At 36.9% G+C, this 72,089-nt stretch overlaps 3 protein-coding genes across 3 annotated transcripts; 1 reads left to right on the forward strand and 2 right to left on the reverse strand.

The window, feature by feature from the left end:
- Positions 1-27,539: 27,539 nt before the first annotated feature.
- On the reverse strand, positions 27,540-33,234 carry LOC110656977 (uncharacterized). Its single transcript, XM_021813993.2, has 5 exons — positions 32,756-33,234; positions 32,146-32,415; positions 29,108-29,239; positions 28,851-28,967; positions 27,540-27,980 (listed from the first exon to the last, which is right to left on the reverse strand). The coding sequence occupies exons 2-5, from the start codon at positions 32,413-32,415 to the stop codon at positions 27,642-27,644; spliced, it is 858 nt and encodes a 285-aa protein (XP_021669685.2). The 5' UTR covers positions 32,756-33,234; the 3' UTR covers positions 27,540-27,641.
- Positions 33,235-33,364: 130 nt separating this feature from the next.
- LOC110656975 (uncharacterized) lies at positions 33,365-56,906 on the forward strand. Its single transcript, XM_021813990.2, has 8 exons — positions 33,365-33,611; positions 36,571-36,714; positions 36,811-36,912; positions 37,524-37,658; positions 51,744-51,839; positions 52,085-52,213; positions 53,961-54,024; positions 54,139-56,906. The coding sequence occupies exons 1-8, from the start codon at positions 33,528-33,530 to the stop codon at positions 56,397-56,399; spliced, it is 3,015 nt and encodes a 1,004-aa protein (XP_021669682.2). The 5' UTR covers positions 33,365-33,527; the 3' UTR covers positions 56,400-56,906.
- A 657-nt stretch (positions 56,907-57,563) lies between these two features.
- On the reverse strand, positions 57,564-59,353 carry LOC110656974 (elicitor-responsive protein 3). Its single transcript, XM_021813989.2, has 5 exons — positions 59,032-59,353; positions 58,671-58,736; positions 58,243-58,369; positions 58,004-58,118; positions 57,564-57,783 (listed from the first exon to the last, which is right to left on the reverse strand). The coding sequence occupies exons 1-5, from the start codon at positions 59,096-59,098 to the stop codon at positions 57,709-57,711; spliced, it is 450 nt and encodes a 149-aa protein (XP_021669681.1). The 5' UTR covers positions 59,099-59,353; the 3' UTR covers positions 57,564-57,708.
- Between the last annotated feature and the right edge of the window lie 12,736 nt (positions 59,354-72,089).

Consider the following 72,089-nt stretch of genomic DNA (forward strand, 5'->3'; position numbering starts at 1 on the left):
TGTTAGGTGGCGTAACGACAATTCGGCAAGATGTCATAAAGCGAAATAAAACCAAAGTAAACGAAACAGAATAGGTCGGGCATCAACAGATACTGGTAAAATGAATACATGGGAGGTCGGTAAATCAAGTCTAGTTTTCCCCCATCTAGCCAAAAGGTATTGAGAAATCTTATCCTCAACATCTTTGAACTTCAGGACCCTTATTTTTAGGTTCTTAGGACATCAAAATTCGGGACATCGGAAAAATCCCTTTCAGGCTCCTTTCTAATTTAAAAGAGATCGGAGGAGAGTTCTTATCCGGTCTCAACTCAAAATATAAATAACTATTAGATAGAGATCGGAGGAGAGTTCTTATCCGGTCTCAACCCCAAATTTTAATAAACGTCTAAAAGAGATCGGAGGAGAGTTCTTATCCGGTCTCAACTCAAAACTCTAATAAATATTAAATAGGGATCGGAGGAGGGTTCTTATCCGGTCTCCCCTCAAAATTTTAATAAATAACTTAAAAGAGATCGGAGGAGGGTTCTTATCCGGTCTCCCCTCAAAATTTTAATAAATAACTTAAAAGAGATTGGAGGAGAGTTCTTATCCGATTCTCACACCCGTTCACTAAGGTTGTCTCATTTACTTATGTATCTGGGTGATCCAAATTTAGTGAAAAATCAAATATTCCTTCTACCAAAAGGATTAACATAGCCGTCTAAGCCCTCCTAACTAATTTATAAAGGACGCAGAATTAAATCTACTTACCCTTATTAAGGGACGAGGTGGGGTGCCTAACACCTTCCCCACCCGTTTACGGACCCCGAACTTAGAATCTCTGTTTTGAAGTGGTTTCATTTTTAATTTAACTTCTCAAATGGTTTTCTTTAGTTTCCCTCAAAACTAAGGTGGCGACTCCTCACTTTTTCCCACTTCGGTGAGTGATCGTCCAGGCGACCGCAAAATCTATTGCGACAGCTTGGCGACTCCACTGGGGACTACCGACTTAACCCCGGTCTAGTGGTCCAAAATTAGATTTAATTTTTGTCCGATCAAATTATAGTTAGATGGGCTCACTCGGCGATGTCTTATATGTTAATTATTATTGCCGCTAACTATTTTGTTTTGCATGTTCTATTTCTCACAGTGTTCTTCATTTCAAAAAGGAAGAAAAACGAAAAAAAATGGAAAATAAAATCCCCCTGAATTGGGAAGAGGTAAAGGTGTCCCTTCACACACTGAACACTTACACAATGTCCTCACACACTATGGTCCTAACCCGGGCTTTCTTACCCTTTTAGGAAAGTAGGAGGGGGTCATGTAGCGGTACCCGTGGGTTTTACCCCGTTAGTATCCGTGAAGGCTTCTGCTCAAATTGAAACTCGCTCTATCCACTGTGATACTCGTGGAATTTTCCCGATAACATCACAGGGGTAGAATGGGGCTCTCTTGTTTCTGATGAGGGGCAATTTGGGAACCTGTGGCTTTTAGAAAATTAGTTCCTGAGCTAAACTATCACAATAGTTGAAGGCCGTAGTAAACTACCTCATAAGATAGAACTATCCAGGTAGGTAGAGCTCACCCGGTGTTAGGAGTCTCCCTACTATAGGACAAAAGGGGCATACTTTCTCTTACCCTATTCTGCTTTAATTTCCTTTTGTTCATTTCTTTTGAGGGTAATCTTGAATCCTACTAGAACACCTACACATTTTCCTACTTTGATAAATGTGTACGTGTCACTCTGTCAACAGTATGATTCAAAATTACCCTAATTTGTCTTACTAACGAATTTCCTCACAGGCATTACCAAACCAAGAGTCTGTAAAAGGATAGGCATCATTTTTATCATGGCATCCTCGAGTCAGTCGGCAGGAAAGGTTCAGAATGCTAAACTTTGGTCCAAATCAGCTCATTGTCCGGTACCCTCGCAGAATGATGCTTCCGAGGCACCTGCTGGCTCGCTACCTTCGCTAGATCTGAATAAAATAGAGGTCAGAATGAACAGCCTAGAGGGTCTGTCTAACGGATGGAGGTCGCTTCCCGATCAGGCCAAGGTACGTTTTGAAGAGAAGTACGGGAGGATTGCAACCTTAATGCAAGTCAAGGTCCAAATCCCGGCATTAAAAGCCATGTTGTCGGTTTGGAATCCTAAATATGGGGTATTCTCTTTCAATGACATTGATACGGTCCCCACTATGGAAGAATATCAGGCATTGCTGGGGATCCCATACTCATTGCAGAGCCGGATCTACTTACACCTCGAGCATAGGCAAACCTGGAAACGGTTGGCTCATATGTTGGGTTCTCCCCCAGAAGAAGTAAAGTCCAAAGAAACTGCCAAAGGAAAAACACATGGTTGGTATTGGACATATCTCCAGAAATGTTTAGATCAATACCTCCAAGAGAAACAGTGGGACCGGGCTTCAGTAGCTCTCGCTTTGGGAATCTACGGTCTGATTCTGTTCCCGGGACCATTGGGAATCATAACTTGCAACGCGGTGGAAGTGTTCTGGACGGTGGAAAGGCAGCAGATTAATCCAATACCTACAATCCTTGCGGAGACTTTATTAACCCTTACCTACTGCAGACAACAGGGCAGAGGATCCCTTAAGTGTTGTTCTCAACTGTTATACCTCTGGATTATCAGCCACATGTGTCCTGTGGAGACAAAAGGATTGACTTGGTACCTTGACCAGCCTCCCATTGAGAAGATGATCCGGTTAGTGATCAGCCCGAAGAATGAAAAACAATGGTGGGAACGGATTTTGAGTTTCAATAGCCATGATTCTTGTTGGAGGAAGCGTGGGCGTCAAGCCAACCCGTTTTGATCGATGCAGGTATTCGGTCGGTGTCACGATCGGAGTAACCGGATACACAAGTTACACTCCGGCATTGGTAATGAGGCAGTTCGGCTCAACACAGTCTGTGATCAACATTGAAGAATACCACCAAGGTTGCTTCTACCACGAGCTCAAAGGAGAAGAAGGGTTAAAAAAGGTTCGCAAATCTTGGGAAAACGTCACTCTGATGGAGAGATCGCCTAAGGGCCCAAGCATCTCGGGCGATTATCTTAAATGGAGAGGCGCGAGGGGACCGAGAACATTCAACTGTGAAATTCGAAGACGGTGACCCGCTCCGAGATGTCCTATTAGAAGAAACGAATGGCCATCTGGATGACTCACTACGAGAGACTAATACTGAGAACTCACAACTACAGGAACAAATAAAATAGCTGAAGGACCAACAGCAGAAACTTAAAAGGAGAGTAAGAAGACTTAAGGAAGAGGTAAGGGCCGAAAGGATGGGGTTCGAGGAGCAAGAGTGCAGTGGGAAAAGGAAAGGACTCTCTTCAAGATGAGACCAAAGAAATAAAAGGACAGAATAGCAAGTTTCAGGAAAAGATGAAATACCAAGAGATACTCATCGAAGAGTATAAGCAAGAAAACAAAAAGAAGAAGCTCGAATTGAAAGAACAAGCACTACTCATCAACGATATCTTGAAAGAGTGTGCTAAAGAAAGGAAAGAGAAAGAAAAACAAATTTGCTCTCTATCAAGGTGAAAGAGAATGTTGACCATTTGGAGAGAATAATATACAGGGAAAACAAGAACTATTACCAGAATCCGAGTATGCCCTAAAAGCATTCGATCCTGCCAAGCAAGAAGAAAGGTTATATGAGTATCTCAGAAAATGTCATCTTATTATAAAGAACCTTCCAGAGCCTAGGCCAATGTAAAAGATACGATGTACAAATTACTCAGTTAATGAAGTGATTTTGGACCATTGTTTAGCAAAATTTGTGAATGAATAGTATGACTCCCGTAGGAACTTCCTCGCTAGGGTTATGTAAAAAATTGAAATGCGCTATATGGGCAGTATCATAAATACGCATTCAATCCCGTCATTCACGGTCGGACTATCGAACGATGCCATGATAAAGTGAGGCGATTATCCTTTCTGATTTCAACTGGCTCTCAAATGCCCAGTATCCTTCGTCGGACCGGGACTTTTAGTTTCTTTGCAAACTTCGAAGTTTATTTAAAATTTTCTTTTTTACACCTCACAGGAAATCAATATTGCTTCTAACAACGCAAGTCTGACCAAGCACACGGTCCAACCCCAGCGAGTGTACTTAACAAGATCTCGAACAAGAAAACTAATGGAAGACCAGGAACACGTACAGAACCTACAGGGGCAAGTGTCCGAACTAAAAGACCGGGTTTGAACTTATGAAGATGATGAGGAGATGTCCCAAAATAGGCCCACTTCGACCCTAACCTACCATTACCTCCCCACCTCCTACAACGGTTGATTCTCACTACGCTTCAACCTCCTTCACTTTCCAACCATCAATCCGGACGGCCGTCACTTGTCAATCCGGTGACCATAAATAATGACCTACCTTTTTCCTATTACGGCTATCTCAAATGCCGAGCCTCACCCTTCAATCCTGATCCCTCCAGTTTACTCCACCCCTCAGCTCCCAGTTGGAGGAGCGCATCATCCGGTGGAAGGAGAACATAGGGCGAGAGAAAATGAGAAACTATCGGGTCTAGAAGAAAGACTGAGAGCTATAGAAGGGCTGAACATGTATGGTCGATCGATGTGTCATCACCGAGATTGGTGCGGATGTGGTGGTACCACCCAAATTCAAGGTTCGGATTTCGACAAGTACACCGGAAACTTCAGATCCCGCATCCACTTGGCAACCTACATTGCCAAAATGTGCGCTTTAACAGAAGACGATAGACTTCTCATTCACTTCTTTCACGAGAGCCTCTCCGGAGCAGCTCTGAGATGGTGTATACAATTGGACAGGAGCAAGCTGCACTCCTGGAAGGATTTAGCCGATACCTTTCTTAAGCAGTACAAATTCAATTGTGATGCAGCACCCACAAGGAGGGACCTCCAGAACCTGGTACAGAAAGACCGGGAAGGTTTTAAGCAGTATGCCCAACGATGGAGGGAGAAGGCTACAGTATATCCTCCGGTGGATCGACAATGAACTGCTCCTATTCATTGAAACATTGAAGGCTCCTACTTCAACTGATGATTGGAAATACCTCCAACGGTTTCTCCGATATCATCCAAGCTGGTGAGAGAATTGAAGCTAATCTGAGAATAGGAAGACTACAGGAGTTGGCTGAGAACCCTGTGAAGAAGACTGCCAATTTCGGCAAGAAAAAGGAGAGTGATGTGCATTCCATCACTCGACAGAATAATTACCCCCAATTTCCCCAAAATAACTACCGGCCATATCCTCCCTCTCATGGCCAGACCATCGCAAACATTCCACCTTCTTTCCCTAATTATCCACAACCACGCCCACAATACGCCCCACCTACAAATTTCCAACCAAGACCACCTCCTCCTCCAGCTCAACCAAGACCACCGCAAAACAACCCGAGACCTCCAAGGAACCCTGATCCACCTCTTCCCCTTCCTCTCAGTGAAATATACCGATACCTTGTCGGTATAAACCAAATCGTACCAGTCCCCTTAGACCCAATCCAGCCGCCATATCCCAGGTGGTATGATGCCACTGCCCGTTGTGAGTATCATGGAGGGGCACAAGGGCATTCAACTGATAACTGCGGGGCACTCAGAGGGAGAGTGCACGCTTTAATCCGAAACGGGTTTTTGAAGATCGAGGGAAATGGTTCCCTCCCCAATGTTACCTCAAACCCACTGCCTAACCACAATGCGGGCAGTGGTGTAAATATGATAGAGTCTAAAGGAGAGGGATCAACACCAGAAGTGGATGAGCTGGTTCCATACTTTAAGGAGATTTTTACTGTAGCAACGAGGGAAGGCTACCTTTGCCCTCAGGTAGCGGGATTCAAAGAAAGTACGAGGTGTCCTTACCATGGAGGCGGTGACCATGAGTGCGAGATTGTGAGGGTTCGAGCAAGAAGTCCGAACTTATTGTCTCTCGGGGTTACGAGATGCGGACAAAGTGAAAGCGGAAAAGAGTGAACACCACCGGATACAGCCGGACGCCTCCACCTCCAAACCAGAATCACCTTCTCACCCCGGTAGCCTCTCGCCGTGCAGATTATCAAACTCCACCTCAGCTCCCCATCACCAATACTCACGCTGTCCCTTGGAACTATAACTTCCAAGTTTTCACTCAGGGAGCGTCAAGCAGTACATCCGCTCCTAGTCTTGCCTCACCTCCGGCACCACCAAAACCATGTTTCGCTCCTCACGAGCACTTCAGAATGACTTATGCTGGACCTGCTAGCAACACTACTCCCCAAGCCAGTTCTAGACCCGTTATTGCAACAAAATCCTCTCCACCTGAGCAAGAAGTCGAGTTTATAACTCGAAGTGGGAGGTGTTATGGGAACGAAGAAAGAGAGAAGAGAAAAGGGAAAGTAAAAATGGGAGAGTCATCCAGAAACACGGAAGAGGAGGTTGAGAAAGCAGGGGAAGCAGAGCCTATTGAGCACAAGGAAGATGAAGAACTGCTCCAAATAATGAAACAGAGCGAGTATGATGTGGTGGAGCAATGAGAAAAACACCCGCCGATTTCATCATTATCACTGATCCTGAGCTCGGAAGTGCACCGACAAGCCTTACAAAGAATCCTGGATCAAGCCTTTGTGAACCCCGACATTACTCCGGGGCAATTTGAGAAGATAGTAGAACAAATCCAGGCATCCAGCTTTGTAGCCTTTTCTGAAGAGGAGGTAGACCCTGCAGGCTTAGGGCACAATAAAGCTCTGCATGTAACTGTGAAATGCAAGGGTTGTATAGTGGCCAAAGTTCTCATCGATAACGGATCGCCCTTAATGTATCGCCTAGCGCAACCTTAGCCAGCCGCGGCCGACCAATCATATATACGTCGAGTGCTATGGTGGTAAGAGCCTTTGGCGCACCGGAGAGAGGTCTTTGGGAGACATTGACTTGCCAATCCAAGTTGGTGCATGTACTTTCAATGTCACGTTCCAGGTCATGAACATTGAGCCGGCTTACACTATGCTGTTGGGAAGACCGTGGATCCATTCCGCGAATGCTGTTCCTTCGACTTTGCACCAGAAGGTCAAATACATTAAGAACGGCAAAATCATCACTGTAAGGGGCGAAGAAGCCATACTGGTCACCAAGCCGCAATCACTTCCTTATGTGGAAGCGGCCGAGGAATCGTTGGAGAGTTCTTTCCAGGCCCTTGAGCTGCAAGATACCGGGAAGGAGGGGGCTATGGCTATGGTGGCCAAAGTGCTGTCAAAGAACGGGTATGAAGAGGGTAAAGGCCTAGGCGCCACATTACAAGGGATCGTGGAACCCATACCGGCTATTCAGAAGGTGGGCCGTAGTGGTTTGGGATATGAGGAGGATGCCCTCGTGGATGGGCGATTCTGGATGAGGAAAATACTTCGGGATCAGAGGTTTGACCAGAAGATGGGAAAGATGAAAGTAGTCCCGAGAATCACGGAGATCTTCACCAAACCGGTCATTCAACATCCGGCAAATACAGAAGAATCACCCGATGATCCATCCATCGATGTCATCCAACTGGACTCCTTGTATGAGGCCCTAGTCTCGCCAGTGGTTGAGGGGCAGGAGCTGAACAACTGGACAACGGAGGATATCCCTGTACTCAATCTCGAGTAAAGTACCTCTGGTTATCTACACTTGATCACTTTGTCCATGGTGACAAGTGTAATACTGTAAATGGACCTTTTCTTATGGCATTAATATTAATGAATTGATAGCACATTTTAAATCCAATACTCTCTTTCTTTCTTTTTTTAATTCCATCCTTATAACATATTCTATTCTTTATTCGTCCAGGACCATTCATCAATTAACACCTAATAATCCAATAAACTCAGAAATCCCTCTGGTTAATTTTGAAATCCCCATAACTGCCATTACTTCAAGTGATTCTGAGGAAGACCTTACAGAAGAAAGCAATGAAAAAGATGAACCCTCCCTCGTGCCTTGTGAAAACGAAACGCGCACAATAAACCTAGGCACGGAGGAAGTAAAAAGGGAACTTAAGGTAGTGGAGAGTGAGGAATTGGGAGATATGATCTGTCTGCTTAAGGAATTCCTCGACGTGTTTTCCTGGAGCTATGAAGATATGGTGGGTTTGGACCCTCAGATAGTAACGCACAAAATTCCCTTAATCCCAGGAACAATTCCGGTGAAGCAGAAACTAAGGAGAATGAATCCCGACACACTGCTTAAGGTTCGGGATGAAGTCAAGAAACAGTATGACGCCGGATTCTTGGAAGTGGTCAAATATCCCCAATGGGTGGCTAACGTCGTTCCAGTAATGAAGAAAGACGGGAGAGTCAGAGTGTGCGTTGACTACAGGGACCTTAATAAAGCTAGCTTGAAAGACGACTTCCCTCTCCCCCACATTGATGTGTTAGTTGACAATGCTGCGGGATTAGGCAGGTGTTCGTGTATTGATGGGGCATCAGGGTACAATCAGATCCCAATGGACGAAGAAGACAAGGATAAAACTGCTTTCATCACTCAATGGGGAGTGTTCTGCTATCGGGTCATGCCCTTCGGGTTGAAAAATGCAGGGGCTACTTACCAGCGCGCAATGGTCACATTATTCCATGACATGATGCATAAAGAAGTGGAGGTGTACGTGGATGATATGATCATTAAATCCAGGGGAGAAGAGAGCCACGTTCAGGTGATGAGGAGGGTATTCGAAAGGCTCAGGAAGTACCACTTGAAGCTGAACCCTGCTAAATGCATATTCGGAGCTAAATCGGGAAAGTTGTTGGGATTCATAGTAAGCGAGAAAGGGATAGAAGTAGATCCAGACAAGGTTCGAGCTATTCAAGAAATGCCATCCCCAAAAACAGAAAGGGAGGTGCGCAGTTTTCTGGGAAAGCTGAACTACATTTCGAGGTTTATTTCTAATCTTATCGCCAAAGTGAGCCTATTTTGATTACTCGGAAAAACAACTCTACTCAATGGGATTCATTGTCAAGAGGCTTTTGAGAAAATCAAGCGATTCTGTCAAATCCACTAAGATTGGTCCACTTTGTGGCAGTGCCTCTCGATCCTGTACATGGCATCCAAAGAATTCAATGGGATGTGTTTTGGGACAACATGATGATACCGGCCGAAGAGAGAGGGCCATTTATTACCTAAGCAAGAAATTCAACGATTGTGAGTCAAGGTATTCTTCCTTAGAAAAGACTTGCTGCGCGTTAGCCTGGACAGCAAATCGCCTCAAGCACTACATGTTGAATCACAAGACATGGCTCATCTCCAGGATGGATCCTATCAAGTATGTATTTGAAAGCCCATTCGTGCCAGGAAGGATAGCCAAGTGGCAGGTTATACTCTCCCAGTACGACATAGTCTACATGACCCGAAAAGCGGTGAAAGGTAGCGTGATCGCTGACCTCCTGGCAGAAAATCCTATCCAGGATTATGAAGCTCTGGATTTCGAGTTCCCTGATGAACATATTAATGAAGTAGAGGAGAGGCCCGCCGATGTATGGGAAATGTATTTTGATGGAGCAGTCAATTTATCCGGAAACGGAATCGGAGCTGTACTGATATCCCCTGATGGGAAGCACTTCCCGATAGCTGTCAAGTTGAGGTTTGACTGTACCAACAATGTCGCAGAGTATGAAGCTTGTGTGATGGGTCTACAAGCTGCTATCAAAATGAAAATCAGAAAGTTGGAGGTGTACGGAGACTCGGCTCTGATAATTTATCAAGTCAAGGGAGAATGGCAAACTAAGGATCCCAAGTTGATCCCATATCAGAAGTACTTACTGGAGCTGATCAAGGAATTCGAGGAAATCTCTTTCACTCATCTTAGCAGGGACAAGAATCAATTTGCTGATGCTTTAGCTACTCTAGCCGTTATGGCCCAAATGGAAGAAGGGCAGACAACTCAAGCATTGAGGGTTAAAGCAAGGGATGAGCCAGCTTATTGCTTTATGATTGAAGAAGAGCCCGATGGAAAGCCACGTATCATGACATCACGGCTCTTCAGAAACTGCAGAATTCCCTTTGGGGGCAAGCAGAAATGAAAAGAAGATGATTCGGAGATTAGCATTGGGATACTTCCCCAGTGGAGAAACCCTATACAAGAGGAGCTCCAACGGCGAATTACTGAGATGTGTAGATGCGAAAGAAGCAAAGAGAATCCTCTTTGAGACACATGAGGGAAATTGTGCGACCCATGCCAATGGACACATGATGGCTAAACAAATCATGCGACGTGGGTATTTTTGGACCACAGTGGAAAAGGATTGCGTCGAGTACTTCCGAAAGTGCCATAAGTGTCAGATTTATGCGGATCCAATAAATGTACCACCTCACAAGTTATTCAACCTCGTCTCACCTTGGCCTTTTGCAATGTGGGGCATCGATGTGATTGGTCCCATCAATCCTAAGGCATCCAATGGGCACAGATTCATCCTGGTGGCCATCGACTATTTCTCCAAATGGGTCGAAGCAACGTCATATGCTCACATCACGCAGAACACGTTCCTTAAATTCTTCAAAAGCAACATCATCTGCCGGCATGGTCTCCCGAATGAAATTGTCACTGATAATGCCAAGAACTTGAATGGTCCAAAGATTCAAGAATTATGTGATCAATACAAAATCCGGCATCTCAATTCCTCCCCGTATCGTCCCCAGATGAATGGAGCGGTGGAAGTCGCAAATAAAAATTTAAAGAGGATAATCCGAAAATGACGGTCACATATAGGGATTGGCATGATATGCTCCTACGCTCTTCACGCATACCGACTTAGTGAGGACTTCGATCGGGCAACTCCGCACTCCGGTTCACGGTATGGAGGCAGTATTGCCCATTGAAGTTGAAATCCCTTCCCTAAGAATCCTGAAGGAGTCAGGAATTGATGAGTCAGAATGGATTCAGTCAAGGTTGGATCAGTTAAACTTGCTTGATGAGAAAAGGTTAGCAGCGGCATGTCATGGGCAATTATATCAGAGGAGAATGGCTAGGGCATTTGATAAACGCGTTAAGCACGCGAATTCCAAACCGGGGACTTAGTTCTGAAGAAAGTGCTGTCAAACCAAAACGATCCACGGGGCAAATGGTCACCAACATACGAGGGACCCTATGTGGTTAAAAGGGCATTTTCCGGAGGAGCCTTGATCTTGACCCAAATGGACGGCGAAGAGTTTCAGAGACCTGTGAATGCCGACACTGTCAAGAGGTATTATGCATAAACAAGCGAAGGATGAAAACCCGAAAGGGCGTCCAAAAAAAAAAAAAAAAAAAAAAAACTTGGGGTAAAAACCACAAAGGGCAACCCAGGAACCAAAACGACGATAAAAGGAAGGGGGGATAACACCAAGGATGGAGCGAGATTACGGGAGGCTTCAGAGAACCTGAAATAATGGCAGTTAAAAGACTTCAAAACCAACTATAAGGATTATGTGAAATCTATCCTTGTACCTTCCCTTTCAGCCATAATAAAGTCATACTTTATTCCTTCTGCTTTTGTTTTCCTATTTACTCACCTTTTAATACTATCCTTGTTTAATGTGCTATTAATTAGTTAAATTTTTGCCATAAGATTTGAATTCAAAAATTGATAACCTCACGTACTTTATTATGAGATTTGCAGGGAATGGCCGTTAAAAAAAAAAAAAAAAAAAAAAAAAAAAAAAAAAACTAGAGGTGAAAACCCGAAAGGGCGCTTCTGGTTAAATGGACGGAAAGAAAGTGAAAACCCGCGAGGGCGCTTTCCATAGAATAAGAAGAAAATCGGGAACAGAAGAGGGGCATTTGAAGAAAATGGGGTTATAGGTCAAGTCTTGCAACTTCTTTTCCGTTAATCATCGGCCTTCGGTATCTTGCTAAGTACACTTTGTCAGGGAAAAAAACTTCATGTGTCAGGGTTAGACTTGCCTTGTAAGTTGATCTTAATTTCCTGCAATTTACATTTCTGCCATCAACCTCTGGTTCCTTGATCTAAGTTGATTTTAATTTCTTGCAATTTACATTTCCACCATCAACCTCTGGTTCCTTGATCTAAGTTGATTTTAATTTCTTGCAATTTACATTTCCATCATCAACCTCTGGTTCCTTGATCTAAGTTGATTTTAATTTCTTGCAATTCACATTTCCACCATCAACCTCTGGTTCCTTGATCTAAGTTGATTTTAATTTCATGCAATTTACATTTCCACCATCAACCTCTGGTTCCTTATCAACCTCTGGTTCCTTGATCTAAGTTGATTTTTAATTTCATGCAATCTACATTATCTGATTTTAATTTCATGCAATTTACATTTCTGTTATCAACCTCTGGTTCCTTGATCTAAGTTGATTTTTAATTTCATGCAATCTACATTATCTGATTTTAATTTCATGCAATTTACATTTCTGCTATCAACCTCTGGTTCCTTGATCTAAGTTGATTTTAAATTTCATGCAATCTACATTATCTGATTTTAATTTCATGCAATTTACATTTCTGCTATCAACCTCTGGTTTCTTGATCTAAGTTGATTTTTAAATTTCATGCAATCTACATTATCTGATTTTAATTTCATGCAATTTACATTTCTGCTATCAACCTCTGGTTCCTTGGTCTAAGTTGATTTTTAATTTCATGCAATCTACATTATCTGATTTTAATTTCATGCAATTTACATTTCTGCTATCAACCTCTGGTTCCTCGATCTAAGTTGATTTTAATTTCATGCAATCTACATTATCTGGTTTTAAATTTCATACAATTTGCATTTCTGTTATCAACCTTTGGATCCTTGATCTAAGTTGATTTTAATTTCATGCAATCTACATTATCTGGTTTTAATTTCATGCAATTTACATTTCCTGTTATCAACCTCTGGTTCCTTGATCTAAGTTGATTTTAATTTCCTGCAATTTACTTTTTCTGTCATCAACCTCTGGATCCTTGATCTAAGTTGATTTTAATTTTTATTCCCCGATTCTTTGATCCAAGTTAATTTGGGTCTAACTTCTGTTGCCTATTTCTAGGTCATTAACTTAGGTGTGCTTTAGTTCCTTAACTTCAAACACCTAATCGTCCAAAATATGAGTCGGAATCTTTACATTATTCCTATACGGAAATTTTTCCTTTAATAGAAATTATGTAAAGAGGGGCAGCTGTCGACACCATATTTTGGCCGACCCCTAGAATCAATAAAAATTCTTCTTTGAACAGCTAATCACGTTTCCGATCCCTCTTTGATAGGCGGTCACATTTCCGATCTCTCCTCACAAAGGATTGAATCAATGCCAAGTCCTCATATTCATTAAAGCCTTGCCGATCTCTCAAATCATTTACCGACCTCTCAAACCCGTTGTCGAACTTCCGGACCTGTCAAGTATATTCCTGATCTCAGTTGATAAATAAAATGAACTGGCACTAGATCTTTTCCTACCAGTTTTATTGCCGACCTCCTTTCCGAAGGTTTAAGAGCTAAAGTTTTAGTTCGATTTAATGAGGATTCCGATCTTAAGTGTTCGAGTTAAATTTTCAATCAAGTTCCGTTCAGCATTTCTTCCCTACCGATCTCATGCTTAAAGTGCTTTCCGATCTCTCATACTTAGATTAATAATCACATTTAGTTTTTGTTTCTTTGTGCTCATACAATCAAATACTCGGACAAACAATGGTTTAAAATTTTCCGATCACAATCATTCATTGAACAAAGAGGCATTTCATTTCATGTCATAATCAGACAAGTTATTCTATTGGTGAGGATCACCCCCACTGATCTACATTTGGATCACTCTCCTCTCTCCCTCACCTTGGGTTCCTCCTCACTATCTTCGCCGCCCTCGGGAGCCAGTCATCCATCCAGAGAAGTCCTCTTGAGTAGCGCGTTTGGAGTTCGGCCAAGAGATCCTTATGAGCATTCACATAGGCTCCGGCTATTCCTGACACCATCTCTTCATCTTTTTCCTTAAGCTCTTTGTCTTTCTCTGTAAGCTCCTTATCCTTCGCGTTAAGCTCCTCTATAAGTTGAGCGACTGGCGCCGTTGGCTGAAGTGCACGGACTTCTCTGAGCCCGCTCTCTTTCGGCCAGTCACGAGACTTTTCGGCCGATTGGTCTTCATGGTACTTCGCCGTCCCTCGACTTGAGATATATAATCCGGCGGATGAGAGTTGGGATCGGAGGAAGCCAATTCCTGATTTTTCTTCCCGACCTCCTTACCCAGACGTTGAATCTTTTCCCGAACCATGGTCTGGTTCACCAGACACTCCACATTCAAGCTCATGGTTCGAGTCAAGATATCATCGAGACCGTTCCGGATAGCTGTCGATCCTCTTGAAAGAAGATGGTAGATCCGGGACTTTGGCAAAATCGGAGTTCTCCTTGATCAGGTTATTCTTTAGCGATCGATCGATGTCGAGCGCCACGAGAAGAGGTCCTCGGAAGATTGAGAAGGCTCCATTTCCGTGCTTGGAATAATCGAGAGAGGCGGGGCGTTTCTTCCGATCTAGGAGGAGATCGCGACTTCAATGGTCGGCGGACCGAAGGTTGAGGCGGGTCTCTTTGTATTTCCCCAGGTTCGTGACCGGGTGTTTGAAGACGTTCCGAACACTTCATCTCCTTTACCTTCCGGGAGATCTCTCTTTCCTTCTTCCGCTTCCTAGAACCTTCACCACCCGCCATACACCGCAGAAAAAGAGGTTAGTGAGATCGCTAAGGTCCCGAACCGAGATATAGAAAATACCAATGCCGAGGTCGAGAGCGGGAGTTCGCGATCTCGGCCGTGATCGATTGCATGGTCCAATGGTGCGATTCGCGATCACCGCATTTGGACAGGAATATTTTAGAGTGGCGGCCTGACTTTTCAGCTCCATCACTATTAAGCTTTCCTCTTGACTCAGGGTAATGTACTTCGGAAGCAAGGGCCCCTGGTACCACCAGCTACGGGGGAAGTCCTCAAAGCAGCTCGGATCTTTACTCCTCAGAATAAAGAACCGGTTCTTCCAATTCTTAAGGGATGAGGCGATCGGAAAAGAGTCCGCAATGAGGCTTCGCTGAAAGAACCAGTGTTCGTCATCCTTTGGCGAGTTAGTGCATGCGCAGCTCGGCGAACACCTTAGCCGTAGGTCTGATTCCCTTAGCTCGGCATAGACCTCGGAAAGCTACCAATATCCGCCACGAGTTGTGGTGGATTTGAACAATGGATGCTCGGTGAAGTTTTAGGACCTCCTTATAGAAATAGGGTAGAGGGAACCTCAGACCAGACTTTAACTGTTACTCGTACACAATGACAATGTCATTCTCTTCAAAAGAGTGATCGACACGAAGATCGCCATGGCACTTGATCACTCATATGAATCGGGACAAATATTGTATTCTTGAACAAACGATTGCAGATCGGTTCTCGAAGAACCGACGGAGCTCGTCTATAGGAAGGTCTCTCTCCTTGAAGAAGGTGCGAGCCTCGATGGTATGACCCGCCCCGAGTTGGAGCGGAGGCCACAGGAGGTTCTTGTTGAACGCTTGGCCCGATGCCTCTTCTTGGGCGATGACCACGAGCCCGAATCGACGGAGGGCTCGCCGCTCTCTGACCTTCGGCACCGTTCATTTTCAAAAGAAACAAAGAATTTAAATTAAAAAGAGGATCAAAGCCCTTACCGGAGTCTGATCGGCGTCGGAAGAACTTGAGAAAATGAGAGAACTTCGAAGTTGTGAGCAGGGGATTGAAAATGGAATGAGAGAACAACTGGCTAATCCTCCCACCCCTATTTATACTAGTCCGAGCATTTAATGCTCGCGAGGTTCTAAGCGCATCGATTGGTGGAACTCGATAGTCATTCGACACTTCTCTCAAATATCTGAATGTTCAGAGATCGGTTAATTAGAGATCGGCATAATGAGCTAAATATTTTGAATAAAGGATCAGTTAAGTGTCATTCAGGTAAAGAACCAGATCGGATAACCACATTAGAGATCGGAAAATAATCAATGCAAAAATAATAAGATGATAACCGACAAAATAAAGTCTTTATTTTCAAAAGTTCGGATTACATCATTTGGGCGATCTCTAGGGATCGGATTACACTAACATTGGATCACATCATTTCTGTGATCTCTAGAGATCGGATTGCATTGAAAATAAAATACATCATTTGGGCGATCTCTAGGGATCGGACTACAATAAAGGTCTAACTACATCATTTGGGCAATCTCTAGAGATCTGATTACATTTCAGGATTACATCATTTGGGCGATCTCTAGAGACCGGTGGAACATCCTATCTAAAAGGCCTATGTCAAAGCCAAGTCTCGTGGCTGAATCAAAAGACGTGTTTGACCAGGAGCCCGGCTGTTGACATCGGATAGATGTGCAGCTCAGATGGGGTGACTATGACTCTCATGAAGATGAGAGACATCGTCACCGATGTTACCACTCGAAACCGACCCGCTGTCGGAACACCCAATGTGGAGGAAAGACGCTGTCGGAACACCCAATGTGATGAGAAACCGAATGAACTCAGTTGAGCGACTCGAGATCGGTACAACCAAGGTCCGCAATATAGATCGGTCAAATCCAGTCCTCTCACCTTCTTCAGTTAAGGTCATTCGATCACCGGGATCGTAAATTTTCAATCGGTGAGTAAAGAAGTTCATCGGAAAAAGATCAAAGCCACAGTTATAGCCAGAACTTCCACCGGAGCAGCTAGAACAGGGAAAGTAAGAAAAGAAGAGAGGAAAGTCAGATGAAGAAAATGTCTCCGTCGACAGGGGTATATATAGGGGGAAATGGGCATTTAATCTTTGGCGGAAAGCAAGCGGGCCTTCGAGAATCGAGATGTAATTAATGCTTGGACCGAATCCAGACTGATTAAGGGATAATAGAGATCGGGAGATAGGAGATCAGCATGAGAGATCGGAATAGGAGCTAGGGGAGGGATCGGAAGACAAAAAGAATAAGACAAATCCCAATAACCGTCGTCAGAATCAGAGCCGAGGTAGTTAAAGCGTGGCAGACGAGATCTCCACCACACGCCTAAGAATCGCCCGCAATCTTGAGTGCGTGGTATGTCATGACAGATTCAGACATCCCAATCTCCACCGTTGATCCCACTTGTAAGGACAAACCGGAACCCTTAGATCAAGAGAGAAGACGACAATACGGCGTCTTTCACTCTTAGCCCTCGGATCGTTCGGACAAGGAAATTTGGGACCGTCGGATGGAAAGAAGAAAAGGACAAATATTATGAAGAGTGATCTCAACCATTCATTTTGATTCTCTTTAATTCTGAACCTCCGATCATGTCCTTCGAGATCTTGACCCTCCATCTCCCTCAAATAAATCGACCCTTCACGAAGAGCACGATTCCTATAAATACCGGCATAAAAGCTGCTCACGGACGGGCAAAAAAAAAAAGACGAGAGGCTGTTATTATAGCAAGAGGAACTCTGAAAGTTCATTTAGTTTGTTACTCTGCTATTTAGAAGTGTTGATTAAAAGACTTTGGAAACTAGTTTTCTGAAGTGTTTTCTTGAAGAGATTTTGAATACTGGAACTCTATATTTCCAGTTTGTTCATTATCTGGTCATACTCTCACTTTCTGTCTTTTATCATCTCTGTTTTCACTGCCCAAGATCAACTTCATATCACTCATTTCTTTAGCTAAGTACCCTCCAGTTCACGAAGAACACCACCCTCAGGTTAATCAGTCTACTGTCTCATCCCTGTTTGCCACCCCGTAACTATTTTAGTAGACCCGGCTCCTCACAGGTAAGAGTTCATACTGCTGTTTACGTTTATTTTCTGCACTTCCTTTGTTCTTCATACATCTGCAACTTTCTTCAAGATTATTTTGTACGAGAGAACCCAAGAAAAATGTTGTTGTAAGAGTTCATGCTACTGTTTTATTAAGTGTCTACGTTTATTTCCCGCATTTTCCTTGTTCTTCTTACATCTGCGATTTTCTTCAAGATCATTTCTGCACAAGCAATCCCAAAGAAAGTCAATCTCAAATCATCTTTTTAGTGATCAGTTCATTTTATTGATCTCCGTCATTTCTGAAAACAAGTTTTTCTAACTCCTAGTAGTATGTAAATGGTTGGGCAAACGTAGGTAGCTGCAACTTAGGGGTTTCTTTTAAAAGAGAGAACATGAACAACATGTCAGGAAGATAGCCAAACTGTTAGGCTGACGTAAACAGCAATTCGGCAAGATGTCATAAAGCGAAATAAAACCAAAGTAAACGAAACAGAATAGGTCGGGCATCAACAGATACTGGTAAAATGAATACATGGGAGGTCGGTAAATCAAGTCTAGTTTTCCCCCATCTAGCCAAAAGGTATTGAGAAATCTTATCCTCAACATCTTTGAACTTCAGGACCCTTATTTTTAGGTTCTTAGGACATCAAAATTCGGGACATCGGAAAAATCCCTTTCAGGCTCCTTTCTAATTTAAAAGAGATCGGAGGAGAGTTCTTATCCGGTCTCAACTCAAAATATAAATAACTATTAGATAGAGATCGGAGGAGAGTTCTTATCCGGTCTCAACCCCAAATTTTAATAAACGTCTAAAAGAGATCGGAGGAGAGTTCTTATCCGGTCTCAACTCAAAACTCTAATAAATATTAAATAGGGATCGGAGGAGGGTTCTTATCCGGTCTCCCCTCAAAATTTTAATAAATAACTTAAAAGAGATCGGAGGAGGGTTCTTATCCGGTCTCCCCTCAAAATTTTAATAAATAACTTAAAAGAGATTGGAGGAGAGTTCTTATCCGATTCTCACACCCGTTCACTAAGGTTGTCTCATTTACTTATGTATCTGGGTGATCCAAATTTAGTGAAAAATCAAATATTCCTTCTACCAAAAGGATTAACATAGCCGTCTAAGCCCTCCTAACTAATTTATAAAGGACGCAGAATTAAATCTACTTACCCTTATTAAGGGACGAGGTGGGGTGCCTAACACCTTCCCCACCCGTTTACGGACCCCGAACTTAGAATCTCTGTTTTGAAGTGGTTTCATTTTTAATTTAACTTCTCAAATGGTTTTCTTTAGTTTCCCTCAAAACTAAGGTGGCGACTCCTCACTTTTTCCCACTTCGGTGAGTGATCGTCCAGGCGACCGCAAAATCTATTGCGACAGAGATTATGATTAAAATTGATATTTTGCTCTCTGAGTTGAATGCTCACTCCTGTTCATCTATTTTTCTAGGCTATAGGAGGATTATTTATTGTGGCTAATCTGCTCTTCTTCTTTGCAGGTCCATTAATAGTATTTAATGTATTTTGTATAATTGAGTTAAATTTTAGACTCTGCATGTGTTAGAAGCACTTATTTTTATTTTGGACATGTATTATAAAAGTTATGTTGGACCTGTAAAATTATTAACTGTATGCATGATGGGATTGGATGAGGGAGCTGAGCTCCTATTTGAGTTATGACATCTTGATTATGTGAAGGATGATCTGAGCTCCCCAATTTATTATATATTGTGTTTACAGGTCGAGCGAGTCAAAAACTTTTCGTTGAATGGTCTATTTTATGGTCAGACTCTGTCCGATTGAATTCTTGATATTGGGCCCAAATGGGCCCTAGAGTTGGGTTGAGGAATAGTTAGGCTTACTACGGGCCTTAGGGGCTTTAGGCTGGCCCAGGTCCTAGTACTAGTTCGGCCCATAGGTTAGGTCGTGACAAAAGTGATATCAGAGCTTAGGCTTTAGATTCATGGGACAGTGTGCGCCTAGAGTTATCACATGCGGAGTATATGATTTTGTTTCATCTTTTTTCTTTAATTCTTCTTTTCTAGATTCTGCGTTATTCCTTGGTTAATATAAGAGTGCTTCAGTTTAGCACCTCAGTTTTGTAAAGTACATAGAAGTGTGAAATAGAGTTAGTAGACATGTTGAGGTTTACCGTGGAAATACATTCTCCAAGAAACACTATATTTCTATCAGTATGGGTCTAAGTGTTGTGCCTATCTGGTGCTAGGCACGAGTACATAAAGGTGAGTTTTGATAGTATAATTGCACTAGATAAGGGTGAAGATACCACTGCTGGCAATCGTCAGTGGATGACCCAGTCAGAGTAAGTTTATGATAATAGTAAATTCAAGAGACGTAAGAAATTAGGAGACCTAGTCTGTCAGGATGTATCGTAGTAACTATACAATGTTCTCGATGTCTGCTCTGTAAGCTGCATCCCCGTGGTGCTCCATAATGAGGGTGTTTGCGGATGGCCTCTGTTTCAGTACAATTATGCCAGAACAGAGTTCTATATTTGCAGAGGAGTTGGAAACTCCTGGTTAGGGATCTAGAGCTAGAATATCAAAAGGTCACAATTGGGTAGTCCCTAGAGTCGGTAACTCAGTTACCCTAGCATGAGCTCGAGTTACATCAAGAGTTGCCATCATACCAGAGGTTGCAGATTAGTTGCAAAGTAAAAGTGACATTTATAGAGTGAGACCATCTGGTCTTTGGTATGGAATTTTGGATGGTTTTTCCAGTAAGACAGACGTTTTGCTTAGAGCTTAGTGAGAATAGTATATCTTATGTGTATCAGCAAGGTGTAAAGTACAACCCTACTACCTAGGGAAGGTCGAAACTATGAATTGATGATTTACAAAGCTATGATATGATAAGAGAGTCATTAATTTGACATGGTTTTGGCAAGGTGGTAAATGTAGTACCTTTGTTGCAATAAGTTAGGGTGTAGTCCTATCTTTTTAGAAGGGATCGAAGGTTATTACTGATAATGATGACTTATGGAGTAGTGTCCCAGATGGGATTGTAGCGTGAGATAGAGAGTTGTTAGCTCAGGTATTCTGAAGAGGGTACAAGTTCCATATAGGAATTATAAGATGTAAGATCAAGATGTAAGATCAAGATGTATGTAAGCCTTTAAATTGAATGATAGGTTTGGATACCTAGTATTTTAAGTTTCAGCTAATTAAATGGATATGAAAAATTAGAGTTGCTACAGATCCCCTCCCTAAAGTAGTAGGGGGTAGTATGTAGTCCAAAAGGGTAAGAATAGAGATCACACAGGAGAAGTATGACTGTTATTCTCTAAGTTCATCCTTAGCTTCTTAATGCTTAAGACTAAAGTATACTCCAAATAAAGTAAAAGAAAAAGGACAAAAGTTAACATCGATAAATCATAGAATATATATATATATATATATATATATATATATATATATTCTATGATTTATCGATGTTAATGGAGTGCGGTTCAAATGCAGTAAGAGAGATAACCTGAATGCCAGTAGAAGTCTAGCTAGAGTTGTTAGAGGATCAATTTTGAGTAACATTGAGGTATAGATGACGTGGTAGGGATAGTGGAAAGGTATAAGTTTCTGATATGACGATCAGGTTCAAAAAGAAAATAGAGCTAAAGGATGGAAGAGTGAAAGTTCAGATTTGGGTAAGATAAAAAGAGTTGGCAAAAGAATAAACTGGAAAAATAGATTAGGATAAGATTAGGAAGAATAGAGCCAAAATACCGAGGAGGTGAATGTAGTTCTAGGAAGGGTAAACGAGATAAACAAAAAAAAAAAAAAGGATAGAGAGCGTAGAAAAGGATGGCATTAGGAAGAACATTGTTAAGTTATGGAACCCAGAAGTACAGGACTTAGAGCAGGTCATAATTGATGTAGTGTTAGGAGCCTGAGCCTAGAGCTTAGAGTTACAGGATCTGGATTAGACCTTATCTGTTTTCTACCCCCAAGGTAGGATAATGGGGCAATGACATAAGAACCCTTTTGGTTGTTGACAGTATAATGAAAATTAGGTGAGGTGTGCGACCAAAGTAGGTAGTATCTGTTGAGCGTGTTGTGGTAACTTGAATTGTATTGTCAGATAAAGAAGCAAGATCAGTAGGAGTAAGTTGGATAAAAGTCAACATAAGGGATATAAATATGCAAGATGAGGGATAATGTCACAGAGGCTTGATATTAAAATTTAGAGTGGTGAGACCTAGAGTCAAAAATTGGAGTTAGACATATATTTTTAGTGTGATCGATAGAATAATTATGTAAAAAAAAAGAGTAATAATAAATAAATAAATAATAGTATGATAATATGTAGCAGAACGCTAATAACGGTCAGAATAGGACAAGATAGGTATAAGTGTAATTATAAGTTATTGAGAAGTACATGGATTAGAGGAGTGATTGTTGATAAGATTGGAGTAGATCTGAAAGAATCTGTGAGTGCTTTTATCTTCTAGAATATAACTAAGTATAAGGAGCATTAGACAAATAATTATAAGTATAGAAGATAAATGGAGAGTAAAAAGGAAATAGTAAATTCTAAGATGATATGTCAGGCAGGACAACAGTATAACAAATGGTAGATACAACTGATATCTTGTAATAACGCACAATAATTACAAAGAAATAATGAAACTAAAAAGGGAGACTAAGGGGTATGAGCTAAATCTTGTTTATCAAACAATGGTATACTATAAATGGTGGGAGAACATTTCTCCTTCTTTTCAAATTGGCTCATGTTTTAATTCTAGGAGATTATGTTAAAAAGAGAGATCATGTCAAAGTGACCCAATTAATTGAAAATTTGATGGGCGTTAGTACATATCCAATCTTTTGAGGTGAAAATGATGATAATGGTGTACCTAATGTTAAGTATGAAAGAATGATCAAAGAGGTGACAGGAGTTAAATCGAGCTAGTTACTAGGGCTTACAACCCTTTTGAACTATAAGCTGGAGGAAGTGCTATTTGCTAATGAGTTACAGCGAATGAAATTGTTGCTAATGGAAAAAGTTGAGGCTGAAGTTTGGAAAGCTATGGGCAGTATATGTGATTATATTAAGGAGAATGAACACGTGAAGTATCTTATTCAGAGTTAAGGCATGGCACATATTCCTACAGCCATGTTAGTTCAAATGGAACTTATAATTTCTAGGGCTTCTATCCATCCAGGATGAGCAATTTCCTACTAAGGCTGGTAGGGAATGATAATGTTCTGATAGGTAAGTTGGGAAAGGGGATACAAAAAGAATTTTCTATGGTTAATTACAAGTGTTACGTAATGTGAAGAATGTGCTGGTAGGATTCAATCGTAAAGTTAGAATTCTCGAAGTAATGGAACTAGTAATCAAGATAAGACTAAGAAATAATAAAAAAAAAAGTTAAAGTTGATGCTGGGATAGACATCCTTGAAGGAAAAGGTGTAAGGGTGAGATAGGACTAAGATTAAGGAATAAGTACAACATGTTGAAAAGATATCAACAATAGCAAAAATAGGAAAAGAAAGTGGATAAGATCTAAAGGACAGGAAGAAAGCTCGGTAGAGCTAGTTATAATGATGAGGATAAGAAGGAATAGGTATGCTAGAAATACACTAAGAGATATTTGAAATAAGTTATTATGAGATGATAGATTAAAGGAGTAGTAAAGCCTCGATTTGAGTGCCAATGTGTCAAAAGTAGGCCACATACTAAGATGCTTTAGGAAGAAGTCTAGATATTTCCATTCCAGAGAAGGAGTGAGAAACGATAAAGTTGCATTAACTGGGTTGTCAGGGAATACAAATACATTTGTCCTATAAGAGAAGAGACCCAGTTCACTTTCCAATATTGATAAGTGGTGTAGGGTACGCTTGACACTTGGATGGAGCTCTACATAACTAGTTACATAAGATGGACAAGAGTTGGTTTAAGGACCTTAGTAATGACACAAAAGAGATTGAAAATTTGAAATATCATGGGAGTAAGAAGTTTTATAGGTATTGACCATTGAGGTCATAGGACAAGTAAAGGTTTCGAACGAGATGTATATGATAAGTGCTACAGGAAAGCATTTCATAGGATACTATAGGGTAAGGAACATAAGTCATGTTTTTGGGAAACAGAGATTATTAAAACAAAGGAATGAGGACTAAAGTCACCAAGAGACACGTTAGGGCGTAATAAAAGTGAGGTAAACGCCAAAGTTGATTAAAGTTAGCAGATATCAAGTCAAGAGTAGTGGAGTTATAATGAGTACTAGAGATGACAAAAAAAAAGAGGAGTAAACGAGTAGTCAGATGTGATGGTTTAGACTCAGAAGGAGGATGGTAGCTGGCATACTACGACAGGGGCAGGTAGACATAAAAATTTTTAACCATCCATGCAGATTCAAGGCAAAAAGATGTAAAATTTGCAATGGGTGACCATGTTCTTGAAGGTTTCTCCTATGAAAAGGGTTATGAGATTTGAAAAGAAATGGCAAATTGGCACTCCGTTATATAGGACCTTTTAAGATCATGGATAGAGTGGGAACAGTTGCCTATCAGTTAGAGTTGCCACCAAACCTTTCTCATGTCCACCCAGTATTCCACATTTTCATGCTTAGAAAGTATGTTCCCGATCCTTCTCATGTGTTACGACCAGACACAGTAGAGTTAAATGAGAATTTAATATTTGAAGAGCAACTAGTAGCCATAGTAGACTATCAGATGAGACAACTTTGGTCAAGGCAAATTCCTATGGTTAGTCCTGTGGAGGAATTAATCTATGGAGGAATGCACTTGGAAGTTAGAGCGGGATATGCGCTGCAAGTACTCATAAGTTTGATATGCAACTATGTGTCATTGTTCTGTCTTGTGTAAAATTCGAGGACGAATTTTCTATAAGGGGGGAAGAATGTAACATCCCTAATTTTTAAATAATTATTATATATATATATATATATTATTCTAACACTGGTATTGTGGACTTCGCGTACGTACTTTCATTTTGTGGAAATTCGATCGTCGCCCGGATCTGCAATTTCGAGGCTAGCAGATAAGCTTCTAAAACCATTTCAGAACCGGGTCAAGATTATAAGCTACCCTATAATTTTCAGACATTCTGAACGCGTTCCAGTTGTCAGATTTAGCATAGGTAAACTCGAACTCCACATTACTCAATTTTTGCCTTGTACTGGGTTAGAATAAAATTTATAAAATATTTGTGGATGATAAGAAAATTACGATTCCTATTGCAATAGCCTTATAATATTGTTAAGGACCGCGGGGCAGGTTTAGAGAATTTTAAAAGTTAGTTTGGATAATTTTTGAAAAATATTAGTTTTGAAATCTTATAATTGAGTTGTCTAATGTTGTGATTATTGTTTGGTTTGGAGGGCCCAGGAGGGGTTGAATTTAGAAGTGTTATTTGAACCATTTTGTATGTTAGGTAGGTCATAGGTATAGGAAAGACTCTGCCAGATTTTCAACACAACTTAGGGTGTCTTTGGTCTTTTCTAAACTTTTATTAAGTCAAATATATTAAATAATTACAATGAAATTGTCAGGTGAGCCGGTACAGCCTTCCTCCTTCGCCCAGCTACCGCAGTGACCTCGGTTCAAGTTTATGAGTAAAATATTAATTTTAATTGTAATTTCGATATTATTATATGTTGAAGCATGTGCATGCATCACTTATAAATATGTATCTATGTAGTTAAATACTAGGCACGTTTTATATTGCATTCATAATTGTTGAAGTGCCATGGATGTTGTTTGTGGTAATTTGGAGTAGTATGTGTGCGTGGCGTGCAGTGTGGTATTGTATTGGATATTGATAGGACGGGTAGACACGACTTGAGAGACACTCGCTGGGACCCCGCATTTGGTTTATTAAGCGAAAGTCCGGCTTGAGAGACACTCGCTGGTAGAGGTTGGATTAAGAGGGCTATATAGGGGATCAGCTCCCATATATGTATTGCTTGACAGTATTAGGTGTGTGAGTGCTCCAAATTACTTTTTTGCCGTTATGATATAAAAATTATGACGATGTAGCATTTCACTCCACATGGTGCATTAGTTTTAGATAGTTATAGAGATAATGATTAAAATTGATATTTTACTCTCTGAGTTGAACGCTCACTCCTGTTCATCTATTTTTCTAGGCTACAGGAGGATTATTTGTCATGGCTAACCTGTTTGTCTTCTTCGTAGGTTCATTAATAGTATTTAATGTATTTTGTACAATTGAGTTAAATTTTAGACTCCGCATGTGTTAGAAGCACTTATTTTTATTTTGGGCATGTATTATAAAAGTTATGTTAGATCTGTAAAATTATTAACTATATGCATGATGGGATTTGATGAGAGAGCTGAGCTCCTATTTGAGTTATGACATTTTGATTATGTGGAGAGTGAGCTGAGCTCCCCAATTTATTATATATTGTGTTTACAGGTTGAACGAGTAAAAAACTACCCATTGAATGATCTATTTTATGGTCGGACTCTGTCCGGTTGAATTCTTGATATTGGACTCAAATGTGGATTAGAGTTGGGTTGAGGAATAGTTAGACTTACTACGAGTGTTAAAGACTTTAGACTGATCTAGATCTTAGTATAGATCCAACCTATAAATTAAATCGTGACAAAAAATATAAATTATTTTTTACAAAATAAATAAAGCCTAAACGTCAGAGTATGAAATTGGCTTCAAACACCGACTAAATATGATAAGCATTATAGTGGTTTACAAAACGAGTCAAATCACAATACATCAACAATTTGGCTTATTTAATTTGGAGTTATTACATCGTGCAGCCAGAAGCTCAAAAAAAAAAAAGATAAAGAGACGAAACAAAATCAATATTTTAGTTTCATGTGTACGCTTGTTAATTGTTTTTTCCCTGGAGAAGTCAAGATGTAACTTCCATGATTTAAAAAACCCATTTGGAACGTGAAGGATTTTATTGCAAATGCAACTGCCATCTCCACACAATTTATTGCTCCTCTGTCTAGGAAGTAGGCATTGTGGCACAGGCCATACGTAGATACACAGGTGTTTGCTCACAAGGTGTGCAGACAGATTAGAATGATCATTCAATGGGTCCCTGCAACTGGAAGGAAAGAAGAAGAAAGGATATCCTATCGAATGGTACACTTTTTTCTCAATCATTGGATTGTCATTCTTCAGATTGTTTGATTTATGAAGAAATTAGTGCACTTTCTTGCAAGAATTTTGTAGGAAAGACACTCAAGGCGATCAAGAAATGCAGAATTAAAGTGTATGAAGAATCTAGTTAATCATGTGATAAGATGAAGCTTTTGGGTATGAATCCATTAACTGACGTTGAATCACGTATCCGTTACGCTGCACATATAAGATACATGTACTGTTCTTTTTCTCTTTCTTCAGCCCCTTGGGGATGCTATTTTTAATTACTGTTATTAATAGGTGGGTAGCACCGGCCACCACCGGCAGACTTGATGATGTCATGTGAAATATAATATCCTTTAAGAAACGTTTCAAACCATGACATTTGCTAAAGGACTTTGTTCTTGCTATTATTTATTGTCCCAAAGAGATGACAAGCAGTAGGGGATGACTTTTCAGGACCTTAATATGGTGAATTCCAAAATTGAAGTTGCATCCAATGGCTAGAGAAAATAGAATTTATAAAGATTAAGAGTCTACTTAGCATTACTGTTAAATTCTACATAAATAAAAAGAAAAAACTTTTTGTTAAGTAACAAAATAAAAAAACACTTTCTCCCACAAATTAAATTAATATTATTAACTAAAAAAAAAGGAAACAGTGTCTGTTTTGGCTCTATCTCTGTTCTCCATGTTTTAGTTACAGTTAGGCATTTAAATTACATGATTAAATCACTGTCATAATGAACTCATCAAATTCCATTTCTTTTATGTTTGCAAACAAGTCCGTATAAATAATATCTGTATATGGTCAGCTTAACAACTCTATTTAGCCAAAAAGTTCTAAGAACCAAGGTTTTTAAAAAGCTCTGGGAGATGTGCATTTGTCAGCTTAGTCCTCCTGCTGATCGTATCCTTCTTCTTCTTGATCTTTGGCTTGGAGGAAATGCCTTGCACCTGTGCCGCAGCCCTCCTCTTTGCTGTGTTTGTGGCAGGTTTCATGCCATTCTTCTGTAGATCCTTCTCAATGTCAAGCATATCACGAGGCAATTCAATACCCCGAAAGAGCTGCTTAAGGTCATCATCCACCTTGATAACTGCCCTGGGGTCATTTGGGTATGCAATATCCTCCTGTGAATCAAAGTTTGATAGCAACCATATCTGGCCAACAGCTTTCAAAGCCTGCAAAAATAATGAATGTTTTCAAGCCTTAGCATGAAAAATACATTTGTGAATGGTATCATAAACAAGAAAGGTTACAGTACTAAAGAGTAATTACTAGTATAAACAATACTTCAACACTGCCAAACTTGTAAAGTAAAATTCACCACTTTGCTCCAAAATAATAATAAAAATGACAGTACAAAACACTCATCAATAATGCATAATAAAATGAAAAGAAGAAATTGAACAGAAAAAAGCAAGACATCACAGGTAATTCATGGCAAACAGATTTCATAGAAAGGAGGGGAAATAAGTGCAAAACAGTCCAGATCTAGGAGGTACCATCATCATCACCCTTCATGGTATGTTGATGGACCAGAAAACATGCTAAAAATTTGATATCAGCAATGAAGTTAAAAGTATTGATAAAGAGTACACAACTCATTTTAGGTAAAGGAGAAAAATCTGGTTAAAGAAAATAGAGTTTCTTAAGATCCAAAACCACCTAACAAGAAAGACAAAGAAGGTATACAAAGGAAAAGAAAAAGTTAAAACATTGAAGAGAGTGATTCCTAGAATCAACACTGGAAGCAAATCTCTCTTCTTTCAAAGAAACCATTTTTTTTCTTTCCAGTAAACTGGGCTTTAAGAGAGCTGGCCAACAAAAGCTAAAGGGGTTTCAATTGTTTCTTTTAAATGACAGAAATGTGCTGGGGTAACCAAGACAAACTTTAATGTATCTGGCATCATACCAGTTCACTTTGCTCAGATTTGCTTTACCTGGGAAATATTAAACATTTTTCCCTCAAAAGTTCACTTGGAAAATTGAAAAAAAAATGTTATAACATACACCAAAATAGGAAAGCAATATTCACTAATTAGATATACCTGCAAATCCTCCATCACAGTTGGATATGCGTCCTTGAGATCAATGACAGCAACACCCTCAGGAAATTTTCGTATCAAGACAAGCAGCTGACTCTTGTCTTTCAAATCATGCTTGGACTATAAACAATTAAAAGCCCAAAATATCATCTTCAATGACTGGGGATTATAAGGTAGTAACTAAAACTGTAACAAGGATTTAATTACTGATCCACATTGCACAAACTATCAGGGTTTGCAGGTACATAATATTAAGTCACCTTGTAAGAGAAGCGCTGCCCATCATAGTTCACTTTTGGGTTGTTCCTCAAACTATCAAAGACAGCTTTGTTGGAGTTTACATCAACATAGCATGCTTCATTTATTTGTTCTGGTGTAAAAGATTGCCTTGTCTGCAAACGTGCAAAAACATATGTTGTGATGGTTAATGGCTTACTGCATATATGTTTAAACACACAAAATAGAAGAGAAAGGGGGAAAGATATATTACATGCACAGAGGGGAAAATCTCACACATAGCACAAGAGAAGCATCAAATGGAAGAAAACACAACTTGTGAAAAGGAATGAAGAAAAAGCTAATCAAGCATGTGTGGCATTTAACAAAATAGTACCACCACCAAATAGAAAGTAAAGGTGAGGGGTGGGAGGGGAAAAAACATAGTTCGTAATCCAATAAAGAGAAGCTTCAAAGATAAGAAACAGGAAAGAGAGAGCAGAACTAGCAAGAAAAAGACGCCCAAAATCTGGAACATAATAAATTCCAAAATAAGTATAAAGCTAGTCAAGCAAACAGATCAGCTGGAATCCCAGTTTGACTTCACATACATAGTCTGCTACTCATTTCCCTCATCAAAGTCTAAACCATACCAACCAATACGGCTGTTTAATCTAAGCCACTCATATTCTTCATCTAATACATTCACACCCAACTAGCCAACTTCTTCACAATTATCTAGTCTCTTGCTGACAGGCATAACACACTGACTACAAAAAAAAAGTGAAGAACATCGACCACCTCAACAACTGAACAGTGCAAAAGTAAATAATCAATTGTATCCATACACCTCATTGCACCAATGGCAACTAACAATAAATAGCATAACGGTTTCAGAAAGTCATTTCTTGTTCTTCCACAAAGAGTCAGCACAATATAGTAGAAAACCCAGAAACATACGTGTATATTTATTACTGAGAAACATCCATTACTTATTTCCACAACATTAATAGGGGAGTGCAAACGATTAATTCAGTTCCAATCCAAACCAAAAATTCCAAATTACCAAAATATATTTCACGAAAAACCAAACCAAAGTGATTTAGAAAAGCTAACTGAACCAAAATAAATTGGTTTGGCTTGGTCTATCAGTTCTTCCTACCATCTGCATGCTCTCATTTTTGCTCTCAAAACCCAAATTTTTTCAAGAACCAAACTTCAAACAAACCGAAAATTTTCAATAATCAAACAAAGCCAATTAAATAAACTTAATTCCTGCATTGGGCATAGAATCAATGAAATTAAAGACAAACTATAGAAATACTTGGATTAGAAAAAGTAAAAAAAGGGACAAGGGAAATTTGGTATACAGAAATCACCAATCACAATAATGATGATTTTCTTATTCTTCAGCTGCTGAATGGATAGAGAATTACAACCTTGGAAAAGTCAATCAGGTTGGCAGTCGCTGTTTGAAGCAGACATCAGTGATATTGATAAAGTAAGTGAAATCCTAAAGAAGCACTACACATCTGCAGATATGTTTTTCAGGAGTTGAATGGATGTGTTGTTAATGCCACAAACACTTTGATTTCATAACTTTTAAATAGGTTTAGAAATGACTGGGTTCTGGCTTTTGGGGTGTTTTCTTGGGCAAAAATCAAACAGGTTATATACATACGCCAGAGTTATATGATCCATGATTGATATCTTCGGAAAGGACAAGAAGTTCAGTCTCATGTAGGAATTGTTTAAGGAAATGGAGGAGTAATAAGGGTATGTTTCATGGCTCACAATGAGTAAGGTGATGAGGCGGCTTGCTATAGCTGGCAAGTATGTAGATGCAATTGAGACATTTAGAAATTCATTCAATAAGCATCAATGTAAGTGCAGGGCTTTGATTCTTTTGATTTTTGAAGATTCGATTTGCGTAAAAAATTAAAAGGAGAGCTGAGAAAGCAAAGAGAGAAAAGGAAAATGAAAGAAGATGAGGAAAGGAAGAACTAGGGAGGAGTAAACAAGGAAAAAGAGGGGCCAAGGAAACAAGGAGAAAAAGTAGAAGAGGAAACTGAGAGGCTGTGGGCTGTAAAGTGAAAGACTGTAAGTAAACTAACCCTAAAACTAAAATTAAAACAGAAAAACAAAGAGTTTACAGATTCACTTTGGTTCAGTTACCTAAAATTTTCCTATGAAAAATGAACCAAACAAACCAAATGTCTTAAAATCTTAAATGGAAATGAGCCGAATTTTTGAATTAAATTGGTTTATTCTTTTTTTTTTTCTTTGGATCAAATTTTGCTCACCCCTACAAAGCAACTAACATTCCAAGAATTTTATACCACAGAGGAGGTCACCCTTCCCATAGAAGACCATTTCATACCCTAATGTAAGAAGGAATTCCTCTGATTTCAACCAGAATCTGCATAACAGACTGCTACAACCAAGATCATCTTGCTCTTAGCTTCTTGCCCAAATCTTTAGCACAGCAAGTCAGCGACCACCATAAAACAAACACTCATAAAATACAATTCTACTCATTTCTGATCAATAAAAATTAATTGTTTTGTGCAACACAAAAGGATCAGAAACTGTATCAGCCCCACCCCTCCAAAAACCATGTTATAAGGGGGAAATTGCCAGCAGATGAGAAACATGGAAGATCCATTCAGCATTTTCTGTTAATATATGCATGCCATAATGTGTTTGATTGTAGAAACGTCTCCTAAATTTTCTTTTGCAAACAATGATTAATAACTATGTGCCATCAGAGGCACGAGAAAAAAAAGTGGCCGTCTTTTACCACTTTTAATAAGAAAAATAAGACAAAAATTGCTACCTGTATACTTTATAATCCTCTATCTTACTATGAGAAAATGTAAAAGTGGCAGCAGAAGCAACAGTAGAAAATTACTGTTTTAATCACTTGATAGGCATGCAAAATAACCAAATCGAAACCACACGGGCACTATTTATTTTCTCTATCAATCCTCATTAACCCACTATGAGCATCATGAATAAATCTACAATCTATTTAGCAACATAAAAAAAAAAAAAAATTAAGAACAGGCACTTAGAATCGAACCTCTAGCAGCAGGTCTATAACGCGCTTGATCTGAGCTCCAACAGGGGCTTTCCGAATACTATTGATATGTTGGAGTCTCTCTGTGTCATTTGAAAATTTGACAGGTGGACCTGGAGTCCTAGGATTTGTTAATGGTGATACGGCTACAGATGCAGATTTTTGAACTGAAGCAGATTTAGTAGGCCCTGCTTTGGCTGCAATGCTGGTAAGGGTCGACTGGCACTTCTCTTGTTGCTTCTTGAATCTATTTAATTTTTCTTGCAGCGCCATCTATGTACAGAAATGTCTACCTCAACATTCAATATTAAAAGAAGAGGTCTTACATATTAAATAACATCCAAGAAAACAAAATTTAACCCACATCGACCTCCAATATTGGTTCGAGCTCATACAATTTATCTTCTAATTTGTCTAATAATAACTACTTCAATAACACTAACTAACTTGGACTGTCGAAACTCCATGACTAGAGATCAAACGGCCAAAAATTCACCAACTAAGTAGTTGAATTTCATGTATGAAAGCGAAGAAGAAACCCATAACAGTAGCATCCAAAATTCGCAACTGCAACCAAAATCAAGATTTCAAAACTAAAATCATAAGGTGTTACCTGATAATACTCAAAATTTTGAATGCACCCTCTATCCCTTCCTTTCTGATGATTTGATTGCTCCAATTGCAACAGCAGTGGATTAAAGAGAGGATTAAGAGCGACAAGGAAACAATTGTATGGGTAGAAATAGGAGGAGGGCCGGGAAGGCGGTGAAGAAGAAAGCTAAGATTGAAATTGAAAGGAAAGAAACACTAATTTTAAACTCGATTGTTAAAGTTAAACAAGAACAGAGAACATCTTCTTCCTCTGATATATCCCACTTGAAAAATTCAATCCAAGAAAGTAAAGCCTAAAACCCTAACTCCCAATGCATAAACCACCTGATAATAGAGAAATTCACGATAGGTATGCGTACGCATGTATACGTATATACTGGGATCAGTGCATCGAATTCGAGAGAGAAACAAATTCCCTCCCTCCTCTGCTGCAAATTCCCTCGTTTCGTGCCGATGGGAAGTAAAATAAATTACGAGAAAACGCAGCCTCCACGAACCATTAATAGTTTCTCCTTTTGAACACGGGCCGAGAAATTCTAAAGCTTAGGCCCAATTCAAAACGATTTCGTTTTGACCTACAATCACAACATTTTCATTGCGTTATAATCTTCGTAAATTCAGCATGAACACGTGGCCTCCGGCTTTCGTTGTTACTAGACTCGGGGGACATTTCAGTCTCTGAAAGAACAATACATGCTTAGAGAGAGAAGACGGTGTCGAAAAGCAAGTATAGATACAAGTTTTGGTAGCCGGAGGTACTTCGGTTTCTTGAAATGGTGGCCGACGACTCGCCAGAGGTGCTTCCCGACGGCTGGACTATAGAACTCAATGTTCTAAAGACTGGTCGCAAAATTAAGGTAAAGTTAAAAGTTTAGTGGTTTCACCTAATTTAGGGTTTTAATGGTCGTCCTAGTTTTATTTTAAATTTGTTTTGGCTGTAAGATTGTTGTTTTTGAGTTTTAAGATCATACAAGTGCATGGATGCATAAAATATTGAATTTTAAGCTGATGGGTAGGGATTATTGAATGGCTGGGCTTCGCTTAAGTGGTGGTTGTGGAATTTTGTAGATTGATCTTTGAAAGTAAAAAACGAAGGTTGTAACTCGATTAAATGGACCATGGTGTTTTGGCAAGCTCATGTAAAATTATTGGCAGCTGCATGTTGTTAATTTTACGGTCAAAGTGGGTTGCTTCTCTCTCTCTCTCTCTCTCTCCTTATTGTCCTTAAATTTTTCTAATGGTTGTAAATAATATGTCCTTTTTTAATGGTTGCAAAGAATATGTCCTTTGTGGAATAAATTGAGTTGCATGTTGGTTAGCATAGTGCATATAACTTTTGTGGGTGTAGAATAGCTTTAAGGAGTAATAATTCACTATCTTTAAGGTATTAATTATCTTCACTTATGGCAATATACTTATAAGATATAATAAAGTCAGAAATCTTTAAATAGCAATGTCATTTAACTTTAAAACTTTTTATGGATTGGGTCTAGAGAGACGAGAAGAGAAAAAGAAGAAATAGAAGAAGCCTTTAGAACTTTTTATGAATTGGGTTTAGAGAGACAAGAAGAAGAAATAGAACTAGAAGAAGCGTATTAATGAATAAATAACTCATATGTATTTATAGACAATGAAAAGTCATGAAATCTTTCTAAACAGGCGCATCTATCTATTTCCAATAGGTATGATTGTTTGTTTTAAATTGGCACATCTTCTAAACAGATGTGATTGTTTGAATGTAATAGACATGTTCATTTATAGTTGTAATTGTTTGTATGTAATAGGCATGTCTGTTTATAGCAGACACATCTATTAATGATTTATTTATGAAAATTAAAATAATAAAGATAAGATTAATTATTTTATTTTTATACACACGCGTGTGTCAAGTGCCTAGTATCATCATAGAATAATATATATTTATTTAAATATATATAATTTTATATATTTCACTTTCTTTTCACTTTTTTCCTTTCTTATATTTTAACAATGTGGGATTCTTGCTCTTTTTATTATCTAATATACAAGCTATTTATAACCACTTTATGTTTATTGGATTTACACTATCAAATTTACCTGTTATGTAAAACAACTTAAGTTGGTGTGTAGAAGGGTCTTCTATCACGTTGTCATTGACTCCTGTGATGATAAGATTCTTGCTCAGTTCATGGACTTCAACTCTTGTTCTTCAAAATTTGGAGCAAATTCTTTGTCCATGAACTAAATGTTTAAATTCCCGAACCAAATTGCTTCATCGAACCAAATTGCTTCATTGAACCAACTTACTTCATTATTGCAGTGAATAAACTAAATTTTGCTCTGCTTAAAGTAGTGCTAAGTGTGCCCATAGGATTGGAAAACAGTGCTCTGATTTGTTAATTATTATTATTATTATTATTATTATTATTATTATTATTATTATTTTGCATATGTTAGCTTCGTTTTAAGTAAAAACCTTCTCAATTTTTTTCCATTTATAGTTAATGCAGAAAGTAGAAAAAAAAAAGAAAAAAAAATGTATAAGGCACGGAAAGGTTGCTTGTGATCCAAAATAACTCATTTTTGAGGAACCATTGATTTTGGGCTAGAATTTCAAATGAGATGAAGTGCCATTATCAGAAGAAAAAAGACGGCTTAGTTTTGCTTCCATTGTTTGCTTTAACTGACAAAAAGAATGAAAGGTCATAGTCTCACTTGCATGGAGAAAAGAATCCAGATGATATAGTTGGAATTTGTTTTATATACTAACTCTGTAAAATGCTTTAAAAAAGCCGTTATGGATACCCTGTTGTTCACTTGCATGTTGAGAAGAATCTTGTTGCAATCCAAGCCAACACATGCTAAATTTGGGGAAACACGTGTTCACTTGCATTTTTTTACTAGGATATACTCTTCTTGTAAAATATTTTGACTTTTAGGGAAACACTTCTTAAATTTGTTGTTGCAGTAAAGAAAGACTCTGGTTGTTGAAAAAAGCGAAGAATTTGGATAGGCTATAGTTTTAACTGAGTAAAATCTAATTTCACCATTTTGTTGGTAAAGTTAAACGCTATATTTAATCTGTTAAAAGAATAGAAGATAAGTGCATAGTTTGTTGATCAAATTATTTGTGTTCATTAGCATTTTTAGCATTGAAAGACCAGAAGAGATGGGCCTATTTTGTTGCATAGACCAGAAGAGATGGGCCTATTTTGTCACATGAATTTACCAGAAAATTTGTTCTAATATCTGTAGGGTGTTATAGAATTTTAATTAAATGAAATTTGGAAATTACCACATTAAATGTATTAGCATATCTGAAAAGAGTCAACTGCCACAATGCCGTGTTTCATTGCAAATTGCTTTTATTTATGGTGTTTTGTAATGTTGAAAGAGTGCTAAAACTTAGTCTTGATATTCATATTATTCAAGTTAAGTACATTATTGTGAAAATTTAATGAGCATAACCAATATAGTCAGCAATATTGTTGCTAATGAAGGCAGTAGGACTTGCAATGTGTGAAGAAATGTCAGCAACAGGTAACTGAAAGCATGATCATTACAATGAATGGCTTTCTGATCTCTTGCTATATATTCCTTTGAGTTTGTCACTTTGATGATTTTAATAGGAAGAATTCAGGAAGTAACTTGGTTCATACAACCTTTAAATCAAAGATTAATGGACAGAAAAAATACCTAAAAAGTGAATTAAGTAATAATGCAGAAAGAGAAGAGCACAAAGTCGGGGAAGAACTTATTTAACATAACACAATTCTAGTATCAAGTTTTCTGATTTTAAAGCCACTACAATGCTTACAATATATTTGGCTTTTGTAGTATTATGTGAACTCTGGAGCCGGTAAAAAATTCTTCTCCAAGGATGATTTCGTACGCCATGTTAAAGCACGAAGCACTCAACATGACCGCCCTCAGCCAACTAAGAGTTCTATTGGAAGGCCCATAAATAATAACCACTTGCATGTGAGTATGAAGGGTGTGACACCTTCACCTATTTATCCTTTTGCTTCATCCATTTCTCTTAATTTTTATTTAATTGGTCATTGTTACAATTAGCAGTTTATAGAATGTACAAATGAACATCCTGAATGGTTACCTCATGGTTGGATTGTGGAGTCAAAGACCAGACAAAGTGGCTTTGCAAGTGGAAAATTATACAAGGTATTAAATATGTTAATTTAAGAGTCATTTTAAATATACTCATAAGTGACTTTTTTTACCACTTTGGCTTTCCATGTAACATCATTGGATGAGTCTTTTCTTTTTGTGCAATGTGCATGGTCTCTTGGAGGCTGCAAATCATTAATTGACTTTGCTTTTAAACAGCATGATTAGCATGTTACATGCATATGATATTTGCATGAAAATTGAAATGTTCTCTATAAATGCTCTCTTTTATTGACTCAATTGCTACTTATGCTGGGAAATGCTACTTGTTTGTCTTGTCATTGTCAAAAATAAATCCTTTTGGAATAAAATCTATACTTTAACACCTAAAATTTCTTTCCTATAATGTTCTACGTGAAGCACCTTTTTTGCTTGTCAGCTTTATTTCATATGAATCAAACTTTTCTTTTTGATGATTTGATGGTACCAAGTGCTAAACAGTATTAAAAAGAAATCTTTACAGAAGATTGTTTGATTTGTGTGTCTGTGTCTCAATAATAACACTGTATTTCACTATTAACATTCTAATACCTTTTTCTCCCAAAATCAATATGATGGTATTTTAAATGACATTAGCTTGTACATGAATGCATTTTCTGTTGCAGTGTTATGTTGATATTTCTACTGGGCACAAATTCTATTCCAAGCCAGAGGTATTTCGATATCTGGAAACTATGAAGCAGAAAAGTTGCACATCAAAGCGGAAGGAAACGCTCAAGAGTGTACTGCCTGAAAACAAAGTTTGTCCACAATATATGATGCTTTATTTATTTATTTATTGACAAAAACTTAATTTGTGCATTTTCTTTGCTGCCAATTGTGTAACATTCATCTATAACTTGATAAGTTCTAAAACCTTCAGCTGTTTGTATTGAACAGATCATGTACACTATTTTGGCAAACAGGGAAGAAGGAATTTAGTTAAAGATCCTAATATTAGCATTAATTATGGAGTACCATTAATATTAGCACGTGTGTGTGTGTGTGTGTGTGTGTTTGTTAGACTACAGAGGAATAGAAAAGAATGTGAATTATACTAGAAGGATTAGATCTTTAGAAGTAAAGGAAATACTTAAGAGAATGAAAGTGGGTAAAGCCTGTGGACCCGATGGAATACCAATTAAAGTGTGGAAGTGTTTGGGAGATATGAGAGTGACATAGTTAACTAAATTGTTTAATAAGATTCTAAACTCAAAGAAAATGTCTGATGAATGGAGGAGGAGTATTTTAGTACCTATTTTTAAAAATAAGGAAGACATATAGAGTTGCTCAAATTATAGGAGAATTTGTTACATATTATAGAAGGAGGTATAGGAATAAGGATAGAAAGTGATGTAGAAGAGTATAGTTGTTCTAGATATTCTACAAGAGGTTATTAGCGGGAAAAAAAAAGTAGCAGTTACTAAATCTGTTGTAACTGAGATTGTTATAGTGACAGCTAAGGAGTTAGGCAGTTACACCAGCTAGAGCTATAAAATCTCAGTAGTTACCTTGTAATTTTCATTAAAGAACTATCAAGAAATACAATTTCTTTCTCTTTCTCTCCCTATTTCTCTATTTTATTATCTTTCTCTCTTCTATTCTTCTTCTATTCAATTTCTTCTCTGTTAGGGTTTCCAAACCCTAACATTTGGTATCAGAGCCAGATATCTGAGTAACCAGAGAGCTAATTGTTCTTGAGGATTGCAATATGACTAGATCTGCTGTGGTTAGTCAGGAGATGGTCAGAATTGCAAAATTGGAAGAACAAATGAAGAATTTGCAAGAAGTGTCACAAAGGACTGTCGAGAAAGTGAACACTCTGCAAGAATCAAATCAGAAGAATGAAAAAGAGTTAGCAGAGGTGAAAAAAATTACCATGAGCAATCATGTGATTCTGGAAGAGTTGCGAGCTCGCATGATTGTCTACCCTAGGGAAAAGAATAAGGAAAGTAGCAGTTCTGAGGAAGGGGGAAACAGAGGCGAGAACAGAGTTTCGCAGTCCACACATGTCCAATCAGTTCCTATGCAAATGTAGTCAATTCTGGCACAATTTGTGTCTATGAATCAACCTACTCTCGAGGATAATAGAGGGTTGTTGCCAATACCTAATATTCCAGGTATGACTCAATTTCTTCCTGAAATTGAGTTACCTACATTTGAGGGAAAGGAACCTAGGGTTAATGTAGCACGGAAATGGAAACGTGGACACGGGGAAACGGACATTGGGAAACGGCATTTTAAAAAATATAGGAAATGGAAACGTGGGGAAAACGCGTAAATATAAAAAATATAGGGAAGTATTTATAAATAATATATATATATATATATATATGTGTATGAATTTGAAAGTTCTAGTTATAACAAATTTAAATATTAAAAAAAGAAAAAAATAATGAAATTAATTAATTAATTAATTAGATTATTTATATATTTATAATTATAAATAATTGAAATAATAAATATATAGAATAATAAAACTAATATTAAAATGCTGAAAATAAAAAGGTTGAAAGTTTTAATATAGTGAAAATTGAAAAAAAAAATAATGATTAAAAAAAATTTCAAATGGGAGATTCGGGCAAGGAGCAGAGTCATGAAGAAGGAGCAGCGCCATCGAGGAAGGGAGGCTGATTGGCAGAGCAGCGCTGGATGGGGAAGGAAGCAGAGACCAGTCACCTCCCATCGCCGGCACGCTGCCGCACCAAGTACTCCTCCTCCTTCTCCTCTTCTTCTTCTTCTTCTTCTTCTTCTTCTTCTTCTTTTTTCTTTGCCTTCTCCTTTCTTCCTGGAGGTGTGACTTTTTTTTTTTTTTTTTTTTTAAGAAACGCGTGTCCGGCAAAGGAAACACGTTTTCGATTTCAAGGAATTACGGAAACGGCCCGGAGACGTTTCCTCGCCGTGTCCTAACGTTTTCGGCAAGGAAACGTTTCCAGAACGGGGCAACGCTCTTGCCTCCCATTTCCGTGCATCCTAGCCTAGGGTCTGGTTGAGAAAATGTGTAAAGTATTTTGAAGTATATAGGGTGCCTTGTGATCGAAAGGTAGAAATGGCAAGTCTTTTCTTTGTGGGTAGAGTAGATGCTTGGTATCACAATTGGTATAAAGGGGAAAAATATTCTTGGGAGGAATTTGAGAAAGCTATTTGTAGTAGGTTTGGGGATAAGGGATTGGAGGATATAGTGGAGGAATTCATGAAAATAAGGCAAGAAGGAACTGTGGGCGAATATCAAGCTGAGTTTGAAGATCTTAGAATTAGAATGGAGAGATTGATGCCTGATTCAGGGGAATCATATTTCCTCTCTGGCTTTGTGGGTGGTTTAAAAGATGAGATTATATTCATGGTAAGGATGATGAAACCCGTTTCATTATCTCAGGCTATGGATATTGCTAGGTTACAGGAGCAACTATTGGAAAGTAGTAAGAAACCTAAAGGCAGTACCAATTTTTCCAAAGCCTTCAAGAACTTTAGCAGTAAGCTAGTAACCCTATCACTCCTAACCCATCAAATTCTCCAACCCAGTACTCTAAACCATATCAATCTTATCAATACCCTCCAAGATCACCCAATTATGATCAAAATTTCAAACCTAATCTAAGCACTACTATCAAAACACAACCTACAGGCAGTAGTATCTCTTCTAATCAAACAACAGCCTCATCTTTAGCACCCAAAACTGGAAATAATGGTACTGCAGCTCCTAGAAATTTACTCAAACCTTGTTTTAGGTGTGGGGAGAAGTATTGCCTTGGACACCAATGTAAACCTAAGTCCTTAAATGCAATATATGTGGAAGGTAAGGAAGAGGAGTTAGGGGATGAAGAGTGGCATGATGTGAAGGCTGATTGGGATGAAATGGTGACAATGGATGACACAACCTTGTCTGTGCATGCTTTGGAAGGGAGTCGTGGTGTGGATACAATAAGGATGTTGGGGATCCATAACAATAAGCAGCTGGTGATATTAATTGATAGTGGTAGAACCACCAGTTTCCTTGATAAAAGAGTGGCTTTGGACTTGAAATTAAATTTAGTGCAGATTCCTTCTACAGCTGTTACAGTTGCTGATGGTAGAAAATTGAGATGTGAACACATGAGCCAAAATTTTAAATGGAAAATGCAGGAATTGGAGTTTGCATTTGATTTTAGAATTTTAGAGTTAGGGGGATTTGACATGATTCTAGGGGTGGATTGGTTGAGAAATCATAATCCTGTTTTGTTTGATTTTGAGACTTATGAAATTGCTATTACAAGGAATGGAGGTACAGTGTCACCGAAAGGAATTGGTGAAGGATTCTTACAGTCTAGATTATGGCAATTTGAGAATATTTTTTGCAGAAAAGGAGTGGATTTTCAAACTCCTCTATTTTGCATTGTGAGTTCCACATTGTCTGACACTTATTTGAATGTTGTGTCTTCTAGTCCTGTGAATGAGAAAGTGTTGCAGCAGTTGTTACAACAGTATCACAGTATTTTTGAGGAACCTCACGGATTGCCTCCATTCAGAACTCACAACCATGATATTCCTCTTCAACCTACTGCTCAACCAGTCAATATAAGGCCTTACAGGTATCCATATTACCAAAAGGCTGAGATTGAAAAGTTAGTAGATGATATACTTCAATCTTCAATAATTCAGCCAAGCACTACTCCATATTCTTCTCCTGTTCTTTTGGTTAAAAAGAAGGATGGGACATGGAGGTTTTGTATAAATTATAGGAGACTTAATGAGCAAACTGTGAAAGACAAATTTCCTATCCCCATTATTGAAGAATTGTTGGATGAATTAAATGGGGCCAACATTTTTTCCAAGATAGATTTGAGGGCTGGTTACCACCAAATTAGGATGTTGTCACAGGACATTCCAAAGACTGCATTTAGAACTCACCATGGGCACTTTGAGTTTAAGGTAATGCCATTTGGGCTCACCAATACTTGTGTCACATTTCAGACACTGATGAATCATATCTTTCAACCCTTCTTAAGAAAGTTTGTTTTGGTTTTCTTTGATGACATATTGGTGTACAGCAAGGATATGTAGTCTCATTTACAACATTTAGAAGAAGTTTTTAAAGTTTTACAACAGCAGCAACTTTATGCCAAAAGATCTAAATGTTTCTTTGGGGAGACTGAAGTAGAGCATCTTGGGCGTATTATTTCAGCACAGGGTGTAGCTACTGATCCCAAAAAGGTTGCTGCCATGGTCAATTGACTAGTTCCAAATTCAGTAAAAGACCTTAGGAGTTTCCTTGGCTTGACAGGATACTATAGGAAGTTTGTCAAACACTATGGTTAAATATGCCAGCCTTTAACTGACCTTTTGAAGAAAGATAATTTCCAGTGGGGTGAGGTAGCCCAGCGAGCTTTTGATACATTGAGGAAGCTCATGTCTGAGGCACCAGTCCTTGCCTTACCAGACTTTACTAAACCATTTATCATTGAGACAGATGCCAGCAATTGGGGCATGGGAGCTGTTCTCCAACAGCAAGGGCATCCAGTAGCTTATATATCTAAGGCATTTGGCCCTAGAAGTCAAGCCTTATCAATTTATGAGAAGAAACTTTTGGCTATTATTTTTGCTGTTGGGAAGTGGAGACATTACCTTGAGCAAGGTCAATTTTTCATTAAAACTAACCACGAGAGCTTTAAGTACCTTTTGGAGCAAAGGTTGCATACTAATTTACAACAAAGGGGTATTTCTAAGTTGCTAGGTTTGGACTATAAAATTTTGTATCGGAAGGGCATTGAGAATAATGTTGCAGATGCATTATCAAAGAGGCCCGAGGATGAGTATTCAAGCAATTATTGTACTGTTATGCATTCAGTGGCAGTACCTATTTGGATACAAAATGTGGTGCAGAGTTATGATGGAAATGAGAAGGTTAGTGGATTGATTCAACAGCTTTCTTTGGATAGTAATGCTATTCCTGGTTATCAATTGAAAAGTGGAATTCTGTATTACAAAGACAGAATTTATGTGGGTTCTTCTACTACTTTAAAAGTTGTTTTACTGCAGTCATGTCATAGCTCTCGTATGGGAGGTCATTTAGGTGTTCATGCCACCAATATGAAGCTCGAAAGATATTTTTCTGGCCTGGAATGTTGCAAGATGTGATGAAATGGGTGAGGGAATGTGAGACTTGTGCAAGGTGTAAAGCAGAATAATGTGCTTACCCAAGGTTGTTGCAGCCATTAGCCATCCCTTCTCAAGCATGGTAGCAAATTTCAATGGATTTTATTGAGGGAGTTCCCAAGTTAAAGGGCAAGGATGTCATTTTAGTTGTGGTGTGTAGATTTACCAAATTTGCACACTTCTTGCCTTTAGCTCATCCTTATTCTGCTGCAACAGTAGCTCAACTTTTCGTGGATAATATTTTCAAGTTACATGGAGTTCCTTAAATTATTGTTTCAGATAGGGACAAAATTTTTACTAGTAATTTTTGGCAAGAATTATTCAAGAAAATGGGTGTGAAGCTTGCTTTTAGTTCTGCTTATCATCCTCGATCGGCCAGACAACCGAGAGGGTGAATCAATGCTTAGAAGGATATTTGAGGTGCATGGTTCATTTACAGCCATCTACTTGGGCTAATTGGTTATCATTAGCAGAATGGTGGTATAATACCTCCTTCCATAGTGCAATTAAGATGTCCCCATTTGAGGCACTTTATGGTTATGTTCCACCACTTTTTCCTTCTGGAATTACTAAAGAATCATTTGTGGCAGCCGTAAACCAATTTCTTCAAAACAGACAGCACCTCAACCATCTTCTTAAGGAGAATTTGCAGAAAATTCAGAATAGAATGAGACAACAGGCTGACAAGAATTGAACAGAGAGAGAATTTGCAGTAGGGAATTGGGTTTTTTTGAAGCTTCAACCTTATAGGCAAGCTTCAGTGGCTGTGAGACAATCTCTTAAGCTATCTGCTCGGTATTATGGTCCTTTTGAAATATTAGCAAAGTTGGGACAGGTAGCTTATAAGTTGGCCTTACTTGCATCTTCATCCATCCATCCTATCTTCTATGTTTCCATGCTCAAAAAGAAATTGGGAGATGGTGTTACACCTATTAGAGAACTGCCTTTGTACCATGAAGATCAGTCAGTTGTTGCTCTTGAGGAGGTGTTGCAAACCAGAGTTATTTTGAGAGGTGATCAACGGGTTGAGCAAGGCCTCATTAAATGGGTTAATCTTCCAATTGAGGATGCTACTTGGGAAGATAAAAGTTTCATCACTGCTCAATTTCCAGATTGTTCACTTTCTTAGGGACAAGAAAGTGCTTAAGAAGGGGGTATTGTTACATATAATAGAAGGAGGTATAGGAATAAGGATAGAAAGTGATGTAGAAGAGTATAGTTGTTTCTAGATATTCTACAAGAGGTTATGAGCAGGAAAAAAAACAGTAGCAGTGCCAGTTACTAAATCTGTTGTAACTGAGATTGTTATAGTGACAACTAAAGAGTTAGGCAGTTACACCAACTAGAGCTATAAAATCTCAGCAGTTACCTTGTAATTTTCATCGAAGAACTATCAAGAAATACAATTTCTTTCTCTTTCTCTCCCTATTTCTCTATTTTATCTCTCTCTTCTATTCTTCTTCTACCCAATTTCTTCTCTATTAGGGTTTTCAAACCCTAACAGAATTAAACTCATGAGCCATACTATAAAGTTGTGGGAGAGAGTTGTGAAACATCGACTACGTCATGATACTTCTATCTCTCCCAATCAATTTAGTTTCATGCTTGGTTGTTCAACTATGGAAGCGATGTTTCTTATTAGAAGCTTGATGGAGAAATATAAATATGTGAAGAAAGATCTACACATGGTTTTTATTGATTTGGAGAAGGCTTATGATAGTGTTCCAAGAGATGTCTTATGGAGAGTGTTAGAACAAAAGAAGGTATTTATTAGGTACACACAAGTGTTGAAAGATATGTGTGAAGGAGCAATTACTATTGTGCGCACAGTGAGAGGGGACACGAGATTTTCCTATCTCAATTGGATTACACCAAGGTTCAGTTGTAAACCCTTACCTTTTACATTAGTTTTAGATGAATTGACGAAACATATACAAGAGAGTGTCTCTTGGTGCATGATATTTGCAGATGATATAGTTTTGATAGAAGAGACGTGAGAATGAGTCAATAGAAAGCTAGAGCTTTGGAGAAGTACTCTAGAGTTAAAGGGTTTTAAGTTAAGTAGAACGAAGACAATACATGCATTGCAAGTTCAGTGAAGGCCGAACTAGTGATAGGGAATGAGTTAATTTGGATGGAGTGGTACTGTCCCAAAGTAATCACTTTAAATATCTCGGCTCAATCCTTTAAGTAGATGGGGGATGTAAGGAGGATGTTAGTCATAGGATTAAAGCCGGATGGTTGAAGTGAAGACGTATTACGGCAGTTTTATGTGATCGTAAGATCAGTGTTATCAAGGCGAAAGGCGACACTAAGGCGATAGAGTATTCTATGGCCTTAGGCGAGAGGCGAGAGGCGAGGCGAGGGCTTTTTTAAAGCAAGGCACCATAACCTTAATTGTTTAAATTATATATATACTTTTAAATAGTTGATAAGTAAAAAACCATATTAAAAGGAAAAAAAATATTATTTACACTATGTTTATATCTAAAATAAGAGAAATTGAAAATAGTGCATACCTGTATTTTCAGCTTAAGTATAACATACAAATGAAAGTATGAGACTGTAAAATTAAAATATATAGCATAAGTAAAAACACACATAATAATAAGAGATGTTAAAAAAAGAAATAGTTCATACCTGAATTTTCAGCAGATGTATATGATAAAAGTGACGCTATAAAATTATACATAATAAATAAAAAATTAGAAATAAGTCATAAGTTACATAATAGAAAATATAAATTATAGAAGTTCAGACTTTAATACATAAAAATAAGTTGTAAGTCATAATAAACAAAATGCAATAAGTACATAAAAAACTTATAACTAAAACTACTCATCATTAAGATTTCCAAAATCTTCATTTTCAACAACGGCCATCACAAATTCTTCCTCCTTTTCATCATCATCAACTTGCGAAGAGGATGCACCTCTCATTGCACGAGGCCTTTGAAATGATGGAGTTTCAACTGGTGGTATTGATCTTGCAGCCGATCTCGATTCATAACGAGATTCAGAAACTCCAGCTGCTCTACCAACATCACCCCAGGTCAATACGTCATTCAAGAAAATAAGAGAATCATCATCATCATCATCCCCATCACCTTTTTCTAATTCACCAAGCAACCATTCATTACTCTCATCAATATTTGCCAAATCAAGAGGTGTTGTGATATCCCCAAAAGTGTGTCGGCGTAGCAACGCTCTATTGTATGTCACATATACCAAATTGTTCAAGCGTTCTTGAAATAGCCGATTTCTTTTCTTACTATGAAGCTGTCATTTATTTTACAGTAACAAATAAGTTAAACTTCAAACTCAAAAGGCTCAAGATAAAATAACAAATTAAGAAATATATTTATATATATATATATATATATATATATATATATATATATATATATTACTTACATGCTCAAATACACTCCAATTTCTTTTGCAACCACTTGCACTACATGTGAGACTCAAAACCTTTACAGCAAACTTTTGTAGGTTTGGAGTTGAAGAACCATATGTTTTCCACCAAGCAGCTATTAAAATATAGAACCAATGATTGTTAAATTCATGATATAAATTAATAAATGAGCAAAATGAAAAATTAATAAGAATTAAATTAATAACTTGGAGATTTGGTTGTTCTTTCTCTAATAGCTGAAGGAAAACCAAAGGTCCCTGCAGCTGCCTTGTATTTCTCAATTTCATCAAGAATCATATCAACTTTTGCTGAATTTTTTTCCATTTTATAAATGCACGAAAGCAATCCTGTATTGACTTCTTCATCAGATTCAATTCTCATCTTATTTGGATAAAAAAATTCAGGATTCAAAAAGTATCCAGCAGCATGCAAAGGACGATGCAATTGAAGTGACCATCTCGCATCAATAATCTTAAAAATGCTCTTGTATTTCTCTTCATTGCCATTGAGTGAGTTGGCAATGGCTTCTTTAGCCCTATCCATGGCTTCATAAATATATCCCATAGCTCGTTTTTTTTCATTATCAACAAGTTGAAGCACACGAACAAGAGGACCGGAAACCTTAAGAGCATAAACAACATGATTCCAGAAGGCATAACTCAAAACCGTCCTTTCACACTTTTTGCCTTTCATCTCTTTAGCCCATTTACTAGTTGTCCAACTTTTCAAAGTAAACATTTTTCTAATGTTGGCTTTCTGAAGATGAATCCTTCCCAGTGTAATAAAAGTAGTAGCAAATCTAGTTTGCCCTGGCCTTAGCAATTCTACTCCATTAGTAAACTTCCGCAACATATTTAGAACTCCTGACGAGCCATATGTGAAACCAGTAAGCTCAACAGCTTTGCGGAATGTTTCTTTGAAAACATGGATCTTAAAGATATCCTCCAATATCAAATCTATACAATGAGCTGCACATGGAGTCCAGTATAGATGAGAAAAATTTGCTTCCAATATTCTCCCTGTCATAAACAAGTAGAAAAATTCATTCAATTAATAATAAAAATAAAATGATATTTTTTTTAGTAATATAAAAAATTAAATAAAAATTTTATCTGCTGCAACATTATTTGATGCATTATCTGTAACAACTTGAACTACTTTTTTAGGATCAATTTCCATCAATTCTTTCTCAATCAAACTAGCCAACAATGCCGCTGTCTTTGATTCATCACTTGCATCAACTGATTTAATAAATACACTTCCCTTTGGACTATTAGCCAAGAAATTAATCAAGGTTCTCCCTTTTCTATCCGTCCATCCATCACACATCAATGTACATCCATAATTTTCCCATTCTTCTTTATGAGACTCGAGAAGATCATTTATGATTTGCACTTCTTTGTTAAGTAACCAAACTCTAACCTCATGAAAACTTGGAGGTTTCATTTCTTTCCCATAATTTCCAATTGCTCGAATCATTTCCCCAAAGCTATCATAATTCACAGCATTAAAAGCTATTCCCGCATCATACATCCATCATGCTATGGCAACGCAAGCACGCTCCCTTAACTCCTTTTTAGCTGGACTATTTTCATTAATGGTAGTTTGCCTCATATTTTTTCCCAAAACAGTAGGTCTAGGGGAAAAATAACAGTCAATAGGCCCTCTACTACTTTGTGGTGGTAAAACTTTTGGTTTTTTAAAAGCACTAGTACCTATAACTTCCAGTACTTGCCTTCTTCTTTCACTGCCAATTTCTTGCATCAACTCTTCCTCTTCCTCATTTTCATCTAATCCCAGTACTTCAACATCATTAAATTCAGGTGGTCTTTCCATATTCATAATTGATTTTTGCTCTCTTTTTTTAGTAATGAATTCTTGCATTTGATTCCTTACATCTTCTGGACATTTTGGACACTGAATTACATTTTTGTAACCTCCAGCAAGATGTTGCTTGATTCTATTAATTCCTCCTTTATAAACTTTCATACAGTACATGCATTGAAGATCATTGGTATTGTTTTCACTAACTTGAATTACATGTGCCCATCCTGGTTCCGTTCTTCTACTACTAGCAGAAGATCCAGATGTATTATTCTTATCACCCATTTATAATCTAACAAAAAAATTAACAAGAATAAAAAATAAATTAATTAACAACAAATTAACAATATCCAATATAAATTAAATAAGTAATTAACAAGAATAATAAGTAAAAAGTAAAACAGTAAACTAATTAACAACAAGTTAACAATGCCCATATAAATTAAACAATTAATTAATAAGAACAGAAAGTAAAATCATAAATTAACAATGCCTATATAAATTAAACAATTAATTAATAAGAACAAAAAGTAAAATCATCAAATTAATAATAAATTAATAATACCATATAAAATAAACAACTAATGTCTAATTAACAAGACAAAAGTAAAACTAATTAATCTAACAACTAATTAACAATAATAAGAAGTAAAAAGTAAACTAATTAACAACAAAGTAATAATGTCCATATAAATTACACAATTACTTACTAAGAACAAAAAGAAAATAATCAAATTAACAATAAATTAATAATACCCATATAAAATAAACATCTAATATCTAATTAACAAGAAAAAAGTAAAATTAATCAAAGTAAAACTAATTAACAATAATAACAAGTAAAAGGTAAACTAATTAATAATAAATTAACAATACCCATATAAATTAAACAATTAATTAACAATAATAAGATAAAAAATTAAATTAACAATAAATTAATAATACCTATATAAAATAAATAATTAATTAACAAATAATGTCTAATTAACAAGGTAAAAAGTAAAACTAATCAAATTAATAAGAATAACAAATAAAAATTAAACTAAATACCAACAAATCAACAATACCCATATTAATTAATCAACTAATTAAACAAGAATACAAAGTAAAATAATCAATTTACCAATACCCATAAAATTTAAATAATTAATTAACAAAAATAAAATAATTAAATTAGCAAATAAATAAATAATTAATAATAACTAATTAATTATAAGGAGGAGAAGGAAAAAAAAAAGAAAAAAAAAAGGGGACTGCTGAAAGAAGGAGAGGAGAGGGAAAAAAAAAAAAGAAAAAATAAAAAACAGAGCAGCAGGAAAGGGACGTGAGATCGAACAGAGCAGCAGTAGAAGAAAAGTGGAGAGGGAGAAAAAAAAAAGGGACGTGAGAGAGATCGAACAGAGCAGCAAGCAGCAGGAAAGAAAAAAAAAAAAAGGGACGTGAGAGAGATCGAACAGAGCAGCAGCAAGCAGCAGGAAAGAAAAAAAAAAGGACGTGAGAGAGAGATCGAACAGAGGTGGAGAGGGAGAAAAAAAAAAAGAAAGGGACGTAAGAGAGAGAGATCGAAGCGGGGAAAGAAGAAGAAGAAGAAGAAGAAGAAGAAGAAGAAGATAAGAGAGAGAGAGAGAGAGAGAGAGAGAGAGAGAGGGCGTACCTGTCGTCGTCTTCGTGAGGTTGAGGAGAAAAGTGTCTCTGCTGGTGGAATGGCTACATCAGGTAAGTAGATAGTAGGTTTATTGATTTTTTAATTTAAAAAAAGAAAAAACACTTACCGTTGTTGTGAAGAGGCGTCGCCTCTCGCCTGCGTCGCCTCTCGCCTTTCCGGCCGGAGGCGTCGCCTCCTCCAAGCATAGTTATTAAAGGCACACCTTAGGCACGTCTTAGGCTCAAGGCTTACCAGGCTCGAACCTTAGCGCCTAGGTGTGCACCTTTGTTCCAGGCACAAGGTTGTAGAAAAGCATGCCTTATTTATTTTCATCTTTAGCGAGCACTTTTATTGACAAAAAGGAGTACCATTTAAACTCAAACCAGCAAACCCAATTCAAGATATATGCCAAAGAAAAAAAAGAAAAAGTATCACGTTTATTTGATTTTTATAGATTTTTTAAATCTTTTACTTTGCGCCTCACCTCGCTCAGGCGCGCGCCTACACTTTGCACTTTGCGCCTAGGCTCCAGTACTCATCGGCGCCTTAGTACGCCTTGAGCCTTTAATAACTATGCCTCCAAGTCGAGCCAGGCGTTCCAGTCGAGGCGACAGAGGGGCGCCTCGCCTCGCCTGGCTCCTCGCCTGGGCGCCTCGCCTGGGTGCCTCGCTCGCCTTTGATAACACTGCGTAAGATTCACAATAAGTTGAAAGGAAAATTTTACCGTACTGTCATACGACCGGCCATGTTACATGGTAGTGAGTGCTGGACACTAAAGGAGTCGTATGTGTCTAAGATAAGAGTTGCGGAGATGAGAATGTTAAGGTGGATGAATGGCCGTATTAGACTAGATAAAGTTAGTAATGAGAGTATTAGAGAAAAGGTAGGAGTGGTGCCAATTGAGGATAAGTTGAGAGAAGGGAGATTGAGGTGGTTTAGTCATGTGAGGCGAAACAGAGGCTCCAGTTAGACAAGTAGAGCACATTAGGTTAGAGGATAGAAAGAAAAGAAGGGGTAAACCTAAACTGACTTGGAGGAGAGTATTACAACATGACCTAGAAGCATCACATTTTCGAGGATTTAACCCAAAATCGTTTAGAGTGGAGAAATAGAATCCATATAACCGACCCCAAATTTTTTGGATAAAGACTTAGTTGAGTTTTTTTTGTGTGTGTGTGTGTGTGTGTGTGTGTGTGTGTGTGTGTGTGTGTACACTGTTGGAATATCACTTGTGGGAATAAGTTCCATATCGATAGTGTACACGAAAATTAAAGGGCATATAAGTGTTGGCAAATCAAACCAAAATGACTTAGGACATTTTGGTGATGGAGAACCCGGTTTCAAGCCTAGTTCAGCTTGTAGCTTGCCAATTTGATATTCACACTCTTTGGGTCCATAATATATATATGGCTAAGCTGCTATAATCGGAAACTCTAGAAATGCTTTAGAATAGGGATATAGTTCCCTAACAAATTCCATATTCTTTTGGAAGTGCAGGAAAGGGGGAAGTTTACTTCTAAAACTTTGAGGAATGAGGAGTTTTTACAGTAGATCATAATCTTAGCAATGTAAATTTTCTAAGATATTCTTTTTGCCTTTGTTTTTATGCAACATAATGTTAGTCTATCTGTTGATTTTTGAAATCCATTTTAAGCTTGAGATGCTCAAATATCTCAAAACTAAGTGCACACGAGTTTCACATCTAGATAAGAGCCGAAAAGCATTGAGAAATGTTATTCCTCATTGCGTAGTATAGTATTATTTTATTGTATTGATTATTTGATCAAATATCTAGTATTTTAATTCTAAATCTCTGCATAAAATCTAGGTTAAGTTTGAGAAGTGTACAGTGGAGGATTTACCTAAAGGGTGGATCAAGAAGACCAAAATTACAAGGAATGCAAATGGAATCAGAAAAGACCCGGTAAGAGTTTGTGAGAATGTTTGTAAGTCTATTATTATATAAGATTTTGAAGGAATGGCAATCTTCCCTACCCTGGCAGGTGCTTGATCCTCCTTGTTAAGACAAGGCCAGTACCCTTACCTGCCATGCTATACCCATTACCATACATGTGCTTGTTTAGTAGAAAAATTTTGTGGGAAACAACATATCTTGCCCTCCCTAATGGAGAAAATAAATTGACGTTAACCAGTGCCCTCTTGCTACAGTATTTTACAGATCCAGTAAATGGATATGTCTTCCGATCCAAAAGGGACGTTCTACGCTATCTAGAAACGGGAGAAATTAGTAGACATGCATTTTTGCCAAAGAAAAGACACATTGATGACAAAACTTTGGTACATGAACCTAACCTGATATTTCTGAGTTTAAGTGATATATTGCAATTATTACTGTTTTTGATATCATTGTTCTCTTAGGGAGTTCATTAATGCTGTGCCATGAATTTGATAATTACATGTTGGGTCTATGGGATTTTTATGTGAAATTAAATATATACATTGGAATGCTGTATGCATACTTTTACCCTTCAAAATACTGTTTCAATAGATCTGAAAATTTTGAAGCCTATACTTATTGATACTTGAGCCATCACATATTTGGAACTCTTCTCTTATAAAGGTGAAAGCTTCTAAACCAAATTTAAATCAACCATATTTAAGATATTATAAGATGCAGTGGATTGCTGTTGTATGGGATGTATTGAAACTTACTATAAAAGAAAGGGCTTATGGAAACTTAATGCCAGAGTTGGCAAACAGGGGTAGAACTTCTATTTAGAACTGTAAAATTTCTCTTTAGAACTTAGAACATAGTTTAAAGGCCTTGCTTAGAATTAAATAAAATTTGAAGAATATGTGAAAGATCTAAACCTTGTAACAACGTCAAGCAAGCATTAAAACTCAAACAAGCATGCAACTGTCAATGCCATAATCTTGTAGTATACAGCGTTAAAAGTCAAATGAGCATGAACTTTCCATTATTGACACTTTGGATGAACATTGTACATCTTATGATTGCAAGAATACTAAACATATAACTGTTTTATACCTAGTGTTGAAACTGATGTAGGACCAGACCTATAATTGCTAGTGCAGTCCAAAGTCTAAACTTCTAGATGACCTGATAAAAAATATCAATATAGTTAGCCTTTTGTAGCAATTTATATCAAATTATCAATATACTTTACAGGCCTTTTGTTAGAATTCCAAGTCAAATAGAATTAGGATTTAATTAATGAAAATTAAAAAAAAAGGATTTGAGAGTTTGAAATTCAGTCAAACATTGAATTGAAGCTGGAGTAGGAAAAGAAAGTTCAATTTGGACTTCTTGTGTTTCATCCACTAGTGCCCTATATAATGTGGAGTGGCCATAATTTGTACAAGTTAATGAGTGCCGTACATGGCCATTGCGTGAGGTTTATTTCTTTTGAAGAATAGTGTAGTAGAAAGCAGTAAGGGCCACAATTGTGGAGGGTGATTTGTGAGAGATTTTGAGGTAGAAAAATAATTAGTATTTGTAATTATTTTTCCTTTGTTAGTGTATTTGTTTGGTGGAGCATACTTACGCTAAATCACGTTCAATTTTATGTTCCTTTTGATTTGGTGCGGGTGAATTGCACAACACCTTTATACAAAGACTAAAGCTCTATGTGGCATGGCATTTGAAAATTTTATTAAATGTGTATTATTGTTTTACAACATTTCAGTAAGAATTCACCATCGCCTTTTCTCACCTAGAAATTTTTGTTCCTTCTCTCTCCTGGATGTTTAGGGAATTTTTTACCAGCATCTGACAAATTTGAACATCTTGACTCAAAATTTTATAGTGTATGCACTTCAGGAGTGATTTTTCTGTATTTTCATTTTCTGAACAACCCTGCCCTTGCCTACATGCTGTCTGTCATGTTTGAGACATCAAAGGTTGCTGTTATCTTAAATAAATAAATAGGAATTATTATATCTAGCTTTTTCCAGAAGGGGCTTGCACCTCCATTGACTGTTGATTCTTTAAAGCGTCATGTCTTTAGTAAGAATCTCCCACTGGCCCCTCTTTCTCAGTTTTGTGTTTTTGTCCTTTTGTTAGTCATCATCTGCAGCTAAAAGGCAGAAACTAAAGCGCACTGCTACTTGGGAACAGCTGTTTACAGGTGAGAAGCTGATTAGTTGGTACCAATTATTTAGACCATAATCTATGTCATGAGGAAACAAGCCAGGCATACCTAACCTCCACTGCACTGATGTGGACGAACTCACTCATGCAGGTAAGGGGACTTCTGATGTGGGAAGCACAGCATCTTCTGAAGCTGTGTCCTTGAGGAATAGTGGAGGCAAAACTATATCCGCTACTGCACTTCCTGTGGTTACCATAATTAATATACCTTCACTGGAGAGTCCAGGTGATGATGTGAAGGTGAAGGGTGATGGTGCTGAATTTCAGGAAAACTTTAATGCAAACTGGTCAGATCAAACAAAGGCCGAAGCTTCTGAGAGAAATCAAGACAAAAAGGTCAGTGCTGTTAGTGGAAATGGACTTCTAATTCCTGAAGCTGATAACAAGCAAGAGCGGAATTTGCCTGAGAGTGGGACAAAGAAGGATCAAAGCTACAAAAGAAAAGCTCAGAATAGTTTGGGCAAATTCAGTAACAAGAAAAGGGTTAACTTGCCTCGTCGGTTTTCTAAGCGACTTGCTGGAATTGAACCGGAGATGGTGGGCAACTTGGTGTCCATTGTTCAAGCAATTCCTGAAGCTGGTAATGAGCAAGAGCAGAACTCTCCTGAGAGTGGGATAAAAGGGGATGAAAGCTATGAAGGAAAAACTCAGAATAGTTTGAGTAAATCCTATAACAAGAAAGGGCTTAACTTGCCTCATCTGTCTTCAAAGCATCTTGGTGGGATTGAGCCCAAGCAAGTGGTCAATTCAGCGTCCATTGTGCAAGGTCTTCCAAAAATTATTATGTCTCTAAAAGGCGAAGCCATTCTAGCTATGGGCTTGACTTCAGATGGTTTGGCAGATAAACCATCTGAGCAAATGAAAGCTGAACCCATAAGAGAGCTTCTGCATCATTCTGCTACTAATGTTCAAGAGCCATCAAACAAAAGCCAAAAGTCCAATGCAACCCATTCTGTACTCCCCAAGACCAAAGTTTCCGAGATAACACATAATAGTCTGAGCAAACCTAGTGATCAGAAACTAAAGAAAGGGTTGAACTTGCGTCGTCGGTCTTCAAAAAGACTTGCAGGTCTTGAACCTGAGGTGGTAGCCAACAGAGTGTCCAGTGCACAGGCTTTTCAAAATGCAAAAACATCTTGTAAAACTGAAGCCATCCTAGCTGTGGGTTTGACTTCGGATGCTTTGGCAGACAAAGCATCTCAGCAACTCAAGGCTGAACCTAGAACTGAGTTTCCAAAACATGCTTTGGCTGATGTCAAGAGCCAAGTGTCTTTTCATGACAAAGTTGTTTTGAAGGACCAATTGCAAGTGCAGGAGACTGACAAAACCAGTGATGAGACGTCAGAACCACAGCCCATCTCTCCATTTGGGGAGTTCTGGTCAGACCCATGTCTTGAATTTGCATTCAAGACTCTTACAGGTGAAATACCCATTGAGATTACTGCTGAAAATGGGCTGGTTTCGACTCCTGCGGCTGATATTTTAGATGAGAGGAACTTGCACATGAGAAAGATAGATAAAAGTAGCAATGGAGAAACTCTGATCAGCTCAGACAAATACAAAAACAGTAAAAAGCTTCATTTTCCTCATCAATCTCTAGAACAACTTTCAGAGCCTCAATGTGTACCAATGGGAAGCTCAGTCTCCGATGAGTGTGCTTTTAAAATGACAGCTAGACCAGCTAGAAAATGTAGTAAAGTTAAAGCTGTTCTGGATGTGGGTTCTCAGGACAATCTGACAATTGATGCTTCTCAGCAGCTCAAGGCTGGGCCAGAAGCAGCACATACACATTATTGTTCTCTAAATGTAACGACTGCGCCTCAAATTGAGCCATCAAATAACAGGTTAGAGCACCTTAATGACTGCAATGCAACTGAACAGCATTCACGTAAGTTGGAAATTGAGAAGACTGTCAACAAGCCAGAGTTACAGCCTCACTTTCCCTTTGGGGATTATTGGTCAGACCCATGCTATGAATTTGCATTCAAGACCCTTGCAGGTGCAATACCAGTAGATAATTTGCCAGTTCAGAGTTACTTCCAGCAACAAGTTGACACTTCTCAAACCCAGAGGGAGGGTTACTTCCAGCAACAAGTTAGCACTTCTCAGACCCTGAGGGAGAGTAGTTTGGAACTTCCTGATTTTGGCTTGGCCAGCTTTTTCCAAACTGATATATCAGTGCACTTTGATGCTCCGGAGAAGCAACTTGCATCCCAGCCACGAGTGCCCTTGAATAATCCTTCCTTCCTGCCGTCTGGAAGTCTGAGCTTACCAAGTTGCAGTAGCATCGGTTCTCAACAACCACCACGCTTGAAGGAGAATAAGGGACTGCATGGTAAGGTAAACTCCTAGAGTCAAAGTAACTGTTAGCAGTTGGAAGTATTATAATTAACGGTGATAATGTGCAGCTTTTTCCAACAATAAACTACCTCTGGTGTTGTTGTACTTTAGCTTTTGTAATCCAGTACTGAATACAATTTGAACTGTTGTAAGACAGTCTTTCACCGATGGTAGTTTGGTCAGAAGATGTGGGGGCGAGAACTGTGAGAAAAGTTTTCACAAATGTGAAGAGGTGTTGTACTTTCTTCCCTTTTCACAGCAATGAATAGAAAATGTTCTTTTTGTTCTTACCCTCTTTAAGGCATCAAGGATCCAAAAGATTTCTTTTCCCTATGTGTAGTGACCAGATAATTCATCATTTCACTGAAAGCATTTTGAAGTATCGGGTATTCTTGTTGTAATTTATATAAAAGTCTTTGTATTTTTTGGTATTTTTACACACAATTGTACAGCCAAGGAATAAGCTTGTTATTTATTATTTTGAGGTTAATGAGAACACGTTATACAATTGTTTAACAAGTTATGACTTATGAGACCTGGTTTAGTAATCCTAGTTTCTTCTTTTGTTTAACGTTCATGAGGTGAAACTAGAAAGCTTTTGAAATGATTTGGTCCGCCCATTTGCTTGTGTACAAAGATGATTACTTAATTGTCAGTTGCGTTGATGCCCTAGCCTTCAGGTAAATGTGCAGTCTAGGCATTTAGGCTAATTGAATCGTTGAAAATGGAGGATTTCCTTCATGCCTTTTTTCTCTCTAGGTGTTTCATATTTATCTGTATTGAGGAAAGGCATGCGGTGAAAACAGATTCAATGTGCCATATTATACTGAAAGGAAAACATGACTTGTCTTTTATGACAGGCATGAAAACAAATATGAAGTTTTCTTGATTCTGTTTTATTTCTAAAGCTTTTTAAATTCTTCATTATTAGTATTATTATTTTAGACGAATCTATCTGCATGGATGATTTCCAGAACACAGCTGAGCTAGGTTTCTGGCTCACCCAGAAAACATAATAATTTCCTCCCCTAAGAACATTCAATATTTTTTTTTCTTGCTACAATGCTTCAAGTTGTCTGTTCTTTTGGCTCCGGATTCAAAATGTGTTCTGTGTGCATAAGAGGGAGGCATTATTCTCTGCTGAAGCAATTATATGTTTAATGTGAATTCTGGGCATATGGGAAACAGCTTATTACTATTACTAATGCCATACATGAAGCCAAGTTTGTCTCAACATCAAAAGGTTCTCAAAACAAGTTCTCACACACATCAACTTTAAAGCCAAACAAGCCCAATCATCGCCATTTCCAAACCAAGGTGCTTAATAAGTTGCTGCAGACTCCTTCCATCCTCCGAAGCTTTCCTCCTCTGCCTGGAAACCACGGTTTTGGCGATCCTAGAATGTGGAGTAAGAAACAAAAACCTTCAGTTAGCTGAATAATGTTATCATTACTGCTTGGAAAACCCAGAAAAAACAAGATTTATCCATCGAATTCAATTACTGTCCAAGAAGACAAACTGACAAGTGACTAATAATAACATGCTTGCTAACTGGAATCAGTTACACATCCACAGCTAACATCATCTTCTCTAAAAATATGCAAAAGTTTGGTTACCTCTGGAGTGAAGGTGAGGCCCACTCTAATCTCTCCCTTGTATTCTTGATCTTTGACTACATTGTACGCTGTTGGTGGAAGGTTTCCTTCCAAAAACAATGGCTCGAGCGGAATGCTGCATGGATCACAGAACCCAAAACCAAGATTAATCTGTTCATTGTTCTATAGAAAATTCAACCAAATTTATAAAATTTCTTAATTACTGTAAATTTACTAATAGATAGAAAACTTGCACTCACGTTGCTTCTCCAACAAAATCATCTGCAGTACCAAAATCACTGTCCATGATTTTCAATCGTAGTTCTGTGACACTGCTTGTTATTTTAAATATGAAATTCTCATTCCACTCTGGTTCACTCCCTTTCCCTGCAAGATTTTTGTTTGTCAATATTGCAAAGCAAAATTGTACACATTTTTCTTTTGTACATTATAATTTTTAAGAGGGAGGGTGTGATCTCCAGCATTGGGAAACAACCACTCCAACGCTTGTCTGCAAGGCTAATTGTATACATATTAAAAGCATAGTTTTGCTAATAATTTATTGTGCTTACAGCACCAAAGCAAGTATTAACATATCAATAAACCTTTTCTAATGTAATCTAATCTAATCTGATCACTAAAAATTAGGAATGTAGCCAAGAATTTAGAGTGATTAAGATATAACTACCTGAAGCAACACTGCTTTTCTGCTCCTGGCTACGGCAACAGAGGACGACATAAGGGTCCATGTTATCTGCTCATATATGATTTTAACCTCATCAATCTAGAAATGAAAAAAAAAAAAAAAAATTCCACTGCAGATCATAGAGATTGATTCATCTAGAAGGAAAATCATCAACCAAAAAATATATATATATAGATCAACACACAAAAAGGATAGATCAAATAACAGAGAGAGGATTATAAATTTCTACTAACATCACTCATTACGGACACAAGTGATTTCATAAATGAAAACCCAAGTCTCTATTTTCAAATCAACAATTAATAAACAAGGAAAAGTCTGATTGAAATAAATTTAGACTTACTGAGGAAATCGGTGTTTTCAAGACCCTTAGCACCAACAAGAAGGACTTGGAGCGTTCCTTGAGGCATTTTTGGACACCAAAATTGGAAAGGAAAAGATCCCAAAAGAAAAAAGATAACAAAAGCAGCAAGAATAAAGATCGAAATGAGATTTTTCTTGGATCTCTTCCTTGTGGTATCTGAGCGAATGACTAATGAGAAGGACAAATAATGTTTATTTATAATGCAAGATTCAGGCAGGACATGGCATCGGCCTTTTTTATAGTAAGAGTCTCAAGTTGGAAGGCCGGTGGAGGTTTATCAGCAATTCAGAATGTGCTTTCTATTTTTTTTTTTTTTTTCTAGGATAAATAATTATTTAGCCTCTAAAGTTTGGACAATATTAACGAGTTTGTTCTCTTATTTTTAAAAGGCAATTAATTAATGTCTAAACTTTAATTCCGATAAGTGTCTATTTCCGATTAAAGAGCTGAAACTGCTTTTTTGAATAAAAGTATTATTTTAAATGTTAAAAAAAAATAATTAAAAAAAATTATTTTATTATTTTAATATTCTTATAATTAAAATTTATTAAATTTAATTTTAAATTATTTTTTAATACTTTCTAAGCAGTATATTTAAAAAAAATAATTTCTTGAATAATAATTTTTGATAATAATACCAAATAAGCTCAGTGCTTTCATAGTTTCATTCAATTCAGACTCTAAGGGTCTATTTTCTTAGAGACAATTTTCTAATTTTCTAGAAATTTTTTTTGCAGAAAATAAAAATTAGAATATTCTATTCATTTTGATTAATTTTCCAAAAGTTAGTTAGAAAATAGTTTTGCATAGTTTTTCAAATTTAAAAGAAAATTTAGAAAACATTTCTGAGTTGTTTTCCAAAATTTTCTATTATAAAATTTGGAGAGTTCTCTAAATTTTCTATAAGTTTCCAAATAGAAAACACGAAGGTTTTTATATCGGCGTCAAAAGTATGTATTTAACTCTTGGCAGAACTCTTTTTTCATTTTTTCCTTTTTTCTCCCCTTTTATTCCTCACTTGCTTGATTATTAATTAATCTTTTTCTTCAAAGTTTTCTTTCTCTCTTCTTCAATCTCAATACCCTTTTTGCTCATTTAATATTTGGTTAAATTTTACATGGGTTCAACATCATCAGGTACTTTTTCTTTTCTTTTTTTTTTTTTTGCCCTTTATGTTTTGTTTTAGTTTTTTTGGTAATTAAGAAAATTTGATAAAATAGTTGAGTGTATAGATTCAATAAGTTTATAAGTTTCAATCCCACATATAGAATTATTGCTTTTTGTCACAATCATGTGACACATGTAAGTGTGAGCTTCCATTTTCCGTTTGTCTTATTTTGTTCCAAATCGAGAAATGGTAGAAACTTTTAATTTGGAGATTCAATAAGACAAGACAAGAGATAGGTTGGAAGTATTTTGATCAAGTGTTGTTATGAACTGGACTTCACAGTACCTTGTAATTCTTCTTGTTCTTTATGTTCTAAGAATGGCAACGTTGTAATTGTTTCTTTAGCTAAGAATAATTTAGATGATTTTTTTTCCTTTATTGTATCTTTTGCATCGTCTTTTTTGTTGTTCGTTTTTCTTTTGGTTGGTTAGAGATTGATCTTTAGGTTGGGTTATTAGAGACTGCCATTTGCTTGAGCTTAGATTTAATAATGTTTTCATTTAAATAGTTTAGTATCACCATTTACGCATTTCAATACACGTAGAAGTTCAAGTTTTTTCTTCCTATTTGAATGGTGTCTTTTCATGCAAGTTGAGTTTTTTTCTAAAGAAGCTCTACCTTATAATTGAAAATATATTATTTAATTTTAATTTATATTAATATTTTTAATTAATGTGTCTTAAAAAAATATTTTAAACCTCAATTCCAATAATAATGTTAAATAAATTCATATTAATTCTATCTTTTCTTATCGTGGTTAGATTATATATTTTAAACCTTTTATGGGGTATCAAAGTAGAATTTTGTGATGGGATACTCACAAATTTAGTAAAAAACTAGTCAAGCAATTGCATGTTAGTGGCAAATAATTTCATAATGGTAGATTTATCTGCAATGACTTACTCAGAAAAAATCCTTCACGTGGATGGAAAAAGAAGGAAGATATTTTCTCAATAGGTGGGAATTCAATAATCATTATATAATTCAAGCATCATTATATATATATATATATATATATATATATATATATATATATATATATATATATATATATAACTCCTATTATAAATTACTCTTAATTTTATTATAAATTCTTTGCTTTGATTAACATTGGTTAGAGTTGGATTGGTGATTGAATTCCTCGCATGTGCAAGATCATAGTGTGTAGAATTTGTTGCTATACTTTCCAATTGTTGGGTCTCTTTTCCTGCTTTGATTTAATTGTTTGTGCTCCATTGGTTTACATTGATAAAGAGGTACTCAAATATTAATGCTGAATCTATGTCCTACTCTACTATGTTGTGCTTGGTGCAAACTTCTGCTCTATTTTGTAAATGATATTTGTGTGTCCTAACTGCATTTTTGTGTTCATGCTATGGTAGATTTGGTGCAAAGTTGGTTGACTACTTTTTGTAATATATATATATATATATATATATATATATATATATATATATATATATATATATATATATATATATATTTCACATATTCTCTTTCAATTTAATCTGATGCAATTTCTTTCTTAACTTTCAATATCTTTTGCTTGAGAAATGAATCAATACAAGGTGCACTAAAGGTATGTTCTTTAGCTTGATCTATATATACTAAGTTGGTGGGACTTAATTTATTTGATATATTTATTTGAATATTTAATTTGTTGCATGTAAATATTGTGTTATAATTGGTACATAGATGGGGGGAAAGATTGGGGATGGTGAAGATGTGAAAGATTAGTCCAATGCAAATGAAGTTACACTTCTAAGAATATTGTATGAAAGAGTTAAAAAGGATCCTAATAGAACACTCGGTTTTAAACAAAGTGATTAGCAAGAAATGGATGATGAGCTATATTTAGCAATAGGAGAGAGATAGGGTATAGATAAGCTGAAGGGAAAATACAATCGTCTTCATGTAAAGCATTGACAATTTTCTGAATTGTTGGAGCATACTGGTGTTACTTATGATTCAAACTCAAACATCGTTTTTGCTGCAGAAGATGTTTGGCAAATGTTTTAAAAGGTAATTTTTTTTTTTATCTAAATTATTTCAAGAAATTTAAATTAAAAAAGAAGTCTTTTTTTTTTTACATTGATTGCATGAAAATTCTTATTTTTTATTAGCAATAGTTTATGTACTATACTTTTTAAATTACAGAAACATAAGAACTTAAGGGCATACAAAAAAAAATGGGTGTAAACATTATGACCTACTTGGTCAAGTTTTTAGCAAATCTATTGCCACCGGACATCTGCACCATGCTTCTACACAATTGCCTCCTACCTTGGATGAAGAGCATCAGATTAAGGAAGAATTTCTAAATAGAGGCATCCATGTATCTGATGGTGAAAAATCTAGTATTGGGAACTCAAAAGGGAAGCCATCTGCTAATGATTATAATAATCGTAACAGAAATTAGAATATTTTATAATCTAATCAAATTGATGATGAATTTTTCTTTATATTTTGTTTCACTTTTCTTATTACAATTTGAAGTTATATTTATTTATAGTTTTTTCTAAATTGTATTTTGTTATGTAACATGAGTTAAATTTATCTATTTAAAAGAATAATTAAAACAAATTGTTACTTTGAAATTGCATTAGGTAATTAATAAGTGATAATAAAATCAATAACAACTTGTAAAAAAAAAAAATAAAATAATTTTTTTACATAATATAAATATATTTTTAGTTTTACAATTTGGAAAACAATTCCAAATTTTTTATAAATGAACATATTCTCCGGTTTTCAAAATAGGAAATTTGTTTTCCATTTCTCACAAATAAGCACGTTCTCCGTTTCTTTAAAGAGAAAACCTTTTTCCAACTTTGATAAATGAACATATTCTCTAAATTTTCTGCAGAAAATATTATTCTAATTTTCTAAAAACTTAGAGATGAAAAACAAAAAACACTTTTCTCTAAGTAAACACACCCTAATTTTCTATTAGTAAAAGAAAAACTATGGTCAAGTGAAGATAAACAAATTTTATCACAAAAATACCCCTATTTCAAAACCTTAAATCTTTCTCCCATACACTCATCCATTCCTGCAAAACTATTGGCCACCCCTCCAGTTCCACGCTCACATAATCTGTGAAGGACTCGAGCAATATCACTTTTTGGCTTCTCTCCTCCTCTCCCACTCCACTTTTTTTTCTTATGCATTGTCCATTTTTTATTGCCTACTCACTCCTTCCACTCTCCTCGACAACATCCTTCTCAAAATCTACTCCCACAATTTCCATTTTGAAGATACAATATTTCTCTCTATCCCATGAAGCAGAGTGAACACGGATGGCTGGATAAGTAGACGTATATCCTTTTCTTATATGGTTGTGTTTGAATGAGTACAAATTAAAGGAAGGTGAAATTGTTCCACTTTTAGTGAGGATAATTGGGCATGTTCATTTTCTGATAAATAAATTGTTTTTTCTAAAATTGACAATTATATTATATGCACAAATAATAAGTATCACTAGTTTAGTAAGTTTGCACAACGCAAGTGAAGGAATGTTGTATTGTATACCATAAAAAACATGGTAGTCCACACTTTCTAATTCTAATGTTTTAAGAAAATATACAAGTCCCTAATTGTTGTCAATAATATTTGTCATATTCTTTAGAATTGTCACCATTGCAATATTTATGTATTTCAAACTATATATGCCTGATACAAGCATGTCAAGAAAGATTACATTGATAGGGATCCAAATCTTTATTAGTTTCCAATTAATATTTTCCACTAAAACAACTACTTTCATTCAACAAAAAGAGAGGACTTCAAGATGACCAACATGATAATAATGGTGAAGTTTCACTTAGATCCTTAGCTAGAAACCAATGCCTGATAAAATCAATCATCCCAAACTAAACCTTGTGACTTCATAGTTTAAGAAACATGTTGCATTTGCAAGCACACTTCGGGCCATAGTAGGCCAAAACCCTTGTACAAAACTTTGACACCTTCCGGCACTAGGATCTTTTTGAAAGCATCAATGGAGCAACTGAACTTGGGGTTTCTGCAATCATCTACTTGAATTAAACTCTTGACCACATCAGTGGGGCATACCATTAGCCAAAAAGAGCCTCTAGCCAATGTTAGAGAGCTCGGCCTCCTGCTAAGGATCATTTCAGGAATTCACAGGCACCAAACATAGACTATTTAAATAGCTACATGTACTTATCCAACCACATGTGTAATTGTTTAAATAGGTCAGTGATAAAATATGGGGTTAGTGACAATGTGTTGTGAGAAAATTAATCTATTTATAGGCAATATTATTGTGAGTTTCAATTTCAAATTGATTGAAACTGATTTGAATCATAGTGATAGCCCAATTTCATTAATCTGATTAAATGGGTTCTTTATTTTCAGTTGCGAATATGTTTTAGTGTGGGCCAAGGATTATGGGCTTTGATGGAGGGCCCATAAAATCTCTAACTTACAAGGCTAGGTTCCTTTTTTCCCTAACTCATGCTCTCACTTTCTTCTCTGAGAATACCGAAGAAAATTAGAGAAAACACTATCATCTATCTTGGGTTGGTTGGAAAGAGAAAACCAAGCTGATACTTCAAGAATTGAAGTCAATAACCTTGAATCAGTAATGGATTCCTCTAAATCACGTTCAGCTGTGGATTCTACTAAACCAGGTTAGTCTTTAATTAAATTCAACCAAATTCATTTGTGTTTTAAGCTCTTATTCATGTGATTCTATAGTGTTTTAGTTGAATTATATCAACTTGTGGTATCAGAGCCATGATGTATGGACTTCAAACCATGTGACTTTTTCATAAAGTTGAGAAAAATTGCATGAATTTTGTTGAATTTTCTTCAATCCATGTAAATAATCGGTTATTGGTCATTTGTTTATAATCCAATTTCGAGCATATAAAGTTAATTAGCTTGATCAAATACATGTTTATGTATGTATAGGTTTAGAAGGTGCTGAATTTTTTAGTTTTCTTTACCAAGTGTAAAATCAATTTGTTACAGAAGGAAAACTGTCATGACCCAGCTAGGGGGTCATAACCGGCCCTGGGGAATAGGTTAGCTTAAGGCTACCGAAACCCATAGTAAGCCTAAGACTGTAGACTTTGACCTTTTAAGGGCCCACATAACTACTTTGGAACTTTTCTTTGAAGTCTAAGGGAAGTTCTTTCCTCCTTAAGACTCAGACTCATCAAAAAGAGATTAAAAATTTAAGTGCATTATGTAAAAATTTCTTTTTCTATTTCTTTCTTTTATTGTCATTATTAGTGTACTAAAATTTATCTGTATAAAACTAAGCTCGTTCTGTAACTTTTACATAGTTGCTATAAACTATATAACTTCCTTTGAATTGTTTCCCTAGGAAGAACAAGCTATAAACCTTTACTTTCTTATCTCTCTTATGACTATTCATCATTTTCATACATAAACTATGTCTATTCATCATTTTCATACATAAACTATGGAAATGTCCCCTTAAAGGGATTTCTTTTACTTAGACAAAACATTTTTAACTTTAACTACATCTTATTATTCACAATATCTTTACTTTTTTATGAACATTCGATCTACCCTTAGTATTGAGACACTCAAAAGGGTCGTTGATTACCCCAGTAGACTTTTATTAAATTTCTCAATTTAGTGACTAATAGGACAAAACTTTACTCTATCTTCATTAGATAATTATGCATTCAGATTTTATCATGCTCTTCCATCGGAACAACTCACTACACATACATCTAAACAATCTACTAACAAGCACATTTTTAATGATGTCATCATACATTAGATATATATGCCCACACCACAGACATAAAACATACAATCATAATACATCAACTACATACACTTACATTACACCATGACATGAGATAAATACATACTATTATACTATTAATAAATTTGTACATAACATGTTGACTGCTAACACTATTACAACCTCTGTTTTTCTAACATGACATAACCACTCCTATATTCCTGTGCTCCTACTACCTGCAAAGACTGTTTGGTTAGGGGAGTGAGCTGGGAGGCTTAGTAAGCATAAACTTCTTAAAGCATTCACATACACTTTTAATTACATACACATGGTTTGCCAAACACATGAATGCATCAATCACTAAACATATGCAAACATGGTAGTCATGTCACCAGTGACTTCCCTATAATCCAATGTCTCTGACTCATATAGAGGCTCCTCAGGACTTTTGCTTAATATATCCAATGTGCCCAGCTCATACAGCGGCTCCTCAGGACTTTCACTTAAAACATGAAATGCATTATACACCAAGGGGCATGATAAAGATATCCCCTTGGATTTTATGGATCCACAACATAATACCATATATCATCTGGGAGTCAGTAGGTCATCCATAATCTACCTCGCATTATAAATATATATGCAATTACATCAAGTATGGTTCTAATGCATTACACCCTAATATCAATGCATGTCATGATGTATGATTATGCTTAAAGCAGAAAATAAAGTAATTAAAAAGCATTTGAAATTAATTTTTGAAATTAATTTAAGCAGTTTATCCTTACCTCTTGTAATACTTATTCATTTACTCTTAACCCCTAGATCTGGCAGGCAAACTTGATTTCATGTGAGTTTCCTAGGATGTTCTAACATCAAATCAACTTAAGGCCTGACTTTCCTTGAACCTTGTTCACCAACTCTGATCAAATGGTGAAACAACAAACATATCAACTCTATATCCTACACTTCCTAAAAACATATAATGGACCTTTAATATACATCATCTAGGTCCTTTTGGGTAGCGAAAATCATGTTTTGGAGTCTTAAAACTAACAGAAAAATAAGGCTGGCAGAACCAGGTTTGGCTGCCGAAGTCTTAGACTTCGGCTACTAAAATTTTAAACATTAACTGCCCCTTTTGGGCAGTAGCTACTACAGCTGCCGAAGTCTTGGATTTCGGCTACTAAAATCTTGAGCCTTATTTTCCTTTTGTTCAGAATGATTGTGGCTACCAAAGTCTTAGACTTTGGTTGCCAAACCTATAGATTTTTCATATTTTCTCGAGAAACTGCATGCTTCAGTTGCTGAACTAACAGTTTTTAGCAGCCAAACCTGGAAATTTTCAAAATTTTCAAGTCGAAAACCTCTAGAATCATTCTCCCATCAACACCCAAACTCACTTCAAGCTCCCAAAACATGATCCATACATCCCAACACATAAATAAGGCCCAAAACAACTTGAATAGACACTCAATTCCAACATACATCATCCAAAGACACAAAACCTAGGTTTTCCCCAAAATAAACATAACATAAATAAGGATTTCCTCAAATCCATTAAGGGAAACTAGCCATTTAAGGCCTATAACACTTAAACATAACAAAATCAATGACCAAAAACTTAAACCATTAAAATTTCAAAACAAAACATACAATTCATCAAAACCCTAACATGCAAGAACTCTTCTAAACTTCATAAAATGAAAACCAACTTAAACTCTTCAACCCAAATAACTAAACATTCATAAACATGCTTAGATTCTTCTAAAAGATCAAAAGAAAAGAAAAATTATCTCTTTTTCCTTTGAGCTTGAAGAAAGAGAGAATTTATGACCCACGCTTCAATCAACTTTCCTTTGACTTTCCCAAGAAAGATCCAAGCATCAAGGTATCCAAAGTATGAAATTGCCTAAAGGATTTCAACTTAAACCCTTGCATGTAATAACAGCTAAGGGAGAGAGGAAAAGACTAATTTTCTTTGAAAAATGAAACTAAGTGGGCTATTTATACCCCTACTATTGAGGGGACTTTCGGCTATCAAAAGCCCAACTTTCGATTGCCAAAGTCCATTTTGTCTAAAAGGATAGTTGAACAGTAAAAAGGGACTTCGACTACCGAAAATCCAACCTTCAGCTGCCGAAGTTATTTCTGCTCACCAAGATACCTTGATTTCTTTTCTTAACAAAATACTCTAGTAACCTAGGCTCTTAACACATCAATTTCATACATATTTATACACATGTACACACACACACACACACACACACACACACACACACACACACATATACATACACGGTTCACTACCACCACTTCCTTATCCATAAAAACCTCGATTTCATAAGGATTTCCCATCGATGATAGAAATTTCGACATCGAAAAATGGTAGGTGTTATAAAGACTATCACTTGTTATGGGAAGAAGATGTGTGATATACACACCTAAGAGGGAGAGTAGTGCTAACTCTTAAATTTTGAATTTAGCCAATTATAAAAAAAGGTTTTCTTCCCATCAAGTTCTTCTCTTATTAGTATTTCACCTTAAACCCCTTTGATAATTTCAGTTTGGTTCTAAATTCTATTTAAAGCCATAATTAAGGTTATTTTCAAGATAGCATTAAAGGGTATCCTAGTGTAAGAATTTTTTTGAATTTAGCAAAAAACGTAGTCACCAAAGTGGCCTTTTTTGTTGAATTTTTAGGAGTTGTCAGTCTTACATGAATTTAGGGATGTTTTAAATTTAATGTATAATTATTCAACCCAAAGGTGTTGATTATATATTAATTTTTGAGATAATACGTATAAAACATATGATATGGAATGAACTAGTCTGAGTATTTTGTACACCCAAAGGTGATAAATTTACAAAGATTAGGTAAATTTCTAATTCGCTTTTATATAAAGAATGTTTAATTGCATACTATATAATTTGCCCAAAGGTATTTATATGGTGATGTGCTAAAATTCTTATAAGTGATACCTTTTATGGCTTGAAGTGCTAGAATTATCCTGCACTGTGCTAAAATAGCTATATTGTTTTTATTTTTTCAGTCACCTTTTCTATCAATAATAACACGGTGACTATTGAAATGTTGATTGGCTCTAGCTACAAGACATGGAAGAGAGATGTTGAACTTGCTATGGAGTTAGCAGATATTGATCTTGCTATGGTAACTCCTAAGCCTGCTGATCTTACAGTGCTAGTTCTGATACAGAAAAGCAAGTGCATACAGCTTGGTATAAGTCAAATTGTTTGTGCTATTTGACTATTAAAAGGTCAATTCCAGAGTATTTACTAAGTGGTCTTCCAGAAACTACTATAGCAAAAGAATTTTTCACTATAGTATCTCAGAGGTACAAAGTATTAATCAATGCTGAGATTGGTACACTCTTGAAACAACTATATTCAATAAAGTATAATGGAGTTGGAGGAGTTAGGGAGTACATTTTGATGATGCTCCATATTCAAAATAAATTGAAAAATCTAGATATCATTCTTCCAGATGCTTGAATTGTCTATCAAGCCTTGAATACTTTACCTCCAGAGTTTAACAATTGTAACCACTTGCAATTCAAGGGAAGAACCCCTGGAATGTTAATGATTTCATTGCCATATGTGTTGCTGAGGAAGATAAACTCAGGGCAGAGCATGCTAGTACTGCTCTGCTTATGTCTAAAACTCACTAAAAGAAGAAAGGTAAGAAATTCAAGGCTTTTGCTCCTAGTATTGTTCAGAATCACAACAAAGAACCTGGCCAATTTAGTGCTGTGAGTGGTCTCAAAGTATCACTAAGAAAGAAATGAAGTGTTTCTTTTATAAAAAAGAAAGGTTATAAGAAATCTAAGTGTCCTAAATATAAACTTTGGTTAGAAAAGAATGAGAACACAAGTAACTCTTTAGCTCTAGTGTTATGTGAATCCAATCTTGTTGATGCCACATCTAGTTCTTAGTGGCTTAATAGTTGAGTGACTAAACATGTTGCTTTCACATTGCAGGGTTCACAACCAAAAGGAGACCAAATAGAGAAGAGTTAAATCTCATAGTTGGTAACAATAAAGAAGTGGAAGTAGAGTTTGTTGGAGATGTTTGTTTAAACTAGACTCTAATTTTGAGCTCTTTTTGGGAAATATTTTGTATGTACCATATTTTAGAAGGAACTTGATATCAGTTTATGTACTAGACAAACTTGGTTATGCTTTTAAGTTTAAAGCAGGCTATGTAAATATAGCTTTTAACTCAAGAGTAGTTGATCGTTATTTTTTGTCATATGGTTTGTATAGACTCTGTTTAAGTTCAAATCGAATCTATTCCACTTCACAAAATGTTAAGCATTTTATTGCCAAAAGATCCTTAACAAAAGAAAAGTCTTCCATGTTATGGCCTAAACGATTAGGCCGCATTTCTAGGGAAAGGGTAGAAAGGTTAATTAAGAATGTTATCCCACCTACCCTTGACTTCAGTGACCTAGAAACATGTGTTAACTACTGTAGGGTTAAGCTAACCAAAATTAAGAAAAAAGAACTTACTTGCAGTTCTGACCTTTTAGAAATAATGCATACAGATATAAGTGGACCTTATTCACTAACAATATGCAATAATAAGTGTTTTATAACATTTATTAATGATTTTTCTCAATATGGTTATCTTTTCTTAATTAAGGAAAACTCTGAAGCTCTTAATAAATTTAAGATTTTCAAGACTGAAGTTGAGAAATAGTTAGGGAAAGTCATCAAGGTTGTTAGAACTGACTGGGGTGGTGAGATTATGGCAAACATGGAGTAAGTAGACAAATAAAAGGACTATTTGCCAAATACTTAGAAGGATGTGGAATAGTAGCTTAGTTTACTATGCTTGGCAGTCCAGAATAGAATGGTGTGGCTGAAAGATGGAATCGCACCCTTTAAGAAATGATAAGGAGCATGATGTCTAGAATTAATCTCCCATATTATCTTTGGGCAAGGCCATTAAAATTGCTATCGCAAGGTATTTTGCGGTCGCCTGGACAAAGCTCTTCACCAAAGTGGGAAAAGTAAGGAGTCGCCACTTTAATTTTGAGGGAAATTAAAGAAAATCATTTTGTGAAAATAAATTAAAAGGAAACCACTTCAAAAGAGAACAGAGATTCTAGGTTCGGGGTTCGTAAATGGGTGGGGAAGGTGTTAGGCACCCCACCTCGTCCCTCAACGAGGGTAAACAGAGTTAATATTATGCTATTTCATAAATTAAAAGGGTAATTAGGGGATTGGGATAGTGATGATGTTAGTCCTTTGTGCAAAAATAAAGGAATGTTTGATATTTCACTTATTTTGAGTTACCCAAGAACATGAGTTCATGAGATGGCCCTTTAGTGAATAGGTGTTTGAGTGAAGTTATCTCGTGTATTGGGGTTGTGTCGCTTGGTTTGGATTTTGCTAAGAAAGCTCGGGCGGGGAGCTTCTCTCGATCTCTAGATATGTTTTATCAAGGGTTGTAAGCGGGAGATTTCGGATAAGAACTCTCCTCCGATCTCCCTATTTGATTTAAACGAGGATCAGGTAAGAACTCTCTCCCGATCTCTTAAAGTGTTTGGCTTAAAATTTGATGAAGGATCTCAGATAAGAACTCTCCTCCGATCTTCATTTTTTATTTGAATGAGGATTAGGTAAGAACTCTCCCCCGACCTCTGTGTTTGGTTCAAAAATTTTAAAGAAGGATCTCGAATAAGAACTCTCCTCCGATCTCCGTGTTTTTTATTTGAATGAGGATCGGTTAAGAACTCTCCCCCGACCTCTGTGTTTGGTTCAAAAATTTTAAAGAAGGATCTCGGATAAGAACTCTCCTCCGATCTCTGTGTTTTTTATTTGAATGAGGATTGGGTAAGAACTCTCCCCCGATCTCTGTGTTTGGTTCAAAAATTTTAAAGAAGGATCTTGGATAAGAACTCTCCTCCGATCTCTGTGTTTTTTATTTGAATGAGGATCAAGTAAGAACTCTCCCCCGACCTCTGTGTTTTAATTTGAATGAGGATAGGGTAAGAACTCTTCACCGACCTCTTTAAGTGTTAGTGATATAAGACCAAACTTTTAACCGATCTCGTATATGACTACCTTGTCCGAACTCTTTGGCTGGCTATATCCG

This window comes from Hevea brasiliensis, chromosome 9, assembly GCF_030052815.1.
Source record: "Hevea brasiliensis isolate MT/VB/25A 57/8 chromosome 9, ASM3005281v1, whole genome shotgun sequence".
Classification (NCBI taxonomy): Eukaryota; Viridiplantae; Streptophyta; class Magnoliopsida; order Malpighiales; family Euphorbiaceae; genus Hevea; species Hevea brasiliensis.

Bases quoted from the DNA above. Each gene is read 5' to 3' on its own strand.
- LOC110656977 (XM_021813993.2), bottom strand. From the start codon at position 32,415: ATGGCGCTGCAAGAAAAATTAAATAGATTCAAGAAGCAACAAGAGAAG. The intron at 29,240-32,145 runs GTTCGATTCTAA...GCACGTTTGCAG, and splicing joins TTATAGACCTGCTGCTAGAG to ACAAGGCAATCTTTTACACC. The intron at 27,981-28,850 runs GTATATCTAATT...TTATTTTTGCAG, and splicing joins CTGTGATGGAGGATTTGCAG to GCTTTGAAAGCTGTTGGCCA.
- LOC110656974 (XM_021813989.2), bottom strand. From the start codon at position 59,098: ATGCCTCAAGGAACGCTCCAAGTCCTTCTTGTTGGTGCTAAGGGTCTT. The intron at 58,119-58,242 runs GTGAGTGCAAGT...TGATCCATGCAG, and splicing joins GATTTTGTTGGAGAAGCAAC to CATTCCGCTCGAGCCATTGT. The intron at 57,784-58,003 runs GTAACCAAACTT...TCCACATTCTAG, and splicing joins GCCTCACCTTCACTCCAGAG to GATCGCCAAAACCGTGGTTT.
- LOC110656975 (XM_021813990.2), top strand. From the start codon at position 33,528: ATGGTGGCCGACGACTCGCCAGAGGTGCTTCCCGACGGCTGGACTATA. The intron at 51,840-52,084 runs GTAAGAGTTTGT...CTCTTGCTACAG, and splicing joins ATGGAATCAGAAAAGACCCG to TATTTTACAGATCCAGTAAA. The intron at 54,025-54,138 runs GTGAGAAGCTGA...TCACTCATGCAG, and splicing joins TTGGGAACAGCTGTTTACAG to GTAAGGGGACTTCTGATGTG.